Source organism: Lepus europaeus, chromosome 6 (genome assembly GCF_033115175.1).
Source record: "Lepus europaeus isolate LE1 chromosome 6, mLepTim1.pri, whole genome shotgun sequence".
NCBI lineage: Eukaryota > Metazoa > Chordata > Mammalia > Lagomorpha > Leporidae > Lepus > Lepus europaeus.
Window position 1 is genome coordinate 103,668,695 of NC_084832.1, and position 72,089 is coordinate 103,740,783.

General features: G+C 39.4%; 4 protein-coding genes across 4 annotated transcripts; all 4 read right to left on the reverse strand.

Moving 5' to 3' along the window:
• Window positions 1–11,226: 11,226 nt before the first annotated feature.
• Window positions 11,227–12,174, reverse strand: LOC133762179 (taste receptor type 2 member 14-like). The gene has a single exon (XM_062195215.1). The coding sequence runs from the start codon at window positions 12,172–12,174 to the stop codon at window positions 11,227–11,229; it is 948 nt and encodes a 315-aa protein (XP_062051199.1).
• A 10,866-nt stretch (window positions 12,175–23,040) lies between these two features.
• LOC133762180 (taste receptor type 2 member 14-like) lies at window positions 23,041–23,970 on the reverse strand. Its single transcript, XM_062195216.1, has one exon. It carries the CDS (start codon window positions 23,968–23,970, stop codon window positions 23,041–23,043), a length of 930 nt encoding a protein of 309 aa, XP_062051200.1.
• Window positions 23,971–34,088: 10,118 nt separating this feature from the next.
• On the reverse strand, window positions 34,089–35,015 carry LOC133762181 (taste receptor type 2 member 14-like). The gene has a single exon (XM_062195217.1). The coding sequence runs from the start codon at window positions 35,013–35,015 to the stop codon at window positions 34,089–34,091; it is 927 nt and encodes a 308-aa protein (XP_062051201.1).
• Window positions 35,016–59,890: 24,875 nt separating this feature from the next.
• Window positions 59,891–60,835, reverse strand: LOC133762182 (taste receptor type 2 member 14-like). The gene has a single exon (XM_062195218.1). It carries the CDS (start codon window positions 60,833–60,835, stop codon window positions 59,891–59,893), a length of 945 nt encoding a protein of 314 aa, XP_062051202.1.
• Between the last annotated feature and the right edge of the window lie 11,254 nt (window positions 60,836–72,089).

Below are 72,089 nucleotides of genomic sequence, written 5' to 3' on the forward strand. Positions count from 1 at the left end.
AAAACTCTCCTCATTTTGTTCCTCTCTCGTGTCCAATAGGACACATCCTTGCTGCAGCACCAAATACCTTCAGATTTTATCTGTCCTCCTACACCTCCCACCCACAGCTGTTCCAGGACCCTCACCATCAGAGGTGAGCTTGTAAGCACCATCAGATAAGAGATGCTACACTCCCTGGGCAAAACAGAGCACCTTTCACTGACAGCTAAGAATGGAAACAATGCATGGAAGAAATAAATTCAACACCAGCAGCCAAAGAAAGCAGAAAATCATGTATCATAACTTTCAAAATGACAGAAAAACATAGGATTTGTGGGGCTGGCACCACCTACCGGAATCTGAAGCAGTCCTCAGGTGAAACTCATCAATACCTCATATTCGGGGGAAAAACATACTGAGAAGCACAATTCAACCAGCAAGGGAAAACGTTAAAAACAAGAAAAAATTCCCAAGAACACATGCACAAACATACCATCAGGAGAGGCAGGAAGGTCCTCCTAGCTCGGCTAATCCAGGTAACAAGCATCAGCTCAGGAAAGAAAGCAAACGGACATGCAAATGACCGTGAGGAATATATGGAGTAGCTGTTTCTACTGAAATCTCATGGAGCTTTAGAAAAGCTACAGAACATAGATCACTAGTGGGGACTGTTCTCACCCTAGAAGAGCTCTTGCAGAGACCCTCAGCACTGCACCTGTTTGCTTTGCAATGGAAGCACCTTGTCCTTAGAACTGCAGCTATAAGGGAGAGAGGGACTTTTGCAGACAAGATAAGAATGTCATCAAGGGGAATTCCCACCATGCCATCCTGAAGTCGTCTTAAGAAGGGTCCTTATAGGGCCAGTGCTGTGGCTCACTTGGCTAATCCTCCTCCTGCGGCGCCAGCACCCCAGGTTCTAGTCCCAGTTGGGTCGCCGGGTACTAATCCTGGTTGCTCCTCTTCCAGTCCAGCTCTCTGCTGTGGCCTGGGAGGGCAGCAGAGGATGGCCCAAGCGCTTGGGTCCCTGCACCTGCACGGGAGACCGGGAGGAAGTAGCGGCCATTAGGGGAATGAACCAACAGAAGGAAGACCTTTCTCTCTGTCTCTCTCTCACTGTCTGTGACTCTTTCTCTGTCTCTCTCTCACTCTCTAACTCTGTCTGGCAACCAAAAAAAAAAAAAAAAAAGAAAGAGTCCTTATACATTTAGTGTCAATGTTTTATTTAGATGAATATAGAAATAGATGCATTTTAGCTTTTTACTCATTAAGTGGTTTGTAAACTGCCTGTACCAAATGGAAACAATAAAAAAGTTAGTTGATCAGATCTTTCTCTATATATCTGCCTACTTTATTCATTACACCTCAACAGTACTCCCCTGCCTATTAATCTGTCAACACCCAAATTACTATTTATTAAAAGAAAGTAGATGCAGGGTAATAGCATCCTAAATTAAATTCTTGCCAGAGGTGTTCTGCTATCAAACTATGTGAGGAGAATGCCGAGAAAACCTGCTGATTGCTGGGTGCTGTGTCCCAGCGTGCTCCTTGTGAGACTTACCCTGGAGACGGGCCCACACTGTAGATTCAAGCATTAAAAAAAATCTTAAATTTTTCTGATTTTTGTATTTTCTGGTAGAAAATTCGGCTTATAAATTTTTGTATTTTGCTTCTCTATATACTAGTGTCAATTCCAATATTATTTACATTTGTTTTTTGTCTTTTAACTGCTTTTTAGAAAGAATTATTTGATTTTATTCTCATTTACAGCTTATTTTAGTCTCTTATGGCATAATTTCTTTGTTTATTATAACAGTGAGCCGCCTTAATTGTGGATTCCACATTCATGGTTCAGTCAAAGTTGGACTGAAAATTCACAAATAAAATATATCTGTACTACATATGTACAGAATTTTTTTCTTATATTCTCCAAATAATGAGGTATAAGTGCTATTTACATAGCATTTGCATGATATGCGTTATGTGGAATAGTTTAAATATCATCTGAGGTGTAGGAGAGGGTATGTTACATGCACCAAATGTACTGTTAGTGTAGTTGCTTTCAGGATTAAACAAAACAGTTCATATAAAACACTGACTATACTCAAATTGTCTACATACAATAAAACCATGTAATGTTATTCTACTCCCTCATAATTTCGTTCTACAGCTTTTAAGTTTACTTTGTCACTCATTGCTTTCTTGTAGAGCTAAACAATGGACCCATCCCCTTTTTAAAATCTTTACAATAAGTGCCTGCTTAAATGTGAATTTTTCAGCTGTGTGAACACTTAAAATTTGTTTTCTGTAATATTTGTGGTATTCTTCTATTGTAAGGTCAGGATTGGCCATAAAGTGTTTTCTTTTTTTTTAATGTTACCTTTTATTAAATAATTAGTGATTTAATTTCTGTAACTACTTAGCATAGTTGCCATTGTAATTGCTCTTACTATATAAGTAAGATATTATTTAATTTTAGGGTTGATAATATTTTATGCACTAGTCATTCTTGGCATACGTTGAGAGTTTTTAATTTTAACAGTGTATGTTTGCACAACATAAATTTCTTTGAAATATTTAAGCATCTCTGTTTATAAAAGATCTACAAATATTCCAGATTATCTTATTAATTGTGTTATTTACATCCTCTGTAATTTCTTATTCTACTTGTTCTATCATAAAATATATTAAAATTTAATGTATATTGATTCAATGGTTTGTCCAATTTAAAAAATTTGAAACACTTATTGTGGTATGACATTTTTCAAAAAATTTATGGATCTAATGATTGCTCTTATTTCACTAGCTTAAATATTCCCATTTATGCATTGCTGCCTTTTACCTTAATAAGTATTTAATTTGATATTAGCATTGCTCTACCAGTCGTCATTAGCTTGACATAATAGTTCAGAATTCAACTTCAAATACAAAGCTAAATGCATGTACATTTTTATTTCTTTTCTGTCTTCCACTCCTTTTATACCTTCTTTAGTTATTTGGGAAGGCTGCTTTTTCAATTTCTGATACTTATATATTCTGATGAAACATAGTACCATATTTTAACACATATATTTTGTATAACTGATTTAAGCAAGAAAGTGGCATTCCTTATTCCTTTTCTTTCTGAGTTTATGGTGCCAACAAGTCTCTAACTCTTCTGTAGCAGGGAAAAGTATCATGACTAGAGGTTGGGGTGGGGTTATTGGAAAAATGTCCTAAAGATATAAAATTTCACTTACACAGGACACATTTGTTCAGATCTGTCATACAACATGGTGAGTACAGTGAATGGAGATTGTATTCCATGCTAAGAGATGGCTGAGATTTCTGTTGACACAGAAATGATAATAATGTAAGGAAATGCTTCTTAATCAGGTAGATTTAGTCATTCTGTCACCTGGTATATTGCAAAACACCATGTTGCAAATGGGAAACTGTGCAGGCCAGCCGCACCAGTGGAATGGAACCTAAGGGAGGGAGAGGGACTGAAAAGAGGGACAAGAGATCGCAGAGAATGGAGCCAAGACAACAAGGCTGATCAAGGCTCATTTATTCCAATGTCTCAGTGGTATTTATACATAACCAGCACAAAGAAGCACAAAAGATAACAATATACGGAAGCAACTTATTGGGGCCTCCGGTGGCACAGACAATTTTTTTTAACTTTTATTTAATGAATATAAATTTTCAAAGTACAGCTTATGGATTACAATGGCTTTTTCTCCCCCCATAACTTCCCTCCCACTCGCAACCCTCCCCTCTCCCATTCCCTCTCCCCTTCCATTCACATAAAGATTCATTTTCAATTCTCTTTATATACAGAAGATCAATTTAGTATATATTAAGTAAAGATTTCAACAGTTTACACCCACACAGAAACACAAAGTGAAACATACTGCTGGAGTACTAGTTATAGCATTAAATCACAATGTACAGCACATTAAGGACAGAGATCTCACATGAGGAGTAAGTGCACAGTGGCTCCTGTTGTTGACCCAACAAATTGACACTCTAGTTTATGGCGCCAGTAACCACCCTAGGCTCCCGTCATGAGTTGCCAAGGCTATGGAAGTCTTCTGAGTTCGCCGACTCTGATCATACAGAGCGTTCTTGATTATCATCCTCCTTCAGGATGGGAGCATGTGACTTTCTTATCCCAAGAACTCCACAGCCAAGACTGGCCTTGATTTGTCTAAAGGCTGCCTATATCTCCCTCTTTTTTATTTTATTGAGAATGGCCTCTATCTTAGGTTGCCCTCAGTCATCTCTGCCCTTACCCGTCATTGGTAACTCTGGCAGCTTGGCCTAGAGCCCTGTCTTAGGTTGGTACAGGATGCTTAGTGTCTTACCCATCTTTGCAGATCATTCCAGCTAGGCATTAGGTGGGAGTTGAGGATGGATATTTGGCCAAATATCGATTATATTGATTTTAAAGGTTTGGTATGAAGTTTGAAACGATGAATTTCGGTCCAAATAGACTGTAGCGAAGTTAACACAAGTTGTAGAACACACGGAAAATATCCCAAACAAAGTAAGAAAAGCAATAACGGTCCAGCCAACATTAATAACCAATGGATCCATTAGAGTCCTCCAAATGATAGGGGGTTGGTAATGAACATGTGTTGCATTTTACTCTTTTTTTTTTTTTTTTTTGACAGGCAGAGTGGATAGTGAGAGAGAGAGAGAGAGAGAGAGAGAGAGAGAGAAAGGTCTTCCTTTTCTGTTGGTTCATCCCCCAATGGCCGCTGTGGCGGGTGCACCGCACTGATCCGAAGCCAGGAGCCAGGTGCCTCTCCTGGTCTCCCATGCAGGTGCAGGGCCCAAGGACTTGGGCCATCCTCCACTGCACTCCCGGGCCAAAGCGGAGAGCTGGACTGGAAGAGGAGCAACCGGGATTTCACTCTTTAAGTTTAACAATAACAGACTCTATGTGGCACATTGTTAGTAATGTTAAAACAACATCCCCCAGGCACAGATTCACAGCGTATATGATCTTTTAACAGCAAATAATCGGCCGGCGCCATGGCTCAATAGGCTAATCCTCCACCTTGCGGCGCCAGCTCACCGGGTTCTAGTCCCTGTCGGGGCGCCGGATTCTGTCCCGGTTGCCCCTCTTCCAGTCCAGCTCTCTCTGTGGCCCAGGAGTGCAGTGGAGGATGGCCCAAGTCCTTGGGCCCTGCATCCGCATGGGAGACCAGGAGAGGCACCTGGCTCCTGCCTTCGGATCAGCGAGATGCGCCGGCCATAACACGTCGGCCACGGCGGCCATTGGAGGGTGAACCAACGGCAAAAGGAAGACCTTTCTCTCTGTCTCTTTCTCTCATTGTCCACTCTGCCTGTCAAAAAAAAAAAAAAACAGCAAATAATCAATAACTGCATGGTTTAAGTGTACTCCTGAGCGAACTTGATCCAATTCTTCGGCTATATTGGATAGCGCAGTAGCGCTAAGATTGACATGTTTTGGTCACCAAACATGTAAGCCTTCCCAGTCTACGGTTAATTCCATAAGCCATTCCAGGAACTCCTACTAGCAATATAGCCATGGTAAAGGCAGTGTCGTCTCCAATCATCACAGTTCTCAGGTAAGGAGCGTCACTGTCGTATCTTTGGAAATACAGATGTCAGCATCGGGGCCACAAGGCCCAATGAGCAGTTGCGAAAATCATCAGGGGCTAAAGATGTAAAAGCATATTAGCTGCATAAAAATACCCAGCCCTTAGGAGCCCATGTCCCATACCAGTATTGGGTCAGGTCCATTCCATTGATTGGTGATAGGATCCCTTCATTTCACCATTGCTCTTTTCACAGCTGTTTGTGGATGCCAGTGTTGATCAGCTGCAGAACAACCATCTTTATCCAATATGAAAAAATTTAAAATGAATAAGGCATGTGAGAGTCACCTGTTAGGAGAATGGGCAGAAACCCCAAACTCCCCCTTCTCCGTTCCATTAAAATATTGCTTTAAATATTATGTGTACATCCAACAATGTCTTGACCCTGAGGATTATAAGGAATGTCAGTAACATGAGATATAAAAAAGGTTGCCCAAAAAACGTTTAAAAGAAGTAGAAGTATAAGCAGGTCCATTATCCATCTTAATCTGCTTTGGAGTGCCTAGGGAAGCAAAAGTTTACAAGCAATGGGCAATAACATGTTTTGTAGCTTTACCTGTATGTAAGGAAGCAAAAAATAATCCAGAACAGGTATCAATTCCATGAAGTGAGTGATATTCATTTTGCTAATCCCTCATCAAAGGGACTGTCACAGAACACCTCAGCCACAGTAGCCAATCGATCCATGTTCGTATTGTACTTATGTTTTGTATAATTTACAGTACTATAGTCATCACTAGGCAATCTTCACACAGCACCGGAAAAGGATCCATACTGAGAATCAAACATCATTAGTAATTATCACGGGCACGTTTAACGTTCAGCTTGACTGCATGTTCCCCCCGGGATGAAACAGCAGCAGCAGAGGCTTGTTCCGGCTCCCTCTTAAAGTCCCCAAGGACAAGGGTGGCTCATTGCCAAGATTTTAGGCAAGCAGTGCATCCAGTCCCGGATCTTGGCCAGAGAGCCGAGACACGAAGCATGCCGACCTGTTTATCAGAAACATTCCTTTATCCTCCTCCCAGGGAACTGGCCAGGCTCCCAAGGAGAAGGAGGAGATTCTCTGGCAGCAAAGTTACTTGTTTATCAGAGCCAAACCTAGATACAAGCCTCTCCATCTCAAAAATCTGTCCTTACATTTGGCCCGAGGGTTGCATTGAGGTGTAGGCGCAATTAACACATCATAAGAATACAATACAAATTTCTCACACAAGTATACATCAAGCAATCAAACACAATAATATTCAATGTGTTTTAAAGATAAATTGAAATATATCTGAGGGGGAATTAGCCTCTTATTATCTGTAACTGTTACATTTTGCAGGTTTGTGGAATCTTAACTATTTGTGGCATATTTTGATTTACATTTTTTTTTTGTAAAGCAAACCAAGCATAATCTGCCCAAGCATTCCTATCAATAATAAGGGTAGAGTTAGTACATAATACAAAAACAGAATGGATAGTCTGGACACCTTGTCACCACAATTCCTCATTTTACATAGTAATATTAAAGTTGTAACATGTAACATTTACTTCAGCTGAAATATTTAAATGTAGGGTGGGGGTATCCAGTGTACACTGATCTATATTTTTCACTCCCAGTGTAAGTAGTTACATTTTCATTTACAACACCCTCTTTAGCGACTAATTTTTTCAACAGCACTGATAAATTGCTCCACGGTTTGTTTCTTTAACTCTATTCTCTGTGTCTACAATAAAGTTTTTACAGCCTTTATCACGGCTTGCTTTGTTTCTGTAAATGCGCATTTAAATCTTTTCCTTTCGGAGCAAATCCCATTGTTGCTCATCCAGGACTCCTTCTTCAGTGAACCAGGGACTGACTATTTCTATAGCATCAATGAACTGTTCTATGGCTCGCTTTTTTAACCCTATTCCCAGCATCTGCAATAGAGTCTTTACAGCCTTTATCATGGCCTGCTTACCTTGTGCTTGTCCCATAATTGCCCCTTTCACACCTATCCTGGAGGCAAGCGGTATTGGGTACTTACCATCTTCCTTTCATTATTCTGTTATCGCTGCAGCCTTTATGGCGAGGATCCTCTCTTTATCCCTCTTACTCAGGTCCCTGTTCGAGAGCCACTTGTGTGGGCCAGCCACACCAGTCGAACAGAACCTAAGGGAGGGAGAGGGACTGAAAAGAGGGACAAGAGATCGCAAAGAATGGAGCCAAGACACTAAGGCTGATCAAGGCTCATTTATTCCAATGTCTCGGTGGTATTTATACATAACCAGCACAAAGAAGCACAAAAGATAACAACATACATAAGCAACTTATTGGGGCCTCTGGTGGCACAGATAATTTTAACAGAGTATTCTTGATTATCATCCTCCTTCAGGATGGGAGCATGTGACTTTCTTATCCCAAGAACTCCACAAGCCAAGACTGGCCTTGATTTGTCTAAAGGCTGCCTACAGGAAACATATTCAATTTTATCTGTCAATGTGAAAAAAGATTAACCTGTAAAAACACATAGTCCAGAGCACATTGGGGAGCCAGTAACTCTATCATGATCTCCTACATGGGAAGCATGTCAAAAAACTTGAGGCATCTTTCACTGCCTTTCCAGGCACATTAGCAGGAAGCCAGATCAGAAGCAGAACAGCCAGAACTTATATTGAAATTGATCTTTGTAAAAAAAAAAATAAGAATGGATATAGAAAAGGGAAGAGGAAGAAAGGTGGGAGTGTGGGCAGTAGGGAGGGTGGGGTAGAAAGTATCACTATGTCCTTGAATCTGTATATATGAAGTACATGAAATTTGTATGCCTTAAATAAAATTGTAAAAAGAATCATTGTATAGATTTCACAGATAGCAATTTCATAGAAGTACAGAGGTTAATTGTATTATGTATAACATATTCCATACTATGTTTATTCTGATCGCCTCTAGAACATAAGATAGATTCAACCATTCTTAAATAGAAAAGGAATTCTAAGAATGGAAGAAAAAAATCAATGACCAATCCAGAGACTCAGAGATACAAGAGAAAATTGATAGATATATAATCAAAATTCAACTTAAAAAACAGTTTCCTTAATTCAGTACCAATAAGTAATGACTTTCCTAAATGAATTTGGAAACACACTATTGAATATAGTTCATGATCATGTTTCTTTCTTTTTTCATCCGATTATTGAAATGATTTTTTCTAAGCTTTCACCTACTCATATTAAATTTTATATACTTCAGCACTGATATGGCAGACACACAAACTCAAATATGTAGTCAGTCACTCTTGAATGTTATTGGGTAATTGCTATTTTCTGTGTGCTAGCAATTATATCTAAAATAGAATAGATTTCTTATTAATATGTCTCCAAGATCACATAGGAAAGATGTTCAACACAGATCTGTTCAATGGATAATGAATGGGTGGAATACAATAAGAGAACTATAAAATCTGTTCCAAGCACCAAGCTGGATGTTGGTGTGGATTTCCTTGTTACAATAAGATGTAAATAAACAACTTTTCATTTTCTAGATTATCCGGAATTATTTCACACTAAAGTTTTAGCACATGGAACATAGGGAACATCACCACTATTCCATCACCTTTACTCTAATTTGTAAGTTCAATTTATTGAAAAGTTTTCACATATATTATTATTTTTTAAGGATTTATTCATTTATTTGAAAGAAATCATTGAGAGAGAGAGAGAGAGAGAGAGAGAGAGAGAGAGAGTTCTTCCATTGATTCTTTCCTCAAAAGACCACAACAGCCAGGGATGGGTGGTCCAGGCTAAAGCCAGGAGTCAGAAATCCCATCTGAGTATCTCATGGGGGTTTCAGAGGTCTAAGCACTTGGACCATCATCTGATGTTGTCACAAGCCCACTTACAGGTAGCTAGACTGGGAATGGAGCAGCCGGGACTCGAACTGTTGCTCCAATATGGGATGCTGGCACTGTGAGTGGAGCTTAACCACAAAATGACCCCTCAAATATATTATTAAAAGAAGTTTCATTTCTACCACGAAACAAATACTAATGACACATACAGGCAACGGAAGGACTTATGAATTTATATGTGATCACTCAGAAATCACTATAAATATCTGTTCCTATAACAGTCTGATTGGTTTCTAATCAATTGGAGATATGACAAGATCAAATGTACCAAGACTATCAGTCTCTCAGAGTGATGTACAATTCTTAAACTAACATCAATATTTACTAGCCTATCATATCTAAGTTGAAACTTTTTTTTAATACTTGGTGCAATCGAAGCTCCAAAGATGTGCTGTTATATCAATGAAAAGGTTTTTTTTTCCCCCTATAATAGTAATTCTAATTTGAAAACAAAAGAAATAAAAACTACATTGTTAAATACATATATTTTGGGGCCGGCGCCGCGGCTCACTAGGCTAATCCTCCACCTTGTGGCACCGGCACACCGGGTTCTAGTCCCGGTCGGGGCACCGATCCTGTCCCGGTTGCCCCTCTTCCAGGCCAGCTCTCTACTGTGGCCAGGGAGTGCAGTGGAGGATGGACCAAGTGTTTGGGCCCTGCACCCCATGGGAGACCAGGAGAAGCACCTGGCTCCTGCCATCGGATCAGCGCGGTGCGCTGGCCGCAGCGCGCCTACCGTGGCAGCCATTGGAGGGTGAACCAACAGCAAAAGGAAGACCTTTCTCTCTGTCTCTCTCTCACTGTCCACTCTGCTTGTTAAAAAAAATATATATATATATATTTTGAAGGTAAATTATATATTCCTAAAAATGATGAATATTATGCAAGATTTCCTGATTGTGAAACAAATTTGTGCATATGCAAATTAGAATAAAGTAACCTCATAATATTGAGGAATTTCCACACATATTTTTAAATGGTCTCTCATATTTAACACAACAGATTTAGAGTATGTGCTTTCTAACAGTCTGTATTTTATCTTACCTTTCTGCACTGAAATATTAGGCATTCAGTCTATATTAAAATACATAGGGACTGGTGCTGTGGTGTAGTGGGTAGAACTGCCGCCTGCAGTGTCAGCATCCCATGTTGGCACCAGGTAGAGTCCCAGCCACTCCACTTCCTATCCAGCTCCCTTCTAATGGCCTGGGAAAACAGTGGAACATGGCCCAAGTCCTTGGGCTCCTGCACCCGTGTGGGAGACCTGGAAGAAGCTCCTGGCTCCTGGTTTTGGATTGGCCCAACTCCTCAACTGCAGCCACTTTAGGAGTGGACCAATGGATGGAATATGTCCGTCTCTCTCTGTCTGTAACTCTGCCTCTCAAATAAATAAATCTTTTTTAACAAGAATATATATATAATTATGAATTCTATTTTAGTCACTGTGTCTCACATATATAAATATAAATATATATATATATTTCCTACCTTACAACCTCAAAAATGTGAATGAGTCATACACTATTCATATTATTGGTTATTATAAAGGGCTTTTATATTTTATTTATCTGTATTCACATCCTGATGTATGTAACTACACTAATAAACACACACACACACATATATATCTTGCTAAGGAATAATATACTTTGTGATAGATTTTTCCAGTTATTGAGGTTAAAATTCACGTGTTTACACAGAATGGTGGAACAATGGAAAAGACTAAAACCAATTCTTCATGAACTGATCTTCCTTCAGAATATGATTCTCTAACTAGTAGAAGGAAATGAGGTTTCTGCACCTTTGAAGCTGCACTTCAGACACCGTAATGCAGACAGAGAGGCCTGCCTCAGCTTCTTGTTTTGCAGAATCAAGACACATGTGTGGCCTGAAGGAAAAGCCAGTGTAAAAACATGGCAAAGCATAGTGATCACAACTTCGTGCTGCAACCAATAAATAAAAAGCTGCATGACAAGAAACAGAAAGAAAACTGCATATAACAGCAGGAAGGCAACCACAGACTGCACGCCTCGCAAGTGGGCCTCGGTGCTGGCATCCCTGGACCCGATGGAACTGAACTGCATCTTCTGGAGATGTCTCCACAGGGAGAAGATAAGCAGGAGGAAAGCTGTCAGGGATATGATAAAGGGTATGGTTGTGATCATCATGTAGCTGAGTAAAAAATGCTTGGGAGAGTATAAGGATTCATTTGAACTGGAATTGACAGTTGTGGTTCTTGTATACTCAACAATCGAGAAATCAGTATGTGTGTTTATGAGGTCAATACTTAAAAACAAAAGGACCAAAGACACCAGCAGTGTCCCTGAGATCACCTTTTCAACTCTCCACTTTAGGTAGTGAAAAGTAGAGTTAGAAAAATTGGCTATCTTCAGAAAATAAAAGATGCTGAGGTCTGTAGCAAGCCACATTTGAAAATGATTGCTTGCTAGCCAGATAATATTAGCCATTTTCATTATTTCTACAGACCAAAACACAGTTGGAGAAAGCACAGAAAGCAACTGATTTAGGAATGTTACCCAGAGCAGGGCAATTCTGGAGATTGCCAAAGCAGTGAGGAGTTGATCAACTGAAGAAATCTTTGTTCTGTTGACCCAGTCAATGATGTTGACCAGTGCTATGAATCCATTGCCCAGATTCCCAATTACAAGCTCCACCCCAAGAATAATTATAATTATGCTTAGTACAATACTACCCATCGTCTATTAGAGAATGCATCAAATTTGAATATCACAGGTAAAATACCCGAATGCATTCATCTAAATGGCTATGTTTATCAAATTCTTGAAAATTCAGTAATACACTCCCATGAATTTTGGCATAGAAAAGTCAGCAACCATGAAGATTCTCTAGTGGATTTTCATATCTCTCTTCATGAAAATCTTTGTGTTTTCCAGGAACTTCAAATGAGCCTCATCCAGTTACCGTGAGCTTCATACACAGTAGAGAAAATCCTTGTACAGTTGATGTTGCAGGAAATGCTGAATTCTCATTTGCTGACATGCAAACAAAGGTATATTTAGTTATATCATTTGAACCATTGGCAGATGAACACATTTTTTTTTCTGACAACTTGAATTCTGTTACAAAACATTGCAATATTCTAACACATGTAGCAGGCAATTAGAATCTCATTTGACAAATGAAAATTCCTAAGCACTAAGATTTTTTGAAAAACTTTAAGTCAAATGTGTATAGTGGCCTTACACACTTGCACCAACATTTTTCCTACAAAACCCCAGAGTGGTCCAATAATGTCCTGGAGGTGTGGAGGACTATTCCTAAAATATTTATTTTTCTCTCTAGTTTTCACATGGGAATACCCATACACACACACACACACACACATGCATTTCCTTCCTATTCTGTTTCTGTTGTAAGAACTCAGATTTGTCATTTCGTCATATACAAGTCAGCAACTTTACATAACAATGTCATTTATTATACATCTAGCAATGTTCAGTTCTGTGACATTTTCTAAGTAATTTGCAGAATGGCCATTTGATTATAGAGTGTTAAGTAGAAACACTGTGTACCCTCTTACAATTATTTCTAGGCTTCTGGGAAAAAATGGAAAGCTATTGTCCCATGTAGCACACACCACAAATGAAAAAAAAATCTTCTTCATTCTGGGCTTTTCCCTTGTGGAGAAGGATACCTCTTGGATCAGCACCAAACATCTTCAGATTGTATCCACATTCCTTCACTTTCCACCTAGAGCTGTTCCATGACCTACATTGCAGGCATCACATTACACTCACATAAGGGATCCTATATTGCCTGGTAAAAATGGGGGCATAAAACAGGTATCCTTGGTAGTTATGAATGGCAATACTGCATCAGTCAAATAAATTCAGTGACAGTAGCCAAACAAGGCAGAACAAATATGATAACCTTCAAACTGTCAGGCAATTATAAGGTTTGCAGGGCTAACTGCACTTGCTGTGCCCTGGAGCAATCCTGAGCAAAGAGAGTGAAAGTAATCAACCTTGAAAATATCCCCACTTAAATTATGTCCAGAGAAATTCAGGGAAAAGGCCAAATCAACAGCGCAGGCATATTTAAGAGAAAAGGAAAAACTCCTGAGATTACAGGCACAAACATACCATTAGTGTAGAGACAGCGAGGTCCTCCTGGCTTGGCTAATCCAGGGAACAAAGATGAGCTCAGGAAAATAAGCAAAGAGAAATGCAAACAACTGAGGGGGTGGGGAGTGTGTGGAGTGGGTGTTGCTACTGAAACCTCACAGGCCTTTAGAAAAGCCACAGAACATGGGTTCCCAGTGCAGCCTACCGCCACCCCATAGGAGCTCTTGCAGAGAACCCCAGCGCCACACCTCCTCACTTTGCTTTGGTGATAGCTTAGGTTGTCATCTGATCAGTAGATGTCAGGGACAGAGTTTTTTAGACAAAGTGAGATTTTCAGGGAGGGTGATTTACTCCCATTCCATGTAGAAAACATGAAATAAGTCACTGCCTGAGACAAGAGCTCTGTCATTCATCCATTTCAATGTCAAAATCGTATTTATGGGGCCACTGCTGTGGCGTCTGCCACCTGCAGTGCTGGCATTCCATATATGCGCCAGTTTGAGTCCTGGCTGCTCCACTTCTAATCCCGCTCTCAGACATGGCCTGGGAAAGCAGTGGAAGATGGTCCAATTGCTTGGGCCCCTGTTCCCGCATGGGAGATACGGAAGAAGCTCCTGGCTCCTGGCTTTGGTTCGGCGCAGCTCCAGCCGTTGCAGCCAATTGGGGAGTGAACCATCGGATGGAAGACCTCTCCCTCTCTCTCTCTGCCTCTCCTTCTCTCTCTGTATAACTCTGACTTTCAAGTAAATATATAAATCTTGAAAAAAAAATTGTATTTATGTGAATGTAGAAGTGGATATATTTTGGCCGGTGCCGCAGCTCAATAGGCTAATCCTCCGCCTGTGGCGCTGGCACACTGGGTTCTAGTCCCGGTCAGGGCGCCGGATTCTGTCCCGGTTGCCCCTCTTCCAGGCCAGCTCTCTACTGTGGCCCAGGAATGCAGTGGAGGATGGCCCAAGTCCTTGGGCCCTGCACCCCATGGGAGACCAGGAGAAGCACCTGGCTCCTGCCATCGGATCAGCGCGGTGCGCCGGCCGCAGCGCGCCTACCGCGGCAGCCATTGGAGGGTGAACCAATGGTAAAAAGGAAGACCTTTCTCCTTGTCTCTCTCTCTCTCACTGTCCACTCTGCCCGTCAAAAAAAAAGTGGATATATTTTAATTCTTTTTACTCATTAAATGGTTTGTACCATATGTTAAGTAATAAAAATTAATCAACCAGAAGTCTTTCTAAATATCTACCTACTTAAATCATTATCACTTAACGAATTAACGGTAAAACTACTACTCAAACAGTACTCTATACTTTGTGTGTCTGTGTGGGTGCAGTCTGTTGAAATCTTTACTTAATATATACTAAGTTGATCTTCTGTATATAAAGATAATTGAAAATGAATCTTGATGAAGAATGGGATGGGAGAGGGAGTGGGAGATGGGATTGTTGTGGGTGGGAGGGAGGTTATGGGGGGAAAGCCACTATAATTCAAAAGTTGTACTTTGGAAATTTATATTTATTAAATAAAAGTTGAAAAAAAAGAGTAGCAATTCTAAACCTGTCATTTTGTCAACACCTACATTTCTATTAATTAAAACCAAAGTAGATACAGGGACAAAATCATTCCTAATTAAATTCTAGAAATTTACTACTAAAAATCGACTTCATGATTTTTGCTCTTAAAGGCAACATTTACGTTGAAGGGAGGAGAAACAGACTGCCTAATATGAAGCATTTATATATTGATGCAAACAATTGAATAGATATAAATATAAAATATGAAAATAATCATGAGCCAGCTCTGTGGTGTAACCAGTAAAGCCACTGCCTGCAACGCCAGCATCCCACATGGATGCCGATTCAGTTCTTGGCTGCTCCAAGTCTGATCAAGCTCCCTGTTAATGGCCTGGGAAAACAGCAGAAGATGGGCCAAGTGTTTGGGCCCTGGCACCCATGTGCAAGACCCAGAAGTTCCTAGCTCCTGGCTTCAACTTGGGCCAGCCCTGGCTGTTGTGGGCATCAGGGAAGTGAACCTGCATTAGGATGATTTCTCTCTCTCTCTCTTCCTCTCTCTGTGTAACTAAAATAAGTAAATATTTAAATAAATATACATATGAATAATCAACTTGGTTAATGTCTATTGAACTGTTTACCTTGAGAGTAATGAGGTCCTATAAAACCACCAACAAAGTTAGTTCATTTAGTCAGAAATTGAGGAATCCAACTCATGCTCTATGTCTTACTTTCAATGTGTGTTGGTAGGAGCTGGGGATAGATAGAAAGAATTAGCAAAGGAGACAGAAGAGGGTGATGTCCTTAGGAGCATTTGCAGGGTGAGCAGTGCCAACCAATGGTTAGGCACAGTGAAGACCAAGCACGGGCTACACAGACCTATGGTGACTTGGCAGAGGTCAAAGCCCATCAAGCAGAGAGTGATCAATCTGGCTAGAGTGTGTTCACTAGGCAATGGGCCCAGAGATTTTGTAGTGCGGTAAAGACCATTAACCAGGGGGAATATGGAGCTGAAATGGTGACTCCTGAGGTCAGCATTTGAAGTTGAAGCCAAGCCCCTCACTCAGTTCTTAGGCTTAAGCCACTTCAGAGATCCACACTTCAGTGACTAAAGTGAGTCTAATCCCCCTCTATAAATGGCCCTAAAGTAACTCCAGGAGCATTCAGGATGTGTTCGCGTGCTGCTCTCCTAAGATCTGTACCATTTGCTACTCAACAGTTCCCAGAGAAAGGTGAGCACATCTGTCTACTCTGGGAATTTTAGGAATGAGGCTGAGCTAACACTAATACCTGGGGTTTCAGAAATACCCTGAAGGCCCATTGGAATGGAGGAAGTTTCCCATTGTCAGACACCACCTGACCATGGACGTGAGCTTTGGCTGGGATGTATCTTACCTGGATCTATGGAGTGTGGTGGAGTCATTTATCTCTTCCTGAATATGTGATGGAGATGGACAGATATGGCAACTGACTCCTGACCTGCAAAATAAGAAATATTACTGCACTAGGACCAAAAAAACCTCAGAAACTGTCCTATATAGGTAAGAAAATGAATAAAATATGTATCCACAGTCTCCTAGAAATGGAATTGATGACTGCACTCACATATCCTTTAAATAAACAGGGACTGGTGGTACTTTTCTTATCCTTGTTAAATTAGCCTATATGGCCTCAGTCAAAGCAAGATTAATTATTGGATGCATATTGACTATCATTACCTTAAATTGTACTCACACACACTTCAGCATGTGATATCCTTACTGAACCTAACTCCGTAATTCCTGTGTTTTTGTTGATTTGGTGAATGTTTCTAATCTATACCAATGAAGCAGGAAAATCAGACTTTTTTCCTTTCATACAATGAGAACCATATTGTATAAGAGTAGTGAAAGTGGACATCCTTGTTGATTCAAGATCTTAGTAGAAATGTTTTGTGCTTTCACTCCAACCCCCATTCAATATGATGTGGGCTGTGGCCTTTTCATATTTTGCCTTCATATGGTATATATTTTCCTTCTATAGCTGATTTCACTAGATTTTTATCATGAGAGGATATTGAAACTAATCAAATGCTTTCTCTGTATCCATAGAGATGATTAGGTGATTTTTGTCGACTTTCCTCATTGTTGTTATGTATTGAATGCTCTCACCAACCTTTGACTGTTCAGTGAAATATAAGTACTGTGGTACATACCTGTAGCCCAATTTACAGCATAAAATAGCAATAGTTTCCTGAGATAATTGAGAGTTCTAAATAACTCATTAATATATGTAGATCACAAAACCTTCATTTGGAAGATAGAACAGGTTTGAAATACAAATGGCTCCATTATTCTGAAAAATCTATTGCTATACCATGCATTATTAAGCTGATGGCATAAAAAATCAGGAGTATATTATCCATTTATTTTGTATTCTCATATTTATAGAACTTTGCATACTAATTTTGAGAAATTATTTTCTTTTTAAATAATTATTTAAAATTTTTATTTAAAAGGCAGAGTGACAGAAAGAGATGGAGAGACTGAAAGAGATCTCCCAAATGGCTGCAAACTATGCAACTGATAAATAGTTAATATCCAGAATCTATAAAGAGCTCAATAGATTCAAAAACAAAACAGTCCAGTTAAGAAATGGCACAATATTTTGACTACAGTTAATTATATAATGTTGAGTTGAATAAAATGGATTCTGACATCAAAGATATTTACATGAAAGAATTTATATATTAATTAGCTGGGTTTGATCATTTTGCAATGGAGGAGATGACTACAGAACATGCTGCACAGGGTGACTACATTCAATTTTATCTGTCAATGAAAAAAATAAATAAAATGACATAAAAATGATATTGAATGGAAGGCATCCATCACTATATGAACCACCATTAACATCAGATATTAATGGCCTGGGAAAGCAATGGAAGATGGACCAAGGGCTTGGGCCCCTGCACCATGTGAGAGACCTGAAAGAAGCTCCAGATCGGCCCAGCTCAAGCTGTTGCAACCATTTTGGGAGTGAACCAGTGGATTGAAATTCTCTCTCTGTCTCTCCTTCTCTCTGTAACTCTCAAAAAATATTTAAAAAATAAAAAAAATGGGACATTATTGTAAGTGGTCTAAGAAAAGGGAAATATATGGGCACTTATTAAATATAACAAAACACATTTAACACTTTTTTTTAAACTTTTATTTAATGAATATAAATTTCCAAAGTACAGCTTATGGATTACAATGGCTTCTCCCCACCCTACAACTTCCCTCCCACCCACAACCCTCCCATTTCCTGCTCCCTCTCCCCTTCCATTCACATCAAGATTCATTTTCAATTCTCTTTATATACAGAAGATCAGTTTAGTATATATTAAGTAAAGATTTCAACAGTTTGCCCCCATATAGCAACACAAAGTGAAAAAATACTGTTGGATTACTAGTTATAGCATTAAGTCACAATGTACAGTACATTAAGGACAGAGATCCTACATGATATTTTTTTAAGAATTGATTAATTTTCTATGCAATTTTCAATTTAACACCAAGTTTTTTTTTCATTTTCAATTATCTTTATATACAGAAGATCGATTCAGTATATACTAAGTAAAGATTTCATCAGTTTGCACCCACACAGAAACACAAAGTGTAAAAATACTGTTTCAGTACTAGTTATAGCATTACTTCACATTGGACAACCCATTAAGGACAGATCCCACATGAGACGAAAGTACACAGTGACTCCTGTTGTTGATTTAACAATTTGACACTCTTGTTTATGGCATCAGTAATCTCCCTAGGCTCTAGTCATGAGTTGCCAAGGCTATGGAAGCCTTTAGGGTTCGCCAACTTCGATCTTATTCCGACAGGGTCATAGTCAAAGTGGAAGTTCTCTCCTCCCTTCAGAGAAAGGTACCTCCTTCTTTGATGGCCCCGTTCTTTCCACTGGGATCTCACTCACAGAGATCTTTCATTTAGGTCTTTTTTTTTTTTTTTTTTTTTTGGCCAGAGTGTCTTGGCTTTCTATGCCTAAAATACTCTCATGGGCTCTTCAGCCAGATCCGAATGCCTTAAGGGCTGATTCTGAGGCCAGAGTGCTGTTTAGGACATCTGCTATTCTATGGGTCTGCTGTGTCTCCCGCTTCCCATGTTGGATCGTTCTCTCCCTTTTTGATTCTATCAGTTAGTATTAGCAGACACTAGTCTTGTTTGTGTGATCCCTTTGACTCTTAGACCTATCAGTGTGATCAATTGTGAACTGAAGATGATCACTTAGACTAGTGAGATGGCATTGGTACATGCCACCTTGATGGGATTGTATTGGAATCCCCTGGCACATTTCTAACTCCACCATTTGGGGCAAGTCCGATTGAGCATGTCCCGAATTGTACATCTCCTCCCTCTCTTTTTCCCACTCTTATATTTAACAGGGATCACTTTTCGGTTAAAATTTAAACACCTAAGAATAATTGTGTGTTAATTACAGAGTTCAACCACTAGTACTAGAACAAAAAAATACTAAAATGGATATTTACATTGTACATCAACAGTCAGGACAAGAGCTGGGCAAGTCACTGTTTCTCATAGTGCCCATTTCACTTCCACAGGTTTCCCCTTTGGTGCTCAGTTAGTTGTCGCCGATCAGGGAAAACAAATTTTAACACAACGTTTTATTGGAAGATATAAGAGAGATTTTCTCAAGTTTATTTTTCAAATATTTATCTCAAAAATACAATTATTGTTATACTTATTGGCAAATCCTAGAAAAGTCTTCACATACAAAGATGTTAATTATCAGCACAATCAATTAATGTCTTGAACGTTGAGACAAATCACTAATGGACAAACAATAAAAATTAGTATTATAAATTAATAATTGAAAGCATTAAAATAATTATTTTAAGTAATTCTATAAGGATGGCATAATTTTTTATCTACAAAAGAAATAAACGAGTTTAAGTCACAAAGCACACATCTCAATTTATTAAGGCAACTGCCTAACTCAGCAAACAAAACACTAATATTACACATGTGTATGTACACATACATCAAGATCTGAATATCATCTTTTTTTATTTTTTATTTTTTTGACAGGCAGAGTGGACAGTGAGAGAGAGAGAGAGACAGAAAGGTCTTCCTTTTTACCGTTGGTTGACCCTCCAATGGCCGCTGCGGCTGGGGCGCTGCGACCAACGCACCACGCTGATCTGAAGCCACGAGCCAGGTGCTTCTCCTGGTCTCCCATGCGGGTGCAGGGCCCAAGCACTTGGGCCATCCTCCACTGCACTCCCGGGCCACAGTAGAGAGCTGGACAGGAAGAAGAGCAACAGGGACAGAATCTGGCGCCCCGACCGGGACTAGAACCCGGTGTGCCGGCTCCGCAGGAGGATTAGCCTATTGAGCCATGGCGCTGGTCTGAATATCATCTTAAAAATTAAGAATTATTCATATGAGCACCAAAATCTTTTTATTTGAAAGGCAGAATTACAGAGAGGCAGAGGCAGAGAGAGTAAAAGAGAGCGATCTTCCATCCACTGGCTCACTCTCCAAGTGGCTATAATGGCTGGAGCTGAGCCGATTCGAAGCCAGGAGCCAGGAGTTTCCTCTGGATCTCCTTCTCAGGTGCAAGGGCCCAAGGACTTGGGCCATCTTCTACTGCTTTCCCAGGCCATAGCAGAGAGCTGGATTGCAAGTGGAGCAGCCAGGACTCGAATGGGCACCCTTATGGGATGCTGGCCACTGCAGGAGCCAAGCCACAGCCCCAACCCCAAGCACCAAAATTTTATATATTTTTGTGTTTTCTCTGCACCCACAAGATTCCTTATGTAACTGTGAGCAGCCCATTCCTGTAGAGGAGTTTGCAGAGCATTAGTTCTGCTGTGGTCATTACTGGAGCCCTGTGATTGCACCTGCATGCACTACAGGACATGACTTTAGATGTCTTGGAACATGTGTCTCCCCATAGGAGGCTTGTGAGTGTTAAACAGTTACAAAATATGTGGATTCCCTTCTATACAATATTACAGCATTCTGTTGTTAGCTACCTCTAGCATATGCCAATTTTTTACTTTATAGTATATGTTTCTTACTAAAATATCTCCAAAACCACTTAAAAATACATTCGACATAGATTTGTTTAATGAATAATGAATGAATGGGCTACAATAGAACTAGAAAATCTATTCCAACACTAAGCTTGCAGTTGGAAGGGGTTTCGGTCTGACAAGACATGAATAAGAACTTTTCATTTCTGAAATTATGCAGAATTCTGTCTTGCTGTAGATTTAACATGACCATGACTTCATTACCTTTACTCCACATTGTATAAACATATGTAAAATAATGTAAATATGTAAAATATGTAAAAAATTTAATTTATTAAAATGTTCACCTATATTGTTATTTTTAAAAATGTATGAATTTGAAAGGCAATGTGACATACAGAGAGAAGCAGAGAAGAGATAGATAAATAGATCTTCCATCCAATTGTTCACTCCCCAAATAGCTGCAAAAATCAGGGGTGGGCCAGACCAAATTCAGCAGCCAAGAACTTCATCAGGGTATCCTGTGTAGGTGGCAGAAGGCTAAGCATTTAGACTACCATCTGCTGCTTTCCTAAGTGTATTAGCAGGGAGCTGGATCAGTAGTGGAGCAACCAGAGCTCCAACTTGTTCTCCAATAGGGGATGCTGGTGCTGCACGTGGTGGCTTAACCTGTTGTGCCACATGTCAATCCCTCATATGTATTATCAAAATAACTTTCATTTCTTCCATAACACAAATATTAAGGATATATACAGGTAACTAAAAGTTTTAAGAATTATATATGATCATTCATAGGTCACTTAAGTATCTTTTCTTATGACAACTTGATTGATTTCTAACCAATAGTAAAATTGGACAACATAACAATATACAACATAACAAGACTACAAATCTTTCAGAGTGATATCCAATTATAAATTTAACATCAGTCATGATTTCGTAGCCTATTATATTAAAATCAAAACATGTTTTAATACTTGGTACAATAGAAGCTCCAAAGATCTGCCACATGATCAGTGAACTGGAATTTCATATATCATTAGTTCTAGTTAAAACCCAAAAGAAAAAGCAAACTATATTGTTAAATATATATGTATTTTTAATACATATTACATATTCCTAACAAAGATAAATATGATCCAAGGTCTTGAATATGAAACTTACATACACATAAGAAAATGTAATAAGTTAGCCTCATGATATTGAGGAATTTCTACAAACATTTATAAATGGGATCTCTTATTTAACACAATGGACAGCTTATGTGCTTTCTAAAAGTCTGTATTTTATCTTGAATTTCTTATCTTAAATATAAGGAATTTTTCTAGATTAAGGAGTTCAGTGGAGGATGGCCCAAGTGCTTGGGCCCTGTACCCCATGGAAGACCAGGAGAAGCACCTGGCTCCTGCCATCGGATCAGCGCAGTGCGCCAGCTGCAGCGCACCGGCCGCAGCGGCCATTGTGGGGTGAACCAACGGAAAAAAGGAAGACCTTTCTCTCTGTCTCTCTCTCTCACTGTCCACTCTGCCTGTCAAAAAAAAAAGAATACATATACAATTATGAAATTCTGTTTTAGTCACTATGTCTCACATGTATACATGAATAGTATGCTATATTATGTTTTTCAATTTTAAAATCTCAAAAAGGTGAATTATTCATTCAACATTCATATTATTCATTATAATAAAGGTCTTGTTTGTTTAAGTGGCCTGTATCTACATCCTTCTTTGTGTAAGTACCCTAACAAACATACTTATATGGATTCTGCTGAGGCATAGTATATACTTATTTAGGGATTATTCCAAACATTGTTAAAATTCTTACATTTATACAAAATCCCAGAACACCAGACAAGAGAAACTATGACATACAAGAATTCCTAACAAACCAACTTTCCCCCAGAATAATGAAGATAATTCCCCAGATGGTAGAAGGAAGTTAGGATTCTGCATCTTTGAACTTGCACCTCAGCCACCACACCAGAGACAGATAGGCCTGTCTCAACTTCTTGTTTCTTAGAATCAGGACGCACGAGTGGCTTGAAGGAAAAGTCATTGCAAAAACATGGCAAAGCATAATGATTGCATTTTTCCTCCATAACTCAGAAATCAAAACTTGCATGAAAAGAGACAGAAACAAAACAGCATATAAGAGGAGGAAGGCAACCACTGTCTGCAAGCTCTGAAAATGGGCCTTAGTGCTGGCATCTCTGGAGCCTGCGGCACTCAGATGCATCTTCCTGAGATGTCTGTACAGAGAAAAGATGAGCAGGAGGAAAGTGATCAGGGACACAGTGAAGGGTATGATGGTGAATACCAAGTAGTTGAGTAAAAAATCCCTGGAAAAGTACAAAGAGTCTTTTGAGCTGGAACTGCAAGTCTTGTTTATTTTATATCCCGCAACCCAGATGTCAATCTCTTTGATGGTAAGTGTAATATTTAAAAATAAAATGACCACAGACACCAGCAGTGTCACTAAGACCACCTTTTCAGCTCTCCATTTTAGGTAGAGAAAAGTAGAGTTAGAAAAATTGGCTATCTTCAGAAAATAAAAGATGCTGAGGCATGTAGCAAGCCAAACACTAAAGTGATTGATTGTAGTCCAGGTAACATTAATCATTTTTAATATTTCTTCAGTCCAAAATAAAAATGGGCAAAGCACAGAAGACAACTTACTTAGGAGTACTATCCAGAGTAGGCAGATTCTGGAGGTGGCCAGAGCCATGAGGAGTTGATCAACTGAAGAGACTTTTCTTCTCTTGACCCAGTCAATGAAGTTCACCATTACTATGAACCCATTACCTGTATTTCCAATTATGAACTCAACACCTAGAATTACTGTAACTATGCTTAGTATAACAGTATTCATCATCTAAAAATGAATGTATCAAATTTGAATATTGCAGGTACAATATCTTAATGTGTTTGTCTAAAAGGTTATGATTTATCTGATTCTTAAAAATTTAGTAACATTTCTCCCATTTAAAATTCTCATGTGCACAATATCAAGTCAGCAAACATCAATTTTTCGAGTGGATTATTCATGTCTCTCTTCTTAAAAATCTTTGTATTTTCCAGAAACTACAAATGAATTTCATGCAGATCCTGTGGACGTAAACACAGTAGGGGAAATCCTTTTATACTTGATGATGAAGGAAATGCTGAATTCTCATTTGCTCACATGCAAAGTAATGTATACTGATTTACATTGTTTGAGCTATTCACACCTGAACACATTTTATTCTGACAGCTTGAATTTTGGTTAACATTACAATATTGTAATACATACAGCAGACAATAAGAGTCTAATTTGACAAATGGGACCTCCTGAGCACTGAGGTTTCTGAAACACTTTAAACTCACGTGTGTATAGGGACCATTCCACTCTGCACCACAGTTCTTGCCATAAAATATCAGAGTTTTCTGACAAAGTCATTACATGATGGGGAGGGGCACTATTCCTAAAGTGTGCGGCCAGCACTAAGAAGAATGTTTATGAGCTGGCGCCAATAGGCTAATCCTCCACCTTGCGGCGCCGGCACACTGGGCTCTAGTCCCGGTCGGGGCACTGGATTCTGTCCCGGTTGCCCCTCTTCCAGGCCAGCTCTCTGCTGTGGCCCGGGAGTGCAGTGGGGGATGGCCCAAGTGCTTGGGCCCTGCACCCGCATGGGAGACCAGAAACACCTGGCTCCTGGCTTCGGATCAGTGCGGTGCGCTGGCTGCAGCGGCCATTGGAGGGTGAACCAACGGTAAAGGAAGACCTTTCTCTCTCTCTCTCTCTCTCTCTCTCTCACTGTCCACTCTGTCAAAATAAAAAATAAAAAAAAGAATGTTTATTTATCTTTCTGATTTCCATAAGGATATATGCACACATGTATATTTATATGCATCCCAGTCCTCTTGTATTTCTATATTTTTATCTATTTGCATGCATTTCATAAATACAATTTTAGGAACATAATGATTCTTCCTACCATACCCACCCTCCCACCCACACTCCTACCACTCTTCTTCTTCCCTCTCTTGGTCTCAGTCTTGTTTTTCACTAAGATCTTTTTTCATTTATCTTTATACACAGATTATTCTGGGCAAAGGGTTCAGCACTTTGTATGAGGGAAGAAAAGAAAGAGAAAGAGAGAAAGAAAAATATAGCAAAACAAAAAACAAGAACAAAAGCTATTTTTCAACAGCCCAGACAAGAGCTGTTCAAAGTCATTGCATCATGATGGTAATTTTGCCTTTTTTTTTTTTTGGTGGGGGGGGGACTTAATTACCTTTAAAGAAGAACCCAAAAATGATACGTCTTTTGCAAGCACTTAGACATGACCATAATTTATGTGACATAAGAATATCCTCCACTTAATACACTAAAACAAAGTAATTCTTTGAGAACAAGTTTCACTATTAGGTCTCATAATACAACTCTTTGAGGACAGAGGTCCTGCATGGGAAGTTAGCACACAGTGACTCCTGTTGTTAATTTAACAATGAACACTCTTATGTACGACATCAGTGATCACCCAATATTCTTTTTTTTTTTCAACTTTTTTTAGTAAATATAAATTTCCAAAGTACAACTTCTGGATTATAGCAGCTTTTTCCCCCCTTAACCTCCCTCCCACCTGCAACCATCCCATCTCCTTCCTACTCCCTCTCCCATCCCATTCCTCATCAAGATTCATTTTCAATTATCTTTATATACAGAAGATCAACTTAGTGTATACTAAGTAAAGATTTCAACAGACTGAACCCACACAGACACACAAAGTATAGAGGACTGTTTGAGTAGTAGTTTTACCGTTAATTCGCATAGTACAACACATTAAAGACAGAGGTCCTACATGGGGAGCATGTGCACAGTGATTCCTGTTGTTCATTTAACAATTGACACTCTTGGTCCTGGCAAGATGGCGGAATAGGAAGGGAGCACACTGATAGTCCGGGAAGAGACAGTTTAATAAAAGTGGAGATACTGCAGGTTCAAGGAAGAGTGATTGTCACTCCATGAGTCTGCTGTTTGGACTATTTCCCATGTTGGAACATTCACTTCTCTTTGATTCTATCTATTATTATTACCAAACTCTTAGTCCTATCGATATGATCACTTTAACACTTAATCCTAGTCATCTGATCTCTATAACACTTAGAACGCTATTTTTACCAGCCAGCTTAAGGGAATTTGGGGTCCCATGGCAAGTTTTTAAGCTGTACCCTTAGAAGTAGGTCTGTAGGAATCTATGCAGAACTATACTTCTTTACTGTTACCTGATTATCACAAAGTTTTAATCATGAGTGGATATTGTATGTCATCAAATGCTTAACATGCTGCATTACAACAATGGCCCCTCATTTCTGTCTGCTTAAGATAAACAATTGACCAGTTCATCTTTTAAACACTTTACAGTAAATGCTGCTATAACTGTGAATTTTCCAGCTGACTGAAAGATTAAAACTTATTTTAGAAAATGCTTTTCTTTTTATTCCAATCTAAGTTTGACAGTGGCCATAAGATGTATTCTTTTTAATGTTACCTAGGATAAATTAGTAATTTAACTTATTCTCTATGTAAAATAGTCACCATTAAAATACTATTACTGTATCAGTAAGGCATTAATAAATTTTAGTACTAAAATACATTTTGTATAATAGAGGTTCTTTGGCATATAATGAGAGATTTTAGGCTCTCACATTCTATAATTGCAATAGGTAAATTTTCTTTGAAAAGAAAATATCTGCATTTATATTCCAGATTAAACTTTTTATTTGTATTATTCACATCCTCTATATTTTTTGTATGTTTTTTAAGCTTTTATTTAGTAAATATAAATTTCCAAAGTACAGTTTATGGATTACAATGGCTTTTCCCCCCATAACTTCCCTCCTACCCGCAACCCTCCCATTTCCCGCTCCTTCTCCCATTTCATTCACATCAAGATTCATTTTCAATTATCTTTATATACAGAAGATCGATTCAGTATATATTAAGTAAAGATTTCATCAGTTTACACCCACACAGAACATAAAGTGTAAAATACTGTTTCAGTACTAGTTATAGCATTAATTCACATTGAAAAACACATTAAGGACAGAGATCCCACATGAGAAGTAAATACACAGTGACTCCTGTTGTTGACTTAACAACTTGACACTCTTGTTTATGGTACCAGAAGAAGTGCCTGGCCCCTGTCTTCAGATCGGCACAGCTCTGGCCGTTGCGGCCATCTGGGGAGTGAACCAGCAGATGGTAGACCTCTCTCTCTGTCCCTACCTCTCTTTGTAACTTTGTTTTTCAAACAAATAAAATAAATCTTAAAAAAATAAAATAGGAAGTTACTTATTTATCTTAAAGACAGATTTACAGATAGAGAGAGACAGAGAGAGAGATTGGATCTTCCATCAGCTAGTTCACTCCCCAAATGCCCTCATCAGCAGAGGTGGGCTGAGCCAGGCTGAAGTCAGGAGCCTGGAATTCCATCTGGCTCCTGGCTATGTCCATTTGGGGAGTGAACTTGTGGATAGCAGATCTCTCTCCCTCTCTCTGCCTAACTCTGCCTTTCAAATAAATAAACACATCATTTAAAAACATCATTTATTTAAAAACAGTAAGGGAACAAGGAGACCACAATTTGCATGCCTTTTCATGGACCTTGTGGTAATATCTTGCAGCCCTTTGTCACTGAAAGATATCTTCCTTACATGTTTTCACTGGGGATCGATTAAGAAGAGAAAATACATCAATGATGTAGTAAAGGGCATGTGGTCTTATTTTATTTGAAAGACACGCTTCTCTCACGTCCATTCACCTACCATGTTACTCACTCCAGGAGGACAAATAAAACCACAAAATCCTCAGCAGTATCACTACAACAGCCCTCTTAATGTTTCTTTTCAGGTGGAGAAAAATAAAGTTGGAGAAATTCGCTATTTTGATCATATAAAAATACACAGATGATAGAAGCAAGTCCATTGCTGTAATGGTTGATTACCACCAACATGAACAATAGTTCTTACTTCTCCACTGTGAAAAGCTGGATTAACCAATTGAATGGGTAATTCATTTATGTTGCTCAAAGCACAGCAATTCTGGAGGTTGGTAGACCAGGTGAGGATCTGATCAGCAGAGGAAAGCTTTTGTCTCTTGACACAGGCAATAGAGCTCATCAGCAAAATGGAGACATTGCACCATTGTCAAATTTTGCCATTACCACAATGGTAAGTACGCTTGGAATAATACCATGTGTGGAAAAGCAAAGTCAAGCCTACGTCACTGATTTAATTAAAATTCCTTTATATCCTGACCTAGATTTCTGTCTGCACTTGGTTTCTGAATATGCAGTCAGGTTATTGTCTCCTTTTAAATGCTGTGGCCAACACGAACGGAAAGTACCATGTTAACGGCTGAGTTAAATAGATCTATGGAAAATACTATTATTCTAAAAACAGCTCAAAAGAATTCCCATTCGTGTACTTTGTATCCTTGCCATGGTCTGGAACCTTTCATAGCTGACACTGGACTGAAAGCTCAACTCTCATTTGCCAGCATGCAAATGAAGGTGTATTCTCTTTCTTCATTTGCAGTTTTTGCATTGTCTAATTTCCACATAATTTAGGCTCATGAGGTTTAGGTTCATCTAGGAAAATTTGAAACTCTACCTCCTAGAACACACAGAAAACATCAAAATTGAAAGATAGACCTTGGTTATCTGAAGGCAACCTTAGTCCTTATAAGTAACACTGGGCAAAGAAAGTGAATGCAATTTTCACAAGAAGCCTTTATTTAAGGGAGATAAATACTGATGTTTTCTCTAGAATTGTGGAAAAGCAAGTCTCTGGCTATGCAACCAGAATCAAGATATCTATACAGTGTGCCAACTTTGTCAGAGATTTACATTCATTAGCTGACCAGTCATAATATTTTTAATATGTTTAATTCATTCATTCATTTATTTTTATAGTATCATTTGTGAATCTGCTATTCTATGAGCTGGTTTAACTCCCAGGAGCCAACAGAAAAAAAAGACACTTATGAATCTACCCTGGTGGTGCTTACTTTGTAGTTAGGGTGGGAAATTGAAGATAAAAAAACAAGTAAATAATTCAGATGTAGAGTTGGCTTTTCTTAAGGAAGAAATAATACTATTTAAGTTTTATAATATCAAGAATTAATATAATTATTAGAATTAAGTTATTGAAGATTATGCAGTTCCTTTTTATAATATAACTTGCTGTCAATGATGATGTCAACTACTGTCACATTTTAGCATTTTACACATAATTTTAGTAAGAAAGATATTTGACAAATTGGTTTTAATTATTATAGATTTCACCAATGCCATTTTCATAGATGCAGAAAGCTTCATTGCCTCAGAAACAACATTTTCAAGCCTATGTCACTGATTTATATTATATTTATATTAACCAACTTTAGAAGATAGGAGAGATTAAGCTCTTTTTAATGTAAAAGAAATTTTATTTATTTTAATTTAAAAAGATTTCTTTATTTATGTTAAAAACAGATTGATGAAGACAGAGACAGAAATTTTTCATCTGCTGCAAATGGTTGCAACTGCTGAAGCTAAGCTAGGCCAACTCCAGGAGCCAGAAACTCCACCCTGATCTCCCACGGGCAAAAGGTGTCCAAGTACTTGGGTCATTTTCCACTGCTTTCCCAGGAACATTAGAAAGGAACAGGAGAACCAGCACTGTGGCATAATAGGCTAAGCCTCCACCTGTAGCACCAGCATCACATGGAGGCACTAGTTCATGTCCCAGCAGCTCCTCTTCCTATCCAGCTCTCTGTTTATGGCCTGGAAAAGCAGTGGAAGATGGCCCAAGCACCTGGGCCCCTGCAACTGTGTGGGAGAATCAAAAGAAGCTCCTAGCTCCTGGCTTCCAGTTGGCTCAGTTCTGCCACTGAGGCCATTTCGGGAGTGAACCAGTGAATGGATGACCTTTCTCTCTGTCTCTCCTTCTCTCTCTCTGTAACTCTACCTCTCAAATAAATAAATGAAATCTAAGAAAGAAAGAGAGAGGGAGGGAGGGAGGGAGGGAGAGAGGGAGGGAGGGAAGAAGGAAGGAAGGAAGGAAGGAAGGAAGGAAGGAAGGAAGGAAGGAAGGGCAAGCCGGATTGGAAGCCGAGTGGTTGGAATTTGACTTGGTGCTCCAATGTGGGATGCTGGTGTTAGAAGTGTCAGTTTAACTTGGTTTACCACAGCGCTGGGTCCCTAAAGGAATTTTAAGAATAGAAGGTGAATAGGATTGTGGACAATTCTGAGCATCAAAGACCCAAGAGAAAATTGAAATAGTTAAAAGAAAACTTGGGGGCTGGTGCTGTGGCATAGCAGGTAAAGCAACCACCTGCAGTGCCAGCATCCCAATTTGAGTCCAGGCTGCTCCATTTCCAACACAGCTCTCTGTTATGGCTTGGGAAAGCGGTGGAAGATGGCCCAGGTCCTTGGGCCTCTGCACCTGGGTGGGCGATCCAGAGGAAGCTCCTGGATCCGGCTTAAAATGGGCCCAGCTCTGGCCATTATAGCCATTTGGGGAGTGAACCAGTGAATGGAAGACCTCTCTCTCTCTCTCTTCACCCCCCCCCCCCCCGCCTCTGCCTCTCTATAACTTGCCTTTCAAATAAATAAATAAATAATTTAAAGAAAAAAGTAAATTTGAGCTGCAAAAATATCTTCCTTAATTTAAAACCTTGAATTAAGAGCCAGCACTGTGGCCTAGTGAGTAAAGCTGCCACCTACGGCGCCGGCATCTCATATGGGCACTAGTTTGAGTCCCAGCTGCTCCATCTGATCCAGCTCCCTGTTAATTCACCTGAGAAAGCAGCAGAAGATGGTTCAAGTGCATGGGCTCCTATATCCAAGAAGCTCCTGGCTCAAGGTTTCAGATCAGCCCAGTTCTGGCTGTTGCAGCCATTTGAGGGGTGAAGGATCAGATAAAAAATATCTCTCTGCAACTCTCTCTCTCTCTCTCCCTCTCCAACACTTCCTTTCAAATAAATAAATTATTCTTTAAAAAAACAGAAAGTAATGACTTTCTTAACAAGAATGGAAACTTACCTGTCCTTGAACACAGGTTGTGATCATGTATCATTCCTGGAACCAATGTAGAAATGATTTCTTTCTAAACTATTCACATAATTGTATAAATTTAATACCCTTCAGTACTGACAAAAGGATGTATGCACAAAATTCACTCTAAAAACGTATTATCATTCTGGAATTTAATTGCATGCATAGTTGTGTTTAACTAATGTGCTTTCAATTAAACATAAGATGGTCAAAATTATCATGGTCAAATATGGTCAAAATAAATCTAACACAAACATGTATGCTCAGTTTGTGATATTCAATTGAATGTTTTTATCACTCAAACATTCAAGGTCCAATAAATAAAATATAAACACATTGCCGGTCATTCTTCAATGTCACATTTCTTTCATGTTCACTCATCTCCGTAGCCTGATCCATGTTTATCACTGTAAAATGATGAAACACTACTACCAAAGTTCCCCAAAATACCCTTGTATTATTACTGCTACTATTCTTTTTTAAGTGAAGATATATAAAGTTGGAGCAATTGACTATTTTGAGCAAATAGTATATATTGAGTTAAGTAACAAGCCAGAGGCTAATATGGTTGATCACTGACCAGGCTCTAAGAACAATGACTTCTGCACACTCTGTAAATCTTGATTAATCATAGCTGGATCCTAATATGTTAATACAACCATAGCAAAGCAATTCTGCAGTCTGATAGAGCAATGAAAATTTTATCAGTTCAGGAGAACTTTCATTACTGTGCAACTACTGCAGTTCACCAGCACGATGAAGAAATTAGCAATATTTTCTTTTCTTTTCTTTTCTTTTTCTTTTTTTTTTTTTTTTTTTTTTTTTGGACAGGCAGAGTGGATAGTGAGAGAGAGAGACAGAGAGAAAGGTCTTCCTTTTTGCCGTTGGTTCACCCTCCAATGGCCGCTGCGGCCGGCGCCTCATGCTGATCCGAAGCCAGGAGCCAGGTGCTTCTCCTGGTCTCCCATGTGGGTGCAGGTCCCAAGCACTTGGGCCATCCTCCACTGCCTTCCCGGGCCATAGCAGAGAGCTGGCCTGGAAGAGGGGCAACCAGGATAGAGTCCCAACGGGGACTAGAACCCGGTGTGCCGGCGCCGCAAGGCGGAGGATTAGCCTGTTAAGCCACAGCGCCAGCTGGCAATATTTTCAAGATCAAAGTCCATCATTACTAGGATGCAAACAATGTTTGGTAATACTTTCAATGTCTGGAAGGAAAACACAAGGCTATATCACTGGCATAAGTAAGATTTCTTAATATCATGACAAAGTTCTGCCAGCACATGTTTACTGTATGTGCAGCAAAAGAACATTTTTTTTTTTAATTCTGTGGCCAATGTGAAGAAAAAAGCACCAAGGCATGAATCCAATGCTTTATCTATGGACAACACTGCTATTCTGAAAACAACTCAAAAGATCCCCTACATCTACATATCCTTCTCATGGGCTGGAATCTTCCATACCTGATGCTGGAGTAAAAGCTGAATTCTCATTTGTGAGCATGCAAATGAAAACATATTCTCTTTCATTATTTGCAGTTTTTTCCTTTGCCTAACGTCTACCAAATTTGAGTTTATGAGGTTTGCGTATCAGCTAAGAAAAACTTAAAAAAGTAACACACTCAACACACAGAAAATGACAGAATTTTTATGTGGAAATTAGTCAACTGGAGAGAAGCTTCATGGTTTCTGGCCACTCATATTTAGTTGAACAAAAACATCAGATCTGTGTAGAAAGACTTAAAGGAATTGCTACACAGGTTGTCCAAGAGTTTTCCATCAAAAGCTTTCCCATTTCCTAAGGAATCCCCTGGAAGGCTAGAACTTCCTAAAACTGGACTAGGTGACAACGAGCACTCTATATAGCCTTTTTGTGAGACATTTTAATAAGACTCATATGCATTTTTAATAAGGAACGTATTTTAAAAATCTATCTCAAAAGAAAACTTTGATTACACTTATTGGCAAGATACTAAAAAATCTCCATTCACAAAGATGTAATTTATCACTGCAATCAGTATATTGAAAGCTGATCCATTACATTAATGAGCAACACAACATTATTATAAATTATCAAAAGGAAGAAATCAAATAATCATAAATAATTTTTAGGATGGTATAAATATTATTAAAATAACTTTCATTTATTCCAATAGTAAATACCAAAAATATACACACTTAACAAAAGGTTTTATGCATTATTTGTTGGTCAGTCATAAGTCATTAAAAATACCTGTTTCTATCACAGCATGATTGGTTTCTAATCAATAAGAAAATAGGAGAACATGACAAGATAAAATATTTGAAGACTGTGAATCTCTCACAGTCATAAAACTATTATCAGTCATGACTTGATTGTCTGCCACATTAAAATTAAAATTGAAATCTATTTTGAGAGTTGGTGCAATAGAAACTATGAAAATATGTCACTTTATCAGTGAAGTAGAATTTTGTATACTATTGATTCTAGTTTAAAAACCAAAAAAATCTACATTGTTAAATATAATAAATTCCATATTCATAACAATGATGACAATGATCCAAGATTTCATGAGCCAGTGTTTCACATGTATACACATTTACATAATATTATATTGCAAATTTCTCATTTTAAAAATCTCAAATGGGTAAATGATTCATACAATATATTATTGGTTATTATAAAAGGTTCTTATTTTTAAGTGATATGTACTCACATCCTTCTGTGTCTAAGTGCATTAATATACATATTTGTATGTATTGTGCTATGCTATAAGAAGTTTGATTAGTGATTATTCCAAACATTGTTATGACTCACACATTTATAAAGAATGGAAGAATATTAGAAATGAGAAACTTGACATAGGAAAATTCCTACTGAACTAATTTTCCTCCAGGATATGGAAGATGATCCCCTAAATGGTAGAACAGGATCAGGGTTCTGCATCTTTGACCCTGGACCTCAGCCACCACAGCACAGACAGAGAGGCCTGTCTCAACTTCTTATTTCTCAGAATCAGGATGCATGAGTGGCCTGAAGGAAAAGCCATTGATAAAACATGGCAAAGACTGATGATCACATTTTTCCCCTGTAAATCAGAAATTAAAACTTGTATGAGAAGAGACAGAAAGAAAAAGGTGTATAATAAGAGGAAGGCAACCACAGCCTGCAAGCTTTGCAAGTGTGCCTTGGTGCTGGCATCTCTGGGTGCTGTGGCATTGAGCTGCTTCTTCCTGAGATGTCTCCACAGGGAGAAGATGAGCAGGATGAAAGCTGTGAGGGACACGGTGAAGGGTACAATTATGAATATCATGTAGTGGAGTAAAAAATGTCTGGAAAAGCTCAAAGGGTCTTTTGAGCTGGAACTATTAGTCATGTTTCTTTTATATCCAGCAACCCAGACATCAGTATCTGTGTTCAAAAATGTGATATTTAAAAACAAAAGGACCAAAGACACCAGCAATGTCACTGAGATCACCTTTTCAACTCTCCACTTTAGGTAGTGAAAAATAGAGTTAGAAAAATTGGCTATCTTCAGAAAATAAAAGATGCTGAGGCTTGTAGCAAGCCAAATGCTAAAGTGACTGGTTACTGTCCAGATATTACGAATAATTTTTAATATTTGTTCAGCCCAGAGCAAGCCTGGGCAAATCACAGAAAATAACTTACTTAAGTGTATACTGGAAAGGTAGACTATTCTGGAGATTGCCAAAGCAGTGAGTATCTGATCAGCTGGAGAGATCTTACTTCTCTTGACCCAGTCAATGATGTTCACTAGTGCTATGAATCCATTGCCCAAGATTCCAATTATGAACTCCATTCCTAGAATAGCTGTAGTTATGCTTAGTAAATCATCCATTGTCTGTAAGAAAATGTCCCAAATTTGTATATCACATGTAAAATACTTTAATTCTTTTGTCTACAAGGTTATGTATATCTGTACATTTGATTCCTAAAAATTCAGCAATAGTCTTCCATTAAAATTCTTGCATACACAGTATCAAGTCAGCAAACTTCAAGATTTTCTAGTGGATGGTTCATCTCCCTCTTCATGAAAATCTTTGTATTTTCCTGAAAACTCAGATGAGCTTCATCCAGATCCCATGAGCTTTCCACACAGTTCAGGAAAGTCTTTTATGCTTGATGTTGAAGGAAATGTTGAATTCTCATCTGCCAGCATGCACATAAAGATATAATTATATTTTTGAGCTATTGACATACCAACACATTATATTTTGACAACTAATTGTGGCTAAAGATTATTACATAATTCTAGGCCGGCGCCGTGGCTTAACAGGCTAATCCTCCACCTTGCGGTGCCGGCACACTGGGTTCTAGTTCCGGTTGGGGCGCCGGATTCTATCCCGGTTGCCCCTCTTCCAGTCCAGCTCTCTGCTGTGGCCCGGGAAGGCAGTGGAGGATGTCCCAAGTGCTTGGGCCCTGCACCCACATGGGAGACCAGGAGAAGCACCTGGCTCCTGGCTTCGGATCAGCGTGATGCACCGGCCACAGCGGCCCATTGGAGAGTGAACCAACGGCAAAAAGGAAGACCTTTCTCTCTGTCTCTCTCTCTCTCTCTCTCACTATCCATTCTGCCTGTCAAAAAAAATAAATAAAAAAAGAAGATTATTACATAATTCTAACACCTATAGCAGGCAACAAGATTCTAATTTGACAAGCATAACCTCCTGATAACTGAGGTTTTTGAAGCACTGTAAAGGCAGGTGTGTATAGGGACAATTAAACCCCTCCTACGAAGTTCATTCCTCAGAATATCAAAGCTGATAAAGTTATAGGGGGCACTATTCCTAAATAATGAGAAAAACATTTATCTTTCTAGCTTTTACAAGAGTATACACAGGAACTCACACACAAACATCTATTTGTATCCCAATCCTATTTCTATTGCAAGAGCTCAGATTTTTCATTTTTTTCAATATTTATTATGCATCTACCAATGCTTACTGCTGAGACATTTGATGAGGAACTGGCAAAAAAGCTTCTTAGCTTATATTACAGGGTGTTAAATGGAAACACGGTGTAAACTTTCAGATTTTTTTCTCTGAACTTGAAAAGAAGGAGTTTGATCAAATTCATCCACAAAGCAAGAATTCTCATTCTGGAACGTTGTCTTTTCTGGGAGGGCTCATTGCTGACTCTGCACCAAATATCTTCAGATTTGGTTCACATTTCTTCACCTTGCACCCACAGCTATTCCATGACCTATGTTACAGGCATCTTTCAGTTAAGGGATCCTATACTGCCTGGTGACAATGGAGGAATGGGAGTACCATTCATTGATAGTTAAGAATGGAAACAGGCCGGCAACGTAGCTCACTAGGCTAATCCTCTGCCTGCGGTGCCGGCACTCCGGGTTCTAGTCCTGGTTGGGGCGCCGGTTCTGTCCCAGTTGCTCCTCTTCCAGTCCAGCTCCCTGCTGTGGCTCGGGAGGGCAGTGGAGGATGGCCCAAGTGCTTGGGCCCTGCACCCGCATGGGAGACCAGGAAGAAGCGCCTGGCTCCTGGCTTCGGATCAGCGCAGCGCGCCAGCCATAGAGGCCATTAGGGGGGTGAACCAACAATGGAAGGAAGACCTTTCTCTCTCTCTCTCTCTCTCTCACTGTCTAATTCTGCCTGTCAAAAAGAAAAAAAAAGAATGGAAACAGCATATCAATGAAAGAAATTCAGCACCAGCAACCAAACAAAGCAGAAAACACCTGTATCATAACTTCCAAAGTAGCAGGCAAAGATAGGGTTTTAGGGCTGACCCCACCCACAGTGCTATGGGGAAATCCTGAGCAAAGACAGTGAAAACAAGCAGTCCTTAATGTTTCCAAATATACCACATTCAGGGGAAACACATATTGAGAAGGCCAAATCAACCAGCATGGGAAAATTTGAAAGAACAACAACAAAAAATCCTACTATTACAGGCACAAACATACCATTCAGTGTAGAGGCAGGACAGTCTCCTTGGCTTGGCCACTCCAGGTAACAAAAATGATCTAAGGGAAACAGAGAAATGCAAATAATCCTAGGGGTGGAGATTGTGGGGTGGGTACTGCTGCCGAAACCTCACGGGCATTTTGGAAAAACCACAGAACATGAGTCCCCAGTGAGGGCTACTCTCACCCCAGAGGAACTCTTGCAGAGGCTCCCTGTAGCACACATTTTCACTTTTGAAATATTTAGCTCATCATTCAAACAGTGCTCTCAGGAAAAGAGGAACTTTTGCAGACAAGGTAATGAAAACAAGGCTAATTCCCACCCAATCAATTCAGAAATGAGTGTAGCAAGTCCATGCCTGAGACAAGAGCAAGATCCTTATCCATTTCAATGTCAAAGTTATGTTTCAGTGTATATAGACATAAGTATATTTTGGTTTGTATATTAGTTGAATGAAAATAATAAAAAATTACAGCTGGTAATGTGGCATAGTGAGTGAAACCACTGCCTATGACACAAGCATCCCATATGGGCACCTGTTCCTGTCTCACATGCTACACTTCCAATGCAACTCTCTGCTAACACCTGGGAAAAGCAACGTGTTTGGGCTCCTGCCACCCACATGGGAGAACAGATGAAGCCCCTGGCTCTCGGCTTCTGCATGGCCTAGCCCTGGCCATCCATTGCAGCAATCTGGGGAGAGCTCTCTACTTTCTCTTTCTCAGCCCCCCCCACACCCTGAGTCTCCCTCTCTGTAACTCTTTCAAATAAATAAATAAATCTTTTTAAAATTTTTAATAATCAATCTTAACTCTTTGTATATATCTGCCTGCTTAAGAGTGAGCCCTTGCCTCTCAATCTATCAATACCCAAATCATTACTTATTAAAACCAAATTAGCTGCAAGATCAAGCTCATTCTACAAGAAATTTGAAAGATTTATTACTGAACTTCAGTCCTCCTATGATTGTGGTAGTGTTGCTTCTAATGCAAGTTTGACATCCAAGGCTATGCAATGTGAGATATATAACTATAGATTTAAACAATTTAATAGATGTAAAGAGTTCCAGTTCGAGTCTCAGCTGCTCCACTTCTGATCAAGCTCTCTGCTGTGGTCTGGGAAAGCACTGGAAGATGGCCCAAGTCCTTGGGCCCCTGTACCCATGTAGGAGACCCAGAAGAAGCTCCTGGCTCCTTGCTTCAGATTGGCACAGCTCTGCCGTTGTGGCCAATTGAGGAGTGAACCAGGGGATGGAAAATCTCACCTTCTCTCTTTGTTTAACTCTGACTTTCAAACAAATAAACAAATCTTCTTAAGAAAATGCAAATAATAGCTTTTTCACACCCATTTCCTCTAAGAGGGAGTAAAGAAATTCCATGAGATTACCAAAAAGGCAACAAAGAGTTCAGAGTTGAAGATTCACACCCTTGCTCTGTGACTTGTTTTCAGAGCAGGAGGAAGAGAAAGAACTAACGAAGGAGACAGGAAGTGGTACCCATAAGCAAGGACATCAACTAAGTGAGCACAGGGAGCAAGTATACCATGAAGCAAGTGCGGGGAGTACAGCACCACCCAGAGGTCAGGCGTGGAGAAGAACCAATGTGGATTACACAAATCAATGGTGGTCTTGCAGAGGTCAGAGTCAGTGAAGTGATGAGAGTGGCAGTCTGGCTGGAGTGTGCTCACCAGGCAGCAGTTGCAAAGGCTTTCCAGTGGAGTAAATACTACAAACCAAGAAAAAAAGGACCTTGAGGGGTGGCATTTTGGTGCAGCAGGACAAGCTAACAACTGCTTCCTGTCCCAGCTGCTCCACTTCCAATCCAGTTCCCTATTAATGGCTTTGGAAAGCAGCAGAGGTTGGCCCAAGTGCTTGGGTCCCTGAAGCGACATGGAAGACTCAGAAGAATATCCAGACTCGGCCGCCGCCGCGGCTCACTAGGCTAATCCTCCGCCTTGCGGCACCAGCACACCGGGTTCTAGTCCCGGTCGGGGCACCAATCCTGTCCTGGTTGCCCCTCTTCCAGGCCAGCTCTCTGCTGTGGCCAGGGAGTGCAGTGGAGGATGGCCCAAGTCCTTGGGCCCTGCACCCCATGGGAGACCAGGAGAAGCACCTGGCTCCTGGCTTTGGATCAGCGTGGTGCGCCGGCCACAGTGTGTCTGCCATGGCAGCCATTGGAGGGTGAACCAACGGCAAAGGAAGACCTTTCTGTCTGTCTCTCTCTCTCTGTCCACTCTGCCTGTCAAAAAAAAATTAAAAAAAAGAAGAAGAAGAATCTTCAGACTCCTTGTTTCGGCCTTGCCCATCCCTGACTGTTGTGACCATTTGGAAAGTGAACCAATGGATGGAAGATCAGTTGATTTCTCTCTCTTTCTCTCTTCCCTTCTCTGCCTCTTCCTCTTCTTCTGCCTTTCAATAAATAAATTTTAAAAACAAACAAAAAATAGAATAAACTAAAATGGTTGATACCTGAGGTCAGTCTTTGGAGTGGAAGATCAAAGAGGACTCAATTCAATCACTGCTCCAGTGATTGAAGGGAATTAGAGTTCCCTCAATAAATGGCCCTAAAAATTCCCTGCAGGACCATGTAGGCTGTATTCATGTGGTGCTCTCCCAAGTTGTAGTCATTTACTACCCAACAATGTCCAGAGGAAGGAGCCAAGATCTATATTCTGTGGGACTTTCAGGAGTGAAACCTGGACTCACACACTATGGGAACTCAGCAAGACAATGAGGTTTACTGAACGAGGGAGCAGTTTCCCAGGGTTGGATCTCATCTAGAGTTTGGACTCAAGGGTACTCAAGTGGATCCATGAGTTTGTACTCATTTACCACTTCTTCAATGTGTAACAGAAACAGACAGATTGGACAGCCTACAAAGCCCTCACTTTGCTTTCCTAACCTGTGGATAAAGAGAAATTGCTGTATCAGGACCAAGGAAAAGACTTGGGAAATCTCTCAGAGAGGTAATAAATTGAATAAAATGTAATAACCACAATGTCCAAGAAGGGAATTGATACCTGCAGACACAGATCCTTGAAACATACAGGAAATGGTGGTGCTTTTCCTATCCTTCTTGAATTAGCCTATGTGCCTCAATAAAAACCAGATTAACTATTGTTTAAAAACTTATTACAGATAACTTAAATTGTATTTGCATTTACTTCAAAATGTGATGCTCTTACTGAGCTTAACACAGTAACTCCTATGTATTTATTGACTTGGTAAATGTTTCTTAATCTATACTATCAAGAGAGAACACAAACAATTGCTCATATCATAAGAATTTCACTGCTTTATTTCAGTAATAGATCACTTCTGATCTCATTTTCACATTTTACAAAATATATGCTATTTCAGAGTGCCAATGGAATTATATATTTTTTTAACTTTTATTTAATGAATATAAATTTCCAAAGTACAGCTTATGGATTACAATGGCTTCCCCCCCCCCATAACTTCCCTCCCACCCGCAACCCTCCCCTTTCTCGCTCCTCTCCCCTTAATGGAATTATATTAATTAGAGTTTATGTGCATACGTTGACAAATTCCTTAAATATCATGAATGCTATAAAATTAAACAAAATTAATACAAGAAGAAGTGATGTAAAACCTGAGAAGATTCAGGGACGTACAAGAGGTGATTTTTAGGGGTCCCATTGTCAGCTCCACATTCCAAAATATCCTCTCTCAAGTAAATGTCGTGTTTCCCTCTCTTGCATTTCTGACCATTAAAAAGAGACACAGTGCTTACTGGAATTCTTTGCATTTGGAGCCAGCGTACACCACTTTGTCTTTATTCACTCAAGCATTGATGGTCACTCAGGTTGATTACATCTCTTTGTGAACAGAAATATAATAAACATGATTTCATTTCCTTTGGAAATATTCCCAGAAGTGAAATGGATATATATATATATATATAGTGTTCTTGAAAATATAATATATGGTGTTCTTGAAAAATGCTGACAGATGTCTGATAATGTCGCATAAGGGACTACTATGTTTTGTACTTAGAAAAACATTTATTTTTTCCTTTTACAGTGCACACACATTTATTTAATCCCAAATGGCTTTTCTTTCCACTTCAGGAACTCATTTTGATGTTTGGGGTAGTTGGTGAGATGTTAATCAAAAGATAGAAGATTTCACTTACACAAGAGGAACAAGTCCTAGAGATCTGTGGTACAACATGGTGACCACAGTGAACGGCAGATTGTTTTTTGAAGATCCTGAGAGATGGATAAGAATTAGTTTTATCACACAAATAATTATGTGAGGAAATAATTATCTTAATTAGCTAGAATCAGTCACTCTACAACCTGGATATATTATAAAATATCATGTTGTTCCTGGTAAATAAATTCAATTTTATCTGTCAGTGTAAAATTTCAGTAAATAACACTATCATATATATACAGTCCAGAAAGCACATTATTTGTTTATGAACTACTGTTAACAAGTGCCATGGGCTTAATTAGAGAATGAAATATTTGATCAACTTAATAAATACCAAAACATATTTAGTTCTTCTTAGCATATTTTATTAGAAATTATAACAAGTCAAAGATTCTACCTGAAGTTAACTTTGAAAAACATTTACCTTCAATAGGAAACTACATTCATAAATATGTTACTGTCATCAAAATCCCTTAGTATTTTGAATGCTGGAGCCATTTTTCTTCATTAGAAAACAAAACCAAAGAATTATAAATTATTAAGGCAAAGAAATAGAATGATAATTGCAAACAATTATGTGAGGATGATATAATCCTTCCTACCCACAAAAACGAGAAATGAGCTCATGTTAGTATTTAGTATGACAGCTTGTTCGAAATTAGCAAACAAACAATAAGAATTACTGTAACTGAATAATCACATTTATCAGGTACAAAGTGTCAGAAAAATACTAAGAATCTTCACCATAAGCACCAAAATAACTTATTCTAGTGCCTGTCTTTTTCCCACGGGGGTAGCCTCTTCTTGCTGAATAATGTAGGGTTGAGCACCCCACTGTTGGGGGTAATTGCTGGAGCTCTGTGACTGCGTCTTCATGCAATGCTGTTACCTTCTCAGAACAGCAGTTTCTGTACTAGAAACAAGGTGTTATATACATATGAGTGTAAAACATTTCCTTTACCTCAAATATTCTAGCATCTTCCTTTCCGTTGCTACCTCTGACATTCACCATTTCCTACTTAAGAGTACATTTCTTACTATAAAAGTTACAAGCACCACATAAAAATATGTTCAACATAAATTTGCTCAGAGTTTAATGAATGCAGGAACTATAACATAAGAATAAGAAAACATATTCCAAACGATAATCTTATGGTTGGAAGAGTTGTGGCGTGTGTGTGTGTGTGAAAATAGGCAATAGGTAGTTAACTTTTCATTTATAAAATAGAGAATTCAATCATACTGAAGACTAAACTGCATGGGACACAGGGCACATGACCATTATTCTATCACTTTGATGCCGATTCACTGATTTAATTTAAAAATTTCACCGACATTATTAAGAGTTTTCATTTCTGTCATTGCAAATATTAATAATACTCACATTGAATTTTTTTTATGAATTACGTGTTCAACACTCATAAATTACTCTAACTTATTTTCCTATGATGCCCTGCTTGCTTTCCAATCTACAGTCAAATACGGATATGTGATGAAATAAAATATACTAAGACCACCAAACTTTCAGAGTGATAATACTATTTTAAAAAGCTACCGGCTGGCGCCGCGGCTCAATAGGATAATCCTCTACCTTGCGTCGCTGGCACACCGGGTTCTAGTCCCGGTCGGGGCGCCGGATTCTGTCCCGGTTGCCCCTCTTCCAGTCCAGCTCTCTGCTGTGGCCCGGGAGTGCAGTGGAGGATGGCCCAAGTGCTTAGGCCCTGCACCCCATGGGAGACCAGTAGAAGCACCTGGCTCCTGCCTTCAGATCAGCGCGGTGCACCGGCCGCAGCTGCAGCGACCATTGGAGGGTGAACCAACGGCAAAAGGAAGACCTTTCTCTCTGTCTCTCTCTCTCCACTCTGCATGTCAGGAAAAAAAAAGAAAGAAAAAAGAAAAAGCTACCATATACTTGCTTTAGAAGCCTACTGCATTTAAATTAAAATGTATTTTTGCTTGTATTTGATGAATGAGGAGATTAATGTATTTTAAATGCAAATTATGTATTTCTAATGATGAATATAATTCAAGATTCTAGAATGTGAAAACAAAACTATAAATAAGGTATTTGGGATGCAGACTCATGATGCTGAAGAATATGTAACAATCTGAGAAATTACATACATATTTAGAAGGAAGGATTTAGGTAATCAGTTTCTAATAATACATATTTCATTCTTAATTTATATTATGCATAAGAACTTTATCAGCCAGTGCTGCGGCTCACTAGGCTAATTCTCCGCCTGTGGCGCCGGTACTCTGGGTTCTAGTCCTGGTTGGGGCGCCGGTTCTGTCCTGGTTGCTCCTCTTCCAGTCCAGCTCTCTGCTGTGGCCCAGGAAGGCAGTGGAGGATGGCCAAATGCTTGGACCCTGCACTCGCATGGGAGACCAGGAGGAAGCACCTGGCTCCTGGCTTCAGATCGGCGCAGCGCGCTGGCTGTAGTGGCCATTTGCGGGGTGAACCAACATAAGGAAGACCTTTCTCTCTGTCTCTCTCTCTCACTGTCTAACTCTGCCTGTCAAAACAAAGAACTTTATCCCATATTTTGTACTGTTTTATGGATATAAAATTGTAAATTTGCTTTGATTCACTCTGTCTCACACACATACATAAACACATGTGATGCATATCACATATTTCCCATTTTAAATCCTCAGAAAAGAAAATTATATATATAAAACTGATATTGTTGTTTACTATAAAATTTTCTGTTATTTATGATTATTCTATTGATATATTTCTGTGTATGAGCATATTAATATAGAAATTTTCTTCTATTCATATCTTTAATACAGAAATTTTATTCTATTCATATCTTTCTGTGTACTAGTATATTAATATAGAAATTTTCATATATTCTGCTACTTTATATGTTTAGATACTGCTTTTTTCCAACAAATTTTTGTAAAACTCACAAATTTTTACAGTATAAGAACACTGGGGAAAACGCAACATTGTAACATACAACAAAAACCGGTAAATTGCTTTTCCTTTAGAATATGCAAGATGATCCCCTAAATGGTAGCTGGAACTCAGAATACAGCGTCTTTGAACCTGGACTTCAGCCAGCACAGCACTGAAAGTGAGGCCTGCCTCAGCTTCTTGTTGCCCAGGATCAGGATGCAAGAGTGGCCTGAGGGATAAACCATTCCACAAATATGGCAAATCATAGAAGTCACATGTTTCTCCCGCAACTCAGAACTCCAGATTAGCAGGAGGAGGGACAGAAAGAAAACGACACACAGTGTGATGCAAGCAATCACAGTCCGCAAGCCTTTTAAGTGGGCCTCGGTGCTAGCATCTCTGGATCCCACGGCACTGAGCTGCATCTTCTTGAGATGTCTCCACAGGGAGAAGATGAGGAGGAAGAAAGCTGCGAGGGACATGGTGAAGGGTATGACCAACAACAACGTTTCAGTGCACAAAAGAATCCTGAATAAGTGTGATGATTCCCTGAAACTGGGGGAAAAAAAAGTCATGTTTCTTTTATGTTCATTATTCCACATATCAAGTGTCATGTTTGTCCATCCAATATTAGAAATCAAGAATAACAAAGACACCAGCAGTGTCAATGAGATCACTTTTCCAACTCTCCACTTAAGGTAGAGAAAGGCAGAGTTAGAAAAATTGGCTATCTTGAGAAAATAAAAGATGCTAAGGCTTGTGGCAAGCCAGGTGCTAAAATGACAGGTCACAATCCAGCTGATATTCATCATTGTAAACATTTCTTTTTTGTAAAGTAAAGCTGGGTTAAACATTGAAAGCAACTTACTTAAGAATAGGAGCCAGAGTAGACCAACTTTGGAGACTGCCAAAGCAGTGAGGATTCGATCAACTGAAGAGATCTTTCTCCTCCTGATCCAGGCAATGCAGTTCACCAGTGCTATGAATCCGTTGCTTAAATTTCCAATTATGAACTCCACAATTAGAATCACTAAAAGTAAGTTTAGTAAAACAACAGCCATTGTTCATAAGAGAATGCTCCTCCTTTGAAGATCACTGCTGAATATTGCTTTATTTATCCATTAAAACGTTATAAATACATGCTTCTTCAAAATTCCATAAAGTCACACCTGTTATAAAATCTGTCAGTATCAAGTTTGCCAATGGATCATTCACATCTCTCTTCCTGGAAATTTTTGTGATTTCCCAGACATCTCAGCTGAGCCTCATCCACATCCTGTGAGCCTCACACACAGTAGAAGAAAAGTTTTTGTAATTGGTGATGGAGGAAATGCTGAATTCTCATTGGTTAAGATGCAAATAAAAACAAATTTCATTTCTTGCTCTTTTACCATCAGCACATTTTATTCTGGCAACTTGCATACTGTGAAAGAACCATTACAAAATGTGAGCACATACTGTACACATCAAGAAGTAATACAGCATATGGGTTTTCCTAAGTGCCGAGGTTTCCAAAAATTTTTAGTTAGGTGTCAGATAAGATCTTCGAGATGTTTGTACAAGTGTCCCAGTTATCTAATAATCTCATGTAGGTTACAGCTGCTAACCATTTGTTTCCTGGGAATAATATTTATTATTTTCTTTTTATAAGGGCTTGCACACGCACACACACACACACTCATTATTTCCATCCAGATCCCCTTCTTTTTGCGTTCTAATAATTTATGTTTGCCATTCTTCAGCATTGATTATGTATCTGGCATATGTTCAGTTCTTTGGTGCTTGTTTAATGCATTGTTTTAAAATGCATTCAATATTTATATTTTATTGTACTAAAGATTCTTTTTTTTCTGGGCACATAAGGAGAGGTGAAAAACTACAGGTTGTTGGTAAGGTACACACTTAGCGTGAATACAATCATCCACAATGCTGGAATCCTCCTCAGTCAGTGCCTCTTCCTTACTCAGTAGGACATGCTCCTCAATCAACACTAATGCATCAGATTTTGTCAACCTTCCCTCACTACTCCACAAGTCTTATAAGAAGCACCACTCATACAAAGGACACACTGCCTAATGAAGCTACAGGAATAAAGAGCACAACATATTTATTCTTCAATAGTCAAAAAAAATGTCAAATGGGAACCTATTAAATAAATTTAGTACACGTTACCAAATAAGTGACATACGTAAATTATAAACTTCAAAGATGGCAGAAAAAGTTATAGAATATTCCAATGTGAAGGGATGACTACTCTTGAATCCCTGGAATCAATAGTGCACATAAAGAGAATCTAATATATATTCATAATTTTAATAAGTGCTCCACATTTAGGGAACAGAAATATTGAAATTTTATCTACAACTGTCAAACAGCCAGTGTCTTGGTGGGAGAAGTGCTTCTAACTGGATAAACTTATAGTCTTAGTAGGAAACCAACACCAGGATAACTACACAGGGTATAGATTTTTTTGTGAGCTTATTTTCCTTGGCCATTCCATCTTAATTTAATTAATTGAGTCATTATTTACTTATTTATCATATTTTTAACATTGAGTAACCATCCTATGTACTCTATTTTAGTTCCTGGCAGGGAATACTAAACATTACACACATGATTCTAGATTGATGATTCTTACCCAGGAAGACATATGAAATGGTCCAATAAAATCAAATTTAGAGATGTTTTATCTTAATAATGAAATTATATTTTGCATAAATTGTGTTATATCAATAAATAATATAGTCAATAGAATCAGTTGTAGAATAAAGTTATACATTTGTTTCTTAGAATTTGATGTAAATGATGATGTCAACACACATTGTGTTATTTCAACATTATATACAGAATATAACACAATCTTTGAGAAATTCATTAGAATTTTTATATAGACTTCACAGATGCCATTTTATAGAGATTTAATTATAACATTTTCTATATTGCATTTATATTGATCATCTTTAGAACATAGGGTAGATTCAACCCTCCTCAAGTTTAAAAGGAGTTTTTAAGAATGGAAATTGAAGAAGATAATAAGTAATTCAGAGATCCAGAGACCCAGGAGAAAATGGTAGTATGTACAAAAAAAATTCAATTTTAATACAATGTTTAAATTCAACCCTGTATGAATGTGACTTTCCTAAATGCATTTGGAAACAGATGACATTGAATATAGTTCATGATTATATTTTCTTTCTTCTGTGGTTTAATTATAGAAATATTTTTTCTGACCTTTTCACCACCTCTATTAAATTTAACATACTTTACTATGGATTAAATGCCACTTTCCATGTTACTCTAAATATATATTTTCACTATTGAGTTTTTTTGGATACTTTTTTATAAGAATTCTGTGTACTCTATTAAATGTCAAATAATAATTCATGATGGAAGTAACTAATTCAAATTGCATGCTTAATATGTGACTCTGAATTGAATATTTTTATAACACAAATATTGGCGATTTTAAAAATGATATAAGAGAAACTGTGGGACATAGTCTCTTACAAATTACTAAGGAAAATAAAATGATTACCTAAGACAAGCTGACAAGGATAAATGATATATAAATATGTATTGATTGTAAATTTTTCCATCAGAAAATATAAGATACATATGTGAAATACTCATTACATCCATGGATTCATATTTTTTCAAATTTCCACTAATTTTGTATAATTATCTTGTGTGCATTGGAAATTATTTCAATTATTTTCAATATTCCTTATGTTTAAGTGTATATATATATGCATTTACATATCAAGCTTAAATAAAACATTTTTCTGGGTATACTTACATAAATTACACAAACATCTATGACATAAAGACCAGTGGCAAGCATAAAATCTTACTGAACTTAGAATCTTTTTTTCTCTCTTTGAAGAGATAAAAAGTTCCTTATGATCTGTGAAATTCAAGATTGCCAGTCTTTCACTCACTCACTTGCCACACTGGCGAAAAAAGGCCTGGTTACCAAAAATCAGAATAAATGAATGGCTTGAAGGATAGATGAATCCAATAACATGACAAATCAGGAGGGTCTGTTTACTCCAAAGTCTGATAAAATTGCAAGCAAATACAATCATAGAGGGAATGGCACACAGCAGGAGGAAGACTGCAGAGTGCCTGGCTTTGTAGACCTTTGTGCTGGAGTCTTAGTATCCTTTCCACAGAGCTACATCTTCCTGAGATGTTTTCATAGGGAACACATGAAAAGCACAGGATGTAATAGTGATGTAGCTAAGGGTATGTGAACAGGTAATTTGAAACGCTTACAATATCTGTCGAGTTGGCCTTGTTTCTTTCATAGTCACTCAGCCTCTAGTTCCATCAGTGTTTATCACTGTAAGTTAACAAACAAAATCCACCACCACACCCACCAACAGCAGCACTGGAATTAACATACTGATTTTCCTCTGGAGTGGTAGAAAAATAAAGTTGGAGAAATTTACTATTTTGAGCAAACAGAATACATTGAGGATAAAGCAAGCACTTTATGACTCTCAGAGCACTAGCAAATAATTTTTACTTGCACATTATATAAATAACCGGGTTCTAGTCCTGGTTGGGGCACCGGACTCTATCCTGGTTGCCCCTCTTCCAGGCCAGCTCTCTGCTATGGCCCAGGAAGACAGTGGAGGATGGCTCAGGTCCTTGGGCCCTGCACCCACATGGGAGACCAGGAAAAGCACCTGGCTCCTGGCTTCGGATCAGCGCGATGTGCTGGCCGCAGCAGCCATTGGAGGGTGAACCAACGGCAAAAAGGAAGACCTTTCTCTCTGTCTCTCTCTCTCTCTCACTATCCACTCTGCCTGTCAAAAAAAAAAAAAAAAAAAAAAAAGAATCATGGCTGAATCTCACAACATTAACATCACCCAAAGCAAAGCAATTCTTCAGCCTACCAGAGCAGTGAGAATGCGATTGGATGTGGACATCTTTTGCCTTTTGAGTGAAGCAATACAGTTCATCAGAGCCATAAAGGTGTTGGTAAAATTTCCCCAAATTGTTATTAAGATGGAAACAATGCTTTTTGGTAAACTTTTTGTGTCTGGAGGAAAAAGGCAAGCCTAATCACAATTTGGGATTCCACGATATCCTGACCAGAAGTTCTTTCAACATAGAATTTCTGGAGGTGCAGTGAAGTTAGCAAAGTTCTTGATTTCTTTTAAATTTTTTGGCCAAGGTGAAACAGAATGTGCAAATGCATCTAATGGATAAGTTCAATGCCATATATATATATATATATTTTTTTTTTTTTGACAGGCAGAGTGAACAGTGAGAGAGAGAGAGACAGAGAGAAAGGTCTTCCATTGCCGTTGGTTCACCCTCCAATGGCCACCGCGCCGGCACACTGCAGCCGGCGCACGGTGCTGATCCAAAGCCAGGAGCCAGGTGCTTCTCCTGGTCTCCCATGGGGTGCAGGGCCCAAGCACTTGGGCCATCCTCCACTGCACTCCCTGGCCACAGCAGAGAACTGGCCTGGAAGAGGGGCAGCCGGGACAGAATTCTGTGCCCCAACGGGGACTAGAACCCGGTGTGCTGGTGCCACAGGCGGAGGATTAGCCTATTGAGCCATGGCGCCGGCTTCAATGCCATATTTATGGAAAACACTGCAACTGTGAAAATAGCTCAAAAGATCACCCATTCCTATATTTTATATTTTAGCCATCTTCCATAGCTGATGTTGCAGTGAAAGCTGAATTCTCATTTGTAAGTATGCAAATGAAGACATCTTCTCTTTCATTATTTGCAGTTTCTGCCTTGGGTGACCTCTACATAATTTGGGTGGCTGAAAATCAGGTGTCAGCTAGGAAAATCTATGAACACACAGAAGTAGCCTAAACAAGGAAAGGGAAATTAAGCTTTTGCAGATGACTTTAATTTCATTGCCACAAAGGATTTATTTTTAAACAAACACAAATTAATATAGAAAATTTTAAAATCATCAATGCATACTTTTTTCTGTTTTTTTCTGTTAAAAGATTTCCAGTTCCCAGGGAACTCCCAGGAAGCCAAGAATACCCTGATGTAGCTTTGTTGTGAACAAACTCATACACAGCCAAGCCCACAGCCCCGGTTCTATCAACATTCACGTATTTCACTGAGAGACTGAAAATTTCAAGGAACTATAAGATATGAATTATTACCCTTTACTTTGAGAAATAAAAAAAAATGAGTTTCAGAAAGCTTATTTAGACTGAAATATTTTTTCATTTACATTCAGGCTTTTTAATCCATTATTAAGTGTGTTCTCAAGATGTGTTTTTCTAAAGGTTTCTCCCTAGAGTCTACATAATATTTAACAGTTTATTATTTAATAAAAATGCCAAAGATTATATAAATATTTCTGAAATCCACTGTGGTTTTGATTGAAATTTTATTAGATGCAATAAGTTTCTTAGCAAATTGATTCTGTCTACCCTAGAATGTGGAATACATGTATAATGAGTCTATTCTTTTTATTACTATCCATATAGTAGTAGTTATTCTTTGGCATATGCTGGAGATTTCAATTTTTAATGGTCCGTGTTTTCACAAGCAACTTTATTTGAAGAGTTTATTCATCCTGTTGGTGGAGGACTCCCATAATGGATGAGCTTATCCCGAGTGGCAGCTTAACTCACTGCACCACATTGCTGGCCCCAGAACTTCCACACTCTTCAGAAATACAGTGCCATATTTCAAAATTTATTCTATTGTAATGGAAACAGTTTTCTTTAGTAAAATTTTCATGTCTGGTGGGTGGAGGTGGTTGGGAAGGCAAGATTGATGTCGCTGTTTGAGATTCTGAAATAGAAGAACAATCAGCACAATATTTCTGGATGTGCGAAGAAGTTCTTGATTTATTTCAAATTCTGTGGCCATGGTGAAACCGAAAATACCAATGAACTAAAGGTGAGTCCAATGCCATATCTATGGAAAACATTGGTTCTGCGAGAATAGCTCAAAAGAATTCCCATTTCTATACTTTACATTTTAGTCACCTTCCATAAATGATGCTGGCAGTGAGAGAGGAATTCTCACTGTGAGCAAACAAATGAAGACATCTTCTCTTTCCTTATTTGCAGTTTCTGCCTTGCATAGCCTCTAATTAATTAGGGTGGACGAAGGTTAGGTGTCAGCTAGGAAAACACACAGAACACACAGAAGCGACCAAAACAAAGAGAAGAAACTTAGTCTTCTCCAGGTGACTTTAATTTCATTGCCACTTAGGATTTATTCTCAAAAAGACACAAATTAATAAAGAAATTTTTAAAATAACTGAAGCATAGTTTTTTCAAGTTTTTCTTATTAAAATGTGTCCAGTTTGCAATGAACTCACTACTAGGAAGCCTGATATATCTTTATTGTCAACAAAACTATAAACACCCATGCATTAGGCCCCAACAATCACAAGTTTCACTGGTTGTCATGAAAATTTCAAAGAACTATTAAATATAAATTATTGACTAGCACTTTCAAAAATAAAAACAAAAAACTCTTGGAGAGCTTAGATTATCCAGAGTCAAACACCATCAGCAACAAAATCAAATGTATTCCAACTTTTAATTCAAATTTTCATGAGTTATGTTTTTGAATGTTTTTTTCACAGTATTGATAATATTGAGTTTTTCCTCAAGGATGAATTGGTGTAAAAGATTATTCTGTTTCTGTATGTTTACCACAGATTATTCTGTTTCTGTATTTTTACTACACATCTTTTATTGGGATATTATGATTTCGTTTCACATATATCTGTGAAATATTAAGTGAAGTAATGTTTAACATCTATTAATATAATTCCACCAGGAGTTAGATGACATAGAGATTCAATCAGGATAAGGTGAACATTAGAAATTGTGCAATATAACAAGAGATTTGAGAAATGAGGAATAGATTAGTAAGAAGCAAATGTGGTACCACAGAGTACAGAAATAGCTCATGTGAGGAAAAACTGTAACTCTAGGCCTAATTTGGCAGCCAAAAAAGAGCCTCTCCAACCCATCAGAATTAAGAACAAAACCTTGCTGAGGATCACATTGCTGTGACGCACCAATCTGAGGCACCAGAAATGCCTGGATATCCACTGTCCAACCTTGCTGGTCATCCACCTCACGGGGATTGAAGAGCTAGCACTGGACATGTCAGGGTCTGCTTTATAACCATGAGGGACATGTCAGAAAAAGCCCCTGACTGGCAGGTGCTGTGAATCACCATGCTTCTCCAGAGAAAGCAGTTCCCCCTGCTAATGATCCAGGCATTATCAAATCTCGAATTTGCCTGTTTAATTTTTTTAGTAAAAAAATCTGCACATATGCATGTAGATTGCTTTTATATACTCATTTTGATTCTGATATTATCTAAATTTGCTCTTTATCTGATTTTCAGAAAAATCCTTTGATTTTACCTTCATGTATATCATCTTAGAGTGCAAAGGCATAATTTATCTTTTTATTGTAACAGTCAACCACCTTTTTCTGAGGATTCCACATTTATGAATTCAATGAATCATGATTGCAAATAACCTAGTCAAATGTGTCTGTACTGCACATGCACAGACAGACCTTTGTTCTTATCATTAGTGTTCAAACAATGCAGTATAACAACTATTTCCATAGCATCTTCACGGGTTAAGGATAATTATTATTAATGAGTAGTTTGACATTATTTGAAGTAGAAGAAAGTTTGTATATAGATCATATGCATCACATGAACTCCATGTTAGTGTGATTGTTGTCAGAATTAAACATAATAGTATATATCTAGAACAGTGAGGATCCTTGTCTGTATACAGTAAAACTACATAAACACATCTACCACTTCCTAACTTCTTTTACAGCTTTTTAGAGATTACTTTGTCATTAATTTTTATCTTCCAGGGCCAAATATTTGACCCATTCATCTTTTAAATATTTTTACACTAAATGCATTCATCTTTCTGAGCTGTTACACAGGGAATAGATTAATCCACAGAGCATATCAGCAGCAGCAGAGAGTATGAGCTTCACCACAGTGAGAACAGGGATATTTGAAAGGCATACAATACCTGTCAAGTTGGTCTTCCATCCTGTTTCCATCATGTTCACTCAAGCTTGTAGTCTCAGCCATGTTTATCACTGCAAGAAAACAAAACAAAGCTGCATATTTCCCCAGCAGTGCCACTATAATTACTCTGCTAATGCTCCTCTTTACATGAATAATGAAGTCAGAGATCGGCTCTTTTGAGTGAATAAAATATAATGAAGCCAGTTGCAAAACAGAGGATATTACGGTTGGCTATTGCCCTGGCAATGAGAACAAGGACACTTACTTGCACACTCTATAAAGCTTTATTAACCACAGGTGCATCCCATTAAATTAATATCACCAAAGCAAAGCGATTCTAGATTCTGGAGACTGCCAGAGCCTTCGTAATGTGATCAGATGTGGAGATCTTTCATGCAAGCAATGCGGTTTACCAGAGCTATGAAAATATTGAAAAAATTTTCCCCCAAACGAATCATGTAACTAGGGTGGGAGGAGACATTTTTGTTTGTATTATTTATCTATTTTACATTTTAAATGTATTAATACATAGAGAAAAGATTTCATGAATTTCATAGATTCAATTCCAAGAATAAGTAAGATTAGCCACAAAGTGCATGTGTTGCTGTTTGTAATGTTACCATGATTGAATTAGGGGAAAAAAACGCAGTTTCCATGTTTATGCAGTTTAATCATCATTATTATTGCTTTGTGGACAAGGTATTATTGAATTTTGGTGCTATCAGATTATATTTTAAGTATTAGCTATCCTTTGCCAATATTTATAGTTTTATGTCTTTTTTTTTTTTTTTTTGGACAGGCAGAGTGGATAGTGAGAGAGAGAGACAGAGAGAAAGGTCTACCTTTTTGCCGTTGGTTCACCCTCCAATGGCCGCTGCGGCCGGCGCATCATGCTGATCCGAAGCCAGGAGCCAGGTGCTTCTCCTGGTCTCCCATGTGGGTGCAGGGCCCAAGGACTTGGGCCATCCTCCACTGCACTTCCTGGCCACAGCAGGGAGCTGGCCTGGAAGAGGAGCAACTGGGATAGAATCTGGCGCCCTGACCGGGACTAGAACCCAGTGTGCCGGAGCCACAGGCGGAGGATTAGCCTGTTAAGCCACGGCACTGGCCTATAGTTTTATGTCTTAAGAGTCAATTTTTCAGCCGGCGCCGCGGCTCACTAGGCTAATCCTCCGCCTGCGGCACCGGCACCCCAGAGTTCTAGTCCTGGTTGGTGCGCCAGCGGTTGCTCCTCTTCCAGTCCAGCTGTCTGCTGTGGCCCAGGAAGGCAGTGGAGGATGGCCCAAGTTCTTGGGCCCCTGCACCCACATGGGAGACCAGGAGGAAGCACCTGGCTCCTGGCTTCAGATCAGCACAGCGTGCCAGCCATAGCGGCCATTTGGGGGGTTAACCAATAGAAGGAGGACCTTTCTCTCTGTCTCTCTCTCACTGCCTAACTCTGCCTGTCAAAAAAAAAAAAAAAAAAACAGAAAGTGAGAAAGTGTCTATGTTTGCAAAGGTCACATTTTTTAATTTAATTTTTATTTTTTATAAATATAAAGAGAACAGATTTCATGCATTCCATTGTACAGTTTCAAGAAAACAACCAGACTTCCTTTCTTTCCCTACAAACCTCTTCACTTCTCCCCTCTCTTCCTTTCCTCAGTTTTTTCAAAGTTTAATCTACTCTATATTCACAAGATTAATTCGCCACTAACCTTAATTTTCAACAAATAAAAAGTAGGAAGACTAGAGTTCCACAGGAATATAATCAAGGGCAACAAACAATAATCATATCACAAAATGTTTGTTTCATTCCAACACATTTTTTGATTTCTGTATTAACACATATCAGAGAAAGCATATGATATCTATCTTTTTGAGACTGGTTTATTTCACTTATCATAATGATTTCCTGATACATCTTTTTTTTTTTTTTTGCAAAAGACAGAACTTCATTATTTTTTATGGCTGAGTAGTTAACCATAGTGTATATATACCACATTTTCTTTACCCAGTCATCAGGTGACCATCTGGGTTGATTCCATATCTTATTGTTAACTGAGCTGAAATAAACATGAGGGTACAAATGACACTTTCATAAGCTGATTTCATTTCATTTGGGTAAATTCCCAGGAATGGGATAGCACTGAAATATTTTCACATCTTCTGTTGGTGAAGGACTCTACATTTATATTCCAGATTAACCTTATTAATTATGCTGTGCACATTCTCTATAACTACTAATTCTACTTGCTCTATCATCCTCTGAATCATTAAATAATTTTGCTATATGTTGATCCAGTGCTTTATACACCTATAGGTTATAATACTAGATTTTTGCAAAGCACTCATGGCCCTAAAAACTGTTCTTTTATCATATTATTGCCATTCACCATAAGAAGTATTTCATTTGATGTTAGAATTGCTCCATCAGCTTTTGTTTGGTTTACCTATGCGTTCAGAATACAGCTTCACATTAGGAAGCTAAACACATGAGTAACTTATGTATTAATTCTCCTGAATTTTGTATCTTTTTTCCAATCTGTCTCTGACTTTTAGGCTTATTTTGGGCTTTATTTCAATGTTTGATTAATATTTCATATTTATGTGTTCTTAGGAAATACAATGACACATTTCAACACACATGAATAGTATGAACTAATCAAAGCAAACGACAAGCATTTCCTATTTCTTCCCTTTCTTTTAGTTTGGAGGCTGCCAGGATCACTCTGCCTGTTCTTCTATGGCAAGGAATGTCATCAACTGTAGCTTGGAGGTGAAGGGAGTTGTCAAGATGTTGGTCAAAAGATACCAAATTTTGGTTATATAGGAAAAATAAGTTCAAGAGATTTGTTCTACAATATAGTGACCTCAGTGAATGACAGATTGCATTCTTAAAGGTTCTGGGATTTAGATGAGAACTATTCTTCCCACAGAAATAATAATTATATAAGATAATGCTTATCTTAATTAGCTAGAATTAGTCATTCATATCTTAGATGTAATGCTAAACATCATGTGGTACATGGCAAACACATTCAATATCATCAACCTATGTTAAAAAAACAAAATTAATGTAAATAAATGCGTAAAAATTACATATTCCTGGAGACACCCCATCATTTATAATCCACTATTAACATGTGTATTAGGAGAGCAATTATATGATCATCTTAATAAATAAAACACAGTTAATCCTTTTTAACAAAATTTTATTTGGAAGGTAGGAGGAAATTCTACCTGAAGTTGACTTATAGAAATGTTTACCTCAATTCTAAAATTAGTATGAAGATTATACTATTGAGAAACCATATAATAGTTACATTCACAAACATTTTACTATAACACCAAAATCACTTAGTATTTTTAGTGTTTGAACTATTTAATTACATAGCAGAAGGTTATGTCATTTATAAGAATAAATAAATAAAATAATCATTGCAAACAATTACCAGAGGTTATATAATATACTATCTACAAAAAACAAGAAATGGCCGGCGCCGCGGCTCAATAGGCTAATCCTCCGCCTTGCGGCGCCGGCACACCGGGTTCTAGTCCCGGTCGGGGCACCGATCCTGTCCCGGTTGCCCCTCTTCCAGGCCAGCTCTCTGCTGTGGCCAGGGAGTGCAGTGGAGGATGGCCCAAGTGCTTGGGCCCTGCACCCCATGGGAGACCAGGAGAAGCACCTGGCTCCTGCCATCGGAAGAGCGTGGTGCACCGGCCGCAGCACGCCTACCGCAGCAGCCGTTGGAGGGTGAACCAACGGCAAAAGGAAGACCTTTCTCTCTACTGTCCACTCTGCCTGTCAAAAAATAAAAATAAAAATAAAAAAAAAACAAGAAATGATTTTTTTTATTTTTATTTATTTATTTATTTAGTGAATATAAATTTCCAAAGTACAGCTTATGGATTACAAAGGCTTCCCCCCCCACAACCTCCCCCCACCCGCAACCCTCCCCCTTCCCACTTGCTCTCCCCTTCCATTCCCATCAAGATTCATTTTCAATTCTCTTTATATACTGAAAATCAGTTTAGTATATATAAAGATTTCAACAGTTTGCCCTCACATAGCAACACAAAGTGAAAAAGAATACTGTTGGAGTACTAGTTATAGCATTAAATAACAGTTTACATCACATTAATGACAGAGATTCTGCAAGATTTTTTTTTTAAAAAGGATTGATTATTTTTCTATGTAATTTCCAATTTAAAACCAAGGGTTTTTTTTTTTCATTTTCAATTATCTTTATATACAGAAGATCGATTTAATATATACTAAGTAAAGATTTCATCAGTTTGCACCCACACATTACCACAATGTGTAAAAATACTGTTTCAGTACTAACTATATCATTACTTCACCTTCGACAACCTATTAAGGACAGATCCCACATGGGACGTAAGTACACAGTGACTCCTGATGTTGATTTAACAATTTAACACTCTTGTTTATGGTGTCAGTCATCTCCCTAGGCTCTAGCCATGAGTTGCCAAGGCTATGGAAGCCTTTAGGGTTCACCAACTTCGATCCTATTCTGACAAGGCCATAGTCAAAGTGGAAGTTCTCTCCTCCCTTCAGAGAAAGGTACCTCCTACTTTGATGGCCCCGTTCTTTCCTCTAGGATCACACTCACAGAGATCTTTCATTTAGGTCTTCTTCTTCTTCATCTTTTTTTTTTTATTTTTTTTCCCCAGCGTGTCTTGGCTTTCCATGCCTAAAATACTCTCATAGGCTCTTCAGCCAGATCCAAATGCCTTAAGGGCTGATTCTGAGGCCAGAGTGCTATTTAGGACATCTGTCATTCTGATTCTGCTGTGTCTCCCCCTTCCCATGTTGGATCCTTCTCTCCTTTTTTTTTTTTTTTATCAGTTAGTATTAGCAGACATTAATCTTGTTTGTGTGATCCCTTTGACTCTTAGACCTATCAGTGTGATCAGTTGTGAACTGAAATTGATCACCTGGGCTGGTGAGATGGCATTGGTACATGCCACCTTGATGGGATTGTATTGGAATCCCCTGGCACTTTTCTAACTCCATCATTTGGGGCAAGTGCAATTGAGCATGTCCCCTATTGTACATCTCCTCCCTCTCTTACAAAATGAATTTTTAAGACATAGAGCACATGTTACCTTTTGTTATGGCAGCTGGTTTCAACTGTGCAAACAGTGACAATTCCTGTTCCTGTGCATGCAAGCATTTAGGATGTACTGAAGTTCACAAAAAATTAAGAACCTTTAACATAAGTACCAAAAGTATTATTTTGTGATTTTCCAATGAAATTATACATGAGTCTTTGGCAACTTCTACTTATTGAGGAATTTGGAGTTAAGGATCATTATGTTGGAGGCTATTTCTGGAGCTCTGATGTTGAATCTTCATGCACTCCTGGACAAGAGAAAGAGAGACGGACAAACAGACAAACACATGCAAGTACAGGCACACAGAGAGAAAGGTAAAGAGAGAGATCTCCCATCTGCTGATTCATTACCCAAACACAACAGTTAAGTGTAGGCCTGGCTGAAGCCAGGAACCCAGAGCTCCGTCTTGGTCTCCCACATGTGTAGCAGGAGTCCAAGCACTTGAGGCATCTTTTGCTACTTTCCCAAGCATGTTAGCAGAGGGATGGGTTGGATGCCAAGCAGTTGGGAAGGAAGCTTCCACTGCAATGTGAGATGCCGGTATTGCAGGTGGTGGCTTAACTACTATTCCCTCACTTTAATCTAACATCCTGAAAATAATTTATTAAAATTTTCATCATTATATCTGTCACTCTCCAAACATTAATAACATTCATATAACAAGATTTCTTGTGATTTTTGTGTTGGTCATTCAAATGTTACTGCAAATTTCTTTTCTATGACAACGTGGCTGCTTTCCAATCAATAGTATAATTGGGATATATGATGACATAAAATATACACAGACCACCAATTTCTCAGAGTGATATACAACTAAAACACTACCATCAGATGTAATTTGGAAGTCTATTGCATTAAAATGAAATCTATTTTGGTACATAATTGAAAACTGTGTTGGCAAATACAATCCATTTTTAAATGCAAATTACATATTCCTAAAGATAAATATATATTCCAAAATTTCTAAAAATCTGAAACCAATTATACAGATAGGGTAATGGAAATAAAGCAGCCTCAGAATTCTGAGGAAGTTCTAACAACTTTTGTAAACTAGCCATCATATGTGAAACAATGAGTTTAGTGTGCGCAGTTTCTCAGAATATGATATTTATTCTTAATTGTACCTAAAATATTGATATTATTCTACATTAGAAATGATTTTTATTGACATAAAATAATAAAGTTTATTTTATTGACTGTTTCTCGTGTACAACAGATACACAAATGCATGTTATACATGCTACAAATTGTCCACTTTGAAATCTCAGATGAATCATTTCACATGAAATTAATATTGTTTATGATAAAGGTATGCAATATTTTTGTGATTTGTATTAGTGTTTCTCTCTCTCTCTCTCTCTCTCTATATATATATATATATATATGTATATATATATGCCAGTATATGTTTTGTTAATTTTGAATACACGTTGATATTATTATTTCAATCATACTATTTTAAAACTCACAAATTGACAAATAATAGAACACTGGGGAAGCGAAAACTGATAATGTACCAGAAATCTGCATGAACAGATTTTTCTCTAAAATATGGAAAATGATCACCTAAATGGTAGATGGAAACTAGGGATCTGCATCTCTGAGTTTGCACTCAGCCACCGCAGCACCGACAGAGAGGCCTGTCTCAGCTTGTTGTTCCCTAGAATCATGAAGCAGGAGTGTCCTGAAGGATAAAACATCTCAAGAATCTGGCAAATGAGGATGCTCAGACGTTTCTCCAGCAAATAAATGTGCCATGTTTGTAGGAGGAGAGCCAGGAAGAAGATGGTGTACAGTGCAAGGAAGGTGATCACCGTCTGCAAGCCTCTTACGTGAGCTGTGGTGCTGGTATCTCTGGATCCCGTGGCATTGAGCTGCACCTTTGTGAGATGCCTCCACAGGGAGAAAATGAGCAGGAGGAAAGCTGCCAGTGACAAGCTGAAAGGTATCATCACAAACATTGTTTCGATGCACAAAAATTTCCCGAATAAGTGTGCAGAGTGGCTCAAAGTATAACTCAAGTTTCCCCTATGTACTTCAATCCAGACATCAATATATATATTGGCCGTTGCAATATTTAAAATCAGGAGGACAAAAGACATAAATAGTGTCACTAAGATCACGTTTTCAACTCTCCACTTAAGGAAGAGAAAAGTAGAGTTAGAAAAATTGGCTATCTTAAGAAAATAGAAGATACTGAGGCTTGTAGCAAGCCACATGCTAAAATGATTTGTCACAATCCAAGTCATATATCTCAATCTTGTCAGATTTTCAGTGAAAAGTAAAGCTGGGTAAAACACAGAAAGCAACCCACTGAAGAATATATACCAGAGCAGACCAATTCTGGAGATTGCTAAAGCAGTGAGGAGTTGATCAGCTGCAGAGATCTTTCTTCCCTTGACCCAGTCAAGACAGTTCACTAGTGCTATGAATCCATTGCCTGCATTTCCAATGATGAATTCGACACTTAGAATCACTGCAAATACAGTCAGTACAACACTAGCCATTGTTCATCAGAGAATGCCAGTGTCTAATACCACTTCTGAGAATATATTTTCGCAACCATTCAAAGGCTATGTATACCTCATTCTTGAAAATTCACTAAAATTCTCTCCTTAAAATCTGCAGATATCAACTTTGCAAATGGATCATTCATATCTCTCTTCCTTAAATTTTTTGTAGAATCTCAGACAGCTCAGCTAAGCTTCAGTCAGATCCTCTGAGCCTTACACACTAGAAGACGAAAGTCTTTGTAGTTGATGATGAAGGAAATACTGAATTCTAATTTGGTCACATGCAAATAAGAGACATTTCTTTTCAATTTTTGCTCTTTTGCCATCAACGCATTTTATTCTGGCAATTGTGTTCTGACTAAGAAAAATCATAAAATATGGGTGCATATTTCATAAAAAAATCAAGGTGACATAGTGAATTCCTAAAATTTGAGGTTTCAAAAACAATAGATCACTGTATGGATCTGTTCATACGTTTTCTAAGCTCTCTCTACAAGATGTCAAAGTTATCAAATAATCTTATGCAAATTATTGTTCCTAAAACAGATACTGAGAATATTGAATATGTATTATTTTACTTTTTACAAGGTTGTGCATCAACACACACATGCACACACACAGCCACACTCATTTTCCCCCATTCAAATCCTCTTCTCTTTCCATTCCTGCCATTTAGCTTTGCCATTCTACAACATGTTTATGCATATAACACAGGACTTGTACTGTGATAGTCGTTCAAAGAATTGTCTAAAAATGTTTTCCTTTTTATATCATCATAAGTTAAAAAAGTAGTAAACTTCGGTAATTTTTAAACACACAACAAGAAGATACACACCTGTTGTTGCTAAAGCAATCGCTGAGTTTGAATGATACCATTTACAAGGCAAGAATCCTCTTCACTTCGTGCCTCTCCCTTACCCAGAAGTGCACACTCTTCCATCAACATCAAATGCCTTCAGATTTAATACCTCTTCCTTTGCCTCCCATCAACACCTGCTCTACAAACCTCATTAGAGGCACCATTCAGATAAAGAAGGAAACATTGCTTTGTCAAGTAAAATGCAACACAATACGACCACTCTTTGGTAGTCAATAAGAGAGATAGTAAGAGTTGAGACCAATGAAACAAATTCAGCCCAAGCTATCAAAGAAAAGTTTATTAAATTATATAAACTGCTTTCTATACTTCTTTTTCATTGATCATCTTTAGACTATAGGTTCAACCTTCTTAAGTATAAAGGGAATTTTAAGAATGAAAGAAGAAAAATACAATAGCCAATCCACAGATTCAGACACCCAGGATAAAACTGAAATACTGCAAATCAAACTCAGCTTCAAAAACATTTTTTGTTGGAGGCAGCACTGTGGGATAATGGGTAAATCTGCCTCCTGCAACTCCAGCATCCCATATGGCTGCAAGTTCGTGTCTCTGTTGCTCCACTTCTGATCCAGATTCTAGCTAATGGCATGGAAAAAGCAACAATGGCCCAAGTGTTTGGGACACTGCCACACATGTGGGAGACCCAGACGAAGCTCCTGGATTCTAGCTTTGCCTTGACCATGCCCTGGCTATTGTGGACATCTAGGGAGTGAACCAGCGGATGGAAGATCTATGTCAGTCTCACCCTACCTTTCTGTAACTCTTACATTCAAATAAATAAATAAATTATAAAAAGTAAAATTTCCTTAATTCAAAGCCTGTAAGCAATAACTTTCTTAAAAGAATTTGGAAAAACACAGAATTGAATATAATTGGTGATCAGTCTTCTATTTTGGTTCAACTATAGAAATAAATTTTCTAAGATTTTCCCTACTCATTTTACATTTATCACATTTAATATACTCCAGTACTAATTATGGCAAACACACACAATTTACTCTGATTATATATTGTTAATCTTCAAATTTACTGACTGTTTTTATATGGAATCTGTGCTCTTTATTAAACATAAAATAGTAATTCATGATGGAATAAACTGTGACCCAAACCTACATGCTTAACATGTGATTTTTAATTGAATGATTTTGCCATCCAAATACTAATGATTCAAAAATTAAATGTAACCACACCATGGTAATATATTTGGTTCAAATCACAATGGAAAATAGCAATGAATATCTTACAAGCAGACAATTCTAAATGATGCAAAAATATGTTTATGACATAAACACTTCCATCAGAAGATAACACAGAATATATATGCAAAATACTCTTAATACACATGGATTCACAACTTTAATTTTTAAAATTTTTTATATAATTTATATAATGTGAATAAATTTCATATAAACAAATTTAGGAGCATGGTGATAATTCCCACTCTATACCCTCCCTCTCACTCCTATTCTTCCTCCTCCTTCTTTCTTTATTCTTTCTTTTAACTTTTACAATGACATACTTTCAGTTTATTTTATAATCATAAGTTTAACCCTCCACTAAGTAAATAATTCAACAAATAGAAAAAAACAGTTCCTCAGCAATGGAGACAAGGGCTCTAAACAATCCTACTAGTTTGGAATTATTAGATTGCTTGCATGAAAAAATACTTACTATCAACTTTTCATATGTTTACATAATAAGCTTTGTAAAATTGTTCCTTACGTGGGCTTTTAGAAATTACAAATGTACCTATCAGATAAAAGCCAGTAGCAAGTATAAAATGTTACTAACCCCACGATTTTTTTTTTTTTCTGCTAGAAGAGACAGTGATTCTGATACTGATTGTGGGACTGAAGTCTTCCTGGCTGTCAGCCTGCAACTCATCTGCTAGAACATCGAAAAAAGGGCTTGTTTTAGCTTCTTGTTCCCAAAGTTGGAACAAATGAATAGTTTGAAAGATAGATCAATGCAATTGCACAGAAAAGCAAAAGGATCTGCATATTCCCAGCCTATTAAATCCCCAAACTAATGCAATTACAGAAGAAACATCAAAGACAGACTGCAGTTTACAAGTCTTTTCCATGGACCTTTGTGCTGGGAATCTGAGGATCTTATGCCAAGGAGCTGCCATGTTCATGACAGCTACAAAATAATACAGTAGCATCACAGAACAGAAATTTAGTAAAAGATGTGAGCTCTACTAGAATAAGAACAGGTATATTTGAAAGGCGTACAATACCTGCCAAATTGGTCTTTCAATTCTGTTTCCTTCATGTATGTTCAGCCTCATCGTCTCAGCTACTTTTATCAGAACAAAATTAAAAAAAAAAAAACACTAAAATCCCAGGCATGACCGATATAGCTGCCTTGCTAATGTTCCTCCTGAAATGAAGAAAAATAAAGGCAGAGATTTTGACTACTTAGAGCAAATAAAATAAGCTGAAGCAAGAAGCCAGGGATTGCAGGCAAGAACGACGACTCTTACTTGAATAGTATTTAGAGGTGGATTATCCACCGCTGCATCCTAATATGTTTAAATCACCCAGAGCAAAGCAACTCTGGAGCCTGGCAGAGTTGTGAGAATGCAGGCAGCTCAGGAGAGTTTTTGTCTCAACTCAGGCACTGCAATTTACCAGGGCTAGGAAGATACTGGCAGCACTTCTAAAAAACAAATTCTGTGACTTGGGTGGAAACTACGCTGGTGAGTAAACGTCTCATATCAGGACAGGGGAGGGGGAAGCAAGCATATTATCACTGGCTGAGATCCTGTAATACCTGAACTAAAGTTCTATCATCAAGTGATACATGGATGTGTAATGAACTGCTTGACTTCTTTTAAATTCTATAACCAGCAAGCACCAACGCATGCTGATGGATGAGTTCAATGCTGTGTCTATAAAAAAATTATTACAAAAACAATGCAAAAGAACTCCTATTCCTACACTTAATATCCTTGCCATGAGCTAGAATTTCACAGCTGAGGTTCGAATGAAAGCTGAATTCTCATTTGAGAGTATGCAAATGAAAAATTTCCTCCCTTTCATTATTTGCAGTTTTTGCCTTGCCTAATTTGTGCACAATTTGGTTTCATGAAGTTTAGGTGTCAGCCAGGAAAATAACACATGGAGCACACTGAAAATGTCTACATAAAGAAAAGAGCCATAGTCATCAGGAGATGGCCTTAGTGGTCCATGGCCACTCAGAATTTATTTTAATAAAGACACTAGATTCACATAGAAAGGTTTAAAGTAATTATTACATAGGATTTCCAAACCTTTCCTGTAACAGGAGAGTTTGGAGATGGCATGTACCACATCTGAGGATATTGCCCTGACCCTTTTATAAAACAACCCAAAGAGTGCTGGTTTCAAGTGGGCCCAGGGTCAGAGAGGCTCCATAGCAGGTGTAGGCAGTGGCACAGCTACCCTTCCCGTTTTGCAAGGGTAGTCAAGTAGATTCTAACTGAGAATGGCATTTAAAGTTGGAAGAACATCGTGACTGTCTCTGGCAAACCACATAGGAAATGGGAGAGCAAAACTCTAGTAAATTATTGTGAGACTATACCCTCTTCAGCAGAGGAGTGCTCTTTCTGAAAAAAAAAAAATGGCAAGATCAGAGCATGAGATCCCCAAAATACCCAACACTGCCCCTGCTCAGATCAGACCCTCTAAAGTCAGCCATTACTGGAGAGCTCGAGAACCCTTGAGTGGCACAAGGGTTAGACTGGATTAGCACAAACTTTTGTGTATATCCTCAGATTCCCTTGACTGTTTTGCTTTCTCTTCTTCAGTGTCTTGCCTGACCAAGATCATGCTTGTGTCTGGATTTGAATAGAACCCTACCCTGGGAGCCCGAGGTCTGAATTTTTACATGACCGCCAAGGAACTGAATGATGTAAGACAAAAGCAGAGATGTTAGTTCTGCTTCAGGTAAACCTTGTCCAATAGGAAATAGAAGACAGAAGAGAATAAAGAAGATGAGTTCCCACTCCTTTTGTGGCAGAAGTCTCTGTCTTTTAATTAGATTTCTTTCTAGAGGCCTTTCCAAAGTTAGAAAAAGAAAAAGGGAGGCATCTGTCCTGGGAATGAAATGTGGTTGTTATCTGCTCACCTATGAATGCTGCATCTGTAGTCCCTATTTGCTTATATGTAACCATTTCAGGTTCTGCTTTTTAGTACAGAGCAATGATGTTTACTCTTGCCAGAAAGCTTACAGCTCAGTATTTGTGTGGGGAAAAAAATCTTCAGCAACTACCTCTGCATGGGCAGTATTTTATCAATTCTGTGGCTGCCATGTACCATTAGAATATCCAATCAAATGTGTGCAAGTAACCACATAAGGGAGACAAAGTGACTAAAACCATATACAAGGTAGAATTAAAATGGGAAGCGGGATACACAGCAGACTCATAGAATGGCAGATGTCCTAAACAGCACTCTGGCCTCAGAATCAGCCCTTAAGGCATTCAGATCTGGCTAAAAAGTCCATGAGAGTATTTCAGGCATGGAAAGCCAAGACACTCTGGCAAAAAAAAAAAAAAAAACCTAAATGAAATATCTCTGTGAGTGAGATCCCAGCAGAAAGAACAGGCTATCAAAGAAGGAGGTACCTTTCTCTGAAGGGAGGAGAGAATTTCCACTTTGACTATGACCTTGTCTAAATAAGATCGGAGTTGGCGAAATCAAAAGGCTTCCATAGCCTTGGCAACTCATGACAAGAGCCTAGGGTGATTACTGACGCCATAAACTAGAGTGTCAATTGTTAAATCAACAACAGGAGTCACTGTGCATTTACTCCCCATTTAGGATCTCTGTTTTTTTTTTTTTAACTTTTATTTAATGAATATAAATTTCCAGTGTACAGCTCATGGATTACAATGGCTTCCCCCTCCCACAACTTCCCTCCCACCCGCAACCCTCCCCTCTCCCACTCCCTCTCCCCTTCCATTCACATCAAGATTCATTTTCAATTCTCTTTATATACAGAAGATCAATTTAGTATAAAGATTTCAACAGTTTGCACCCACATAGAAACACAAAGTGAAACATACTGTTTGAGTACTAGTTATAGTATTAAATCAAAATGTACAGCACATTAAGGACAGAGATCCCACATGAGGAGCAAGTGCACAGTGGCTCCTGTTGTTGACCCAACAAATTGACACTCTAGTTTATGGTGCCAGTAACCACCCTAGGCTGTCATCATGAGTTGCCAAGGCTATGGCAGCCTTCCAAGTTTGCCAACTCTGATCATATTTAGACAAGGTCATAAAAGACAGGGTGAGGCCGGCGCCGTGGCTCAACAGGCTAATCCTCCGCCTTGCGGCGCCGGCACACCGGGTTCTAGTCCCGGTCGGGGCACCGATCCTGTCCCGGTTGCCCCTCTTCCAGGCCAGCTCTCTGCTGTGGCCAGGGAGTGCAGTGGAGGATGGCCCAAGTCCTTGGGCCCTGCACCCCATGGGAGACCAGGAGAAGCACCTGGCTCCTGCCATCGGATCAGCGCGGTGCGCCGGCCGTATCCTTCCCCCCCTTTCCTGCGCGTGCTCGGTGGTGACGGGGGTCTGGCTGCGCTCTGGCGGTGGAGGGCCACGGGCCTCCTCCCTGGAGGAGAGGCGAGGCCGAGGGCTTGGCTTGGTGTGGTGTGGGGTGGCGAGGCGTGTGTGGTGGTGGGAAGAGGCGCTGGGGGCGTTGTGTCGCTGGCGGTGGTGACGGGGTGTGGGGCGTGTGCTGGTCGCGCGTCTCCCCCTCACCGCCTCGGGCTCCGCTCCCTTGGCTCCTCTGGCCCCACGCCCATGCCGCCGCCGCCTTCCCCCCCCTCCCCCCCGCCCCTCGTCTCGTCTCTCCACCCCGGGGCCCGTGTCATCCCTCTCCCGTTGGGGGCCCGGCCGCCCTGGAGCCACCTGGCCGCGGAGGAGGAGGAGGAGGTGGCGTCCCCTCCCGCGCGCGCCTCGGGGCCGTCGCCGTCCTCCTGCCTTTCCCTCTCCCCCTGCCTCTTGGGCTGCACTCCTTTCACCCCCCCCCCCAACTTCGTGGCGTCCCGAGAGAGCCTCGAGGTCTGTGTGTGCTTGTTGGCGATGGGGTTGTTGGGGGGTGGACGAGGGGGCGTGTGCCGTCGCTGTCGCGTGGCCGGTGGCGGTCCGCGTTGGCCGGTGGGGTGCGTCTGGGTGGCGCGTGTGCGCCTCCTGCCCTCTCTCGTCTCTGGCGTCCGTCTGAGCTCCCCCGGCCCCCCCGTGGCCGGGGGGGCGGGCTTCGGGTTGGGGGGGTTTGTCTGGAGGTGGCCTCGGTGCCATTCCTCCCCCCCCCCCTCCCGTGCCTCATCCCGGTCTCCCGCCGCCGTCCTCGCGTGTGGCTTGTGCCGCTTCCCCCCACCCCCACCCCCCCGCTTCCCTCCCGCCTTTCCTCCAGGTACCTAGCGCGTTCCGGCGCGGAGGTTTAAAGACCCCCGGGGGTACCGCCTGTCCGCCTCGGGGTCGGGGCGGCGGGCCCGTGGGGAGTCGGACGGGTCCCGTCCCGTCTGTACCCCCCTGACTCCGCCCCTCCTGCCCGGCCGAGGCGGGGGTGCTCGCTCTCGCGCTGTGCAGCCTCTCGCGGCGGCTGCCGTCGGGAAAGGGGCTCCTGACCCGGCGGTGGTGTCGTGCCGCGAGGGGGGCGCGCGCGGGGGGCGTCGCGCCCGTGTCCCGTGCCGCGTGGGGGGGGGGCGGGAGCCCCCTGGGCGCCTGTGGGGTCGTCTGCGTGCTCGCCCCTCGCCGCGGTGGCGGAGGTGGCTGGCGCCGGGCGTGCCCCGTGTCAAACCCACCGACCCCTCCCAGAGTCTGTCGTTGTGTTCCAGTCTACTGGCCGGCCCGGGGCACCCCCTATCCCTTCTGTGGGTAGGGGATGGTGCCGTGCCAGGCTTTCCCTTGGCGGGAAAGAGCAAAAAAACCTCGTACGACTCTTAGCGGTGGATCACTCGGCTCGTGCGTCGATGAAGAACGCAGCTAGCTGCGAGAATTAATGTGAATTGCAGGATCTCTGCTTTTAATGTGTTGTCCAATGTGAATTAATGCTATAACTAGTAATCAAACAGTATTTTTCACTTTGCATTTCTGTGTGGGTGCAAACTGTTGAAATCTTTACTTAATATATACTAAATTAATCTTCTGTATATAAAGAAAATCAATCTTGATGTGAATGGGAAGGGAGAGGGAGCGGGAGATGGGAGGATTGCGGGTGGGAGGGAAGTTATGGGGGGGAAAGCCACTGTAATCCAAAAGCTGTACTTTGCAAATTTGTATTTATTAATTAAAAGTTTTAAAAAAACATATAAAAGGGAAAACTCTTCTTTGTTCAGGGCTCAGGATTTTGGGTAAGAAATTCCAGCTGGGCCCCACACCACCATAATAAAAGACTACTTCCTGTTAAGAGGGTTTGGTGTCTAGAATCTCAGTACATGAATCCTGCTATAGGTTCACTTCCATGGCTAGTGCTAGACGGTTTCCTTGGGGAACTTTCTCAGGACAATGCTGCAGATCAAATGCACACAGGAGCTGACTACCATGCTATCTCTCCCCTAATGGTGAAGTTGTCACCAGAGGACTCATACATCACATCACATTGCATCTTCCATTATTCAAAAATGGCAAGATAGGGTTGTCCTTATTGCACATGGAAACTTACAACAGCATTGAAAATAGGTCATGATCATGTTTCTTTATTCAATAGTATAAATGTTTTTTCTATGATGTTCACTTACTTATATTAAATTTAATATTTGTATTTCTTATTTATTTGAGATGTAGAGTTACAGACAGTGAGAGGGAGAGACAGAGAGAGAGGTCTTCCAACTGCTGGTTCACTCCCCAAATGGTTGCAACAGCTAGAGCTGAACCCATACGAAGCCAGCAGCCAGGAGCTTCTTCTGGGTGTCCCAAATGGTTGCAGGGACCCAAGCACTTGGGCCATCTTCCACTGCTTTCCCAGACCATACCAGAGAGCTGAACAGGAAGAGGAGCATCTGGGCCAAGAACCAGTGCCCATATAGGATGCCAGTGCCCCAGGCAGAGGATTAACCTATTGTGCCACAGTGCTGGCCCCTAAATTTAATATTTTTAGTACTGTTTACAATACACATATGCAAAATTTACTCCAAATATATTTCTCTTCAATTGTGCTGGTTGCATATTTTAATACTGGGACTTCTATTTGATTTCTGTTAAATATTAATTTTAAAATATTTATTTATTCATTTGAGAGGAAGAGTTACAGAAAGAAGGAGAAAGAGAGAGATCTTTCATCTTCTGGTTCACTCCGCAAATGGCTGCAATGGCCATGGCTGAGCCAGGCAGAAACCAGGAGCCAGGAGCATCTTCCGGGTATCCCATGTGAGTGCAGGGGTTCATGCACTTGGATCATCTTCCAGTGCTTTCCCAGGCCACTAGCGGGGAGCTGGGTCACAAGTTGAGGAACCGTGACTCCAACTGGTACCCATATGAGATGCCAGCACCACAAGTGGAGGTTCAACCCACTTACACGACTGGTACCAGCCCCTAAATATTAGATGTTCATGGGTAAAATCTACCTCAAATGTCCATCCACCACAGATGGTTTTGAGCTGAATGTTCTTAACATTCTAATCTTGGAAGTTCAAACAATGAAATACAAACACACTGTGGTGCATGTGTGTGGCACAGATTGCAACAGAAAATTGCAGTGACTATCTGCAGTAACCATCTGGGATAAGTTGACATTTCTAAACAATGCATAAGTAAGAACACAAATTCTTCAATTCAAAGATAATAGATGCGGTATGAAATACATACGGTTTTATACTTCTGAAAACTTTATTGCTGTACTTTACATAAGTAAATGTTTTGCATGAAAAAAGGATAGAGTATTATCAATATGATTTTATAATTATACACACCCTCCTTGATATCTTTTTACATAATAAGTTTTATTTAAAGGTTTTTTTAAATATACCTTTAGAAATTACACAAATACATACATTGTAGGAAAGCCAGTAGGAATTATGAAATGTTCCAGTACATACAGCATTTATAAATTATTAAAAATAAATAGATATTAGGCTAGTTTAGGATATATAATTAGTTTGACATCAGTGAAGCCATTTTGAGTAAGCTGGTGTAAATCCAGAAAATAATATATGATTTGTAGTGAAAAAGTTCATGAAACGGCATTAACTTGTCTGCGATAGCTGGACAGTGGGGTCCATAAGGAAGAAAAAGTTATTTTCCAACAAAAACGTGTTTTGACGAGAGTATAAAGGCAGAAAGAGTTTCAAGCACCAGTGCGCAGGCTTGTTCCGCGGAGCCTCTCCACGCGAGTCTCAAAGAAAAAGAAACGCCATCACAGGACTTGGCTGGAGCTCTCCCCTGGAAGGCCGCCGGTGGGGAGTTCCAGTAGCAGGAGCCCGTCTGGGTGAACCAACCAACTCCCTGGCTGGCCACATGGCCTTGCACGGAGGACAGGGCTCCTGGCTGCTCCAGCGTTAGAAACCTCCCTAGTGAGAGGACAGCAAGCCGGCAGGACTGGCAAACACCGGGCTGTAAAACAGCTGCAGGACCAAGACCGTCACAGCTAGCAAGCCAGCCTGGAGGGCCTGCACCGGCGGCCCTGGAGCTCTGAGACCAACTCAGCCCAGAGGGCTACACCCAGGGTCATCACGCTCCCTGACCATCTGCAATTCCAGCGGCTTTGTGCACCTTAGAGAGTCTGCTCGCTTGCTCTCTCTCTCTCTGTCTCTCTCTCCATTGGACATATTACTTAGATTGTGTAACGTCATGTAATGTGCGACAGCTTAGTGTGAATAACAGTATAGCATAATATCACATTGTGTGCTGAAGTATTGTGTCTCCCGACGGGCCCCTCCTCTCAGAGATCTAAGAACCTGTGCTTACCTTCAGCAATATAGACTAACACAGGTAGCCTTAGGTGAACTGTGTGGGGCCCCAGCCTGGACACTTAAGGAGTCCTCAAGGGTGTGAGTCCCAGTGACTTGTAGGAAGAAATTATACTCACTGCTTCATCTTATGGCACTTACAACATACAGCTTTCCCTTTGTTTTCTGCCAGAAAACACAGAAAGTCCCAGACACTGATCTACAGAGTGAAAGGCATCCATTCTTTCAGCTTGTGCATGACCTGCCAAAGTGCTAATAGAAATGCCTGCCTAAGCTTCCTGTTTACCAAAATCAGGAGAAATGAATGACTTGAAGGAAAGAAAAATGCAATAGCAAGGCGCAGAGAGAGGAATTTTTTGTTCTGCAACTTACTAAAATTCCAAACCGATACAGTAGCTGAAAGAAAATGAATGGCAAAAAGCAAGAGAAAAGAGACCACACCTTGCATGGCTCTTACATGGACCCTGGTGC

Coding starts and splice junctions, on each gene's coding strand:
- LOC133762179 (XM_062195215.1), bottom strand. CDS start 12,174: ATGGGTAGTATTGTACTAAGCATAATTATAATTATTCTTGGGGTGGAG.
- LOC133762180 (XM_062195216.1), bottom strand. CDS start 23,970: ATGAATACTGTTATACTAAGCATAGTTACAGTAATTCTAGGTGTTGAG.
- LOC133762181 (XM_062195217.1), bottom strand. CDS start 35,015: ATGGATGATTTACTAAGCATAACTACAGCTATTCTAGGAATGGAGTTC.
- LOC133762182 (XM_062195218.1), bottom strand. CDS start 60,835: ATGGCTAGTGTTGTACTGACTGTATTTGCAGTGATTCTAAGTGTCGAA.